This window comes from Nicotiana tabacum, chromosome 5, assembly GCF_000715075.1.
Source record: "Nicotiana tabacum cultivar K326 chromosome 5, ASM71507v2, whole genome shotgun sequence".
In the NCBI taxonomy this organism is placed as follows: Eukaryota; Viridiplantae; Streptophyta; class Magnoliopsida; order Solanales; family Solanaceae; genus Nicotiana; species Nicotiana tabacum.
This window is the reverse complement of record NC_134084.1, coordinates 10,493,651-10,565,739: the sequence shown is the minus strand read 5'-3', so window position 1 is coordinate 10,565,739 and position 72,089 is coordinate 10,493,651. Positions and strand designations below refer to the sequence as shown.

Genomic DNA, 72,089 nt, shown 5'->3' with positions numbered 1-72,089 from the left:
ATGTATGATGTGGTTATTACAAAAGGAAAGAAATAGCATGTGTTTTAAAGGAAATGCAAAAATTGTCGTGACTGAAAAACAAGTATTTGAATTCACTTGCCTTTTGGTGTAAACTGAAAAGTTTATTTCTATGATAGACTTTGCGTTCAAGAGTAGCCTGATCTTTACATAGTTTTTGTATTCACCAGCATGGTCTTTGTGCTCGGCCAACTGTTTTCATAATATTTTTTTTCTATCTTTGTAGAAAAGAAGAGAAAATTAGGCTAGTTAGGTAATTAAGAGGTCAGAAAGGGCCCATTGCTCAACAAATACAGTAATATAGTTGATGTTTAATGGGGCAACAATTTTTTCACCATTTCCTTTTTTTTTTGGTGTACGCACGCAATGAAGGTGTTTCAAGTGATCATCTGAAGTCTCTAAGCTCTGCCACTCCATAAGTCAAAGATTTTTGGATGGCATTGGAAGGTTAGGATTCATACTTGTATAATCCTCAGAAATTTATGCTCAAAATGAGCATGCATGTCTTGTCTTAATAGATTGTTATTGAATTGCCTCAAAAATAACACTTTAATAGTTCAATTCAATGGTCACTGGCAATGGTGGCTCTAGAAAATTAGTGGCCTAAAGCCAAATTTAACGGGAGACTTTTTTTTTTATATATATATATATATATATATTTTATTTATATTAGAGTACTTTTACAAGATATAAAGCCTTCAAATTCACAATAAACATCTGATAGTAATAGGGTTAATAAGAGTCAAGCCATGTGTTTGCAATATGTTATCTTGGATTCTGTTAAAAAAAGTATTATTTACTAATATGAATATTTGAGTAGTCTATTTCAAAGTTTTAAAATATTTTTACAGTTAAAAAATATCAGTATTTCTATCTTGCTAATAAAGATTTGTACTTTTCTCTATGAATTTTAATATTGTCTAAGCCAAAATAATTTTTAAGAGAATCTATTAAAATATTTGGTGCCCCAAAAGTTCGGGGGCCTAAAGCAAAAGCTTTAGTGACCTCTCCCTTGAGCCACCCCTGCTCACTAGGTATAGGAGGTTACAGTAACAAGACTGAGTTAAAAGACGAATTGTTTGGGTGAGAACAAATTTACTCAGACTTAGAAAAATATATGTGCATGTCTTACGGATTGTTTAATACATCCATATACTTCCTTCTTTCTAACATTATGTCAGTTAGGTAATTAAGAGGTAACAGAAACTGTTGTCTCTGAATTTGGGGGCAACACTTCCCTTTCATTACATTTCCAAATGGTTAACAAGACCAGAGGATGGTATTTGAATGGTTTCTTCTAACATAATCTAGTTATCAGGGTGATAATTACATTAAACCATCACTATGATTAGTTTAATCAGTCAATTTTGTGGCATTAAAAGAAAAGGGACCAAGGATTTGAAAGTGGCAAGGTAACTAATGTCGAATATAAGTTTGAGCAAATGTCGGAGCCGGAATCGTACTTAAAGTCAACTTGTTCTCTAAATCGACCAATGCAGCTGCCTAAGATTTGAATATTAGGGTAACAATCAAAATATGTACTTCTTCCATTTCAATTTACATGAACCTATTTTCATTTTAGTCTGTACCAAAAAAAATAACTTATTTCTATATTTGGAAACAATTTACCTTCATGCAAATTTGTAGTCACACAAAATATATATGTCTCATTCTATATCACAAATTCAAAAGTCTTCTCTTTTTGTTAAGCTTCGTGCCCAATCAAACAGGTTCACATAAATTGAAACGGCAGGAGTACCTTTTATTTAAGATATATATGCAGACATGCATGGTAAGGCTGAATACAATAGACATTCGTGGTCCGACCTTTTCCAGAACCTCGCGCATGAGTTTAGTGCATCAGGCTGCCGAAGTTACCAGGGGACGACGACCCCCTACCAAAGGTAGGTCTGCCTCTGGAAAATCTCACAAGTCGAACCGTTGTGCATACTGCTGCCTAGATGACTCTTAACTTGATGTAAACTTCATTTCACTTTGATTTGATAACAGTAAAAAAAATTACATTATCATTATACTTTTATCTGCCTTGTTTAATTACACTACTAGTTTAGTGTATGTGCGTTGCAGGTGTGTCTCGCGTCAAGTAAATATATGTGCAAGATAATGTGTTTGGCTACAAATGGTCATGACCCAAAATCCGCTAGTCATGATGGCACCTAACCCATCCCGCTAGGTAAGCCAACTAATAACTGTCAAATTTCAATAATAGTAATAAGACAATCAAACAAAGGAATTATCTGAATCTTAAACCTTTTCCAAAGACTGGCAGTACAAATCACGAGCTTCTAAAAATAGAGTTTAAAAAATTGATAGGAAGTAAATATATCTTCTGTTTGAAAAGTATAAATAGAGTTTTTATTAATTTTACGGCTACCATGAATAAGAGCCAGCTACAACAGGTACATCTTCAATCTAGCTCCCATCGAACACACCAACCTCAGCAGCCAACATCTGCACGCAATGTGCAGAAGTGTAGTATCAGTACAACCGACCCCATGTACTGAGTAAGTAACAAACTTAATCTTAGGTTGAAAGCAGTGACGAGCTAAAACATAGGTCGGGTCCAATACCAATAACCAATAGTAGTTCATAATAACGTAGAGAATATAAATAAGAAAGTAACTCAGAAATAAAATGCTCAGCTTTTTCAAAGTTTTCCAAAAATAGTTTCACTTTTCAAGAATATCAGTGAAAACTCAAATCCTTTACCGAAATCGTCGTAAAATGTGAGATAGTTTGAAAACTATAATTTTTTCCAAAAATTCTTTCCACAATAAATTAGATGTTTTATTTTCTTTCCAGATAGCAAGTGTGAAATACCTCTCTATGCCCATATATCAACATGTGTAAAAAGTCATGAATAACGTGATACCATACAACTTAAGAAAAAATGCATCTCTATACATGTATGTTATGTGTGCATGTCAATGACAAGTTTCTTAGAGATGAATCATGTGCGCACTCTCTCAGAATACTCAATCTCATTATCTCACACTTTTCACCCATCATGCCCAACCACACGGTACTGTATATGGACCATACGACCCAGGAAAATCTATCCCAGAACATATACAACACTGACTATAAGTCACCCAATACCAAAGAAAAAGGGCAATCTAACCCTGTGGAGAAATCCATCTCCAGGCATCAAGTACTTCGGACAAATCTATGTTCAGGAAAATCCATCCCTCAATAATATCATCCACGCTCAATAGGAGTATGTACACACTCCGGAGGGGATCCTACAGCCCAAACGCTATCAAAATCATCAATATAACCGTTGCAACGTGAAGCCCGATCCTATAACTATCACTTACAACCAGGCTCTCGGCCTCACTCAGTCACCAGTCTCACTCACGTGCTTACAATGTCATAAAAACAAACTCGACAACAATAATATGATGTATCAATAAATAAATGAGACTGAGATATGATATGAATGCATGAATATGACTGAGTACGAAATATCAATGAAATTAGTGAGATGACAGTAAGAAACGACCACTATGGGTCCTAACAATATCCGCATAAAGCCTAAACATGATATCTAGCATGATTGACAGCTCGTTACTTAATCGCATGGTGAAAATACAAATATCAATAAAATAGAGCCACTAAACAGTGCCACTAAACAACGGAGTCACAATTTACAGGGTGCATGCCCACACACCCGCCACCTAGCATGTGCGTCACCTCAACATCAATCACATATCATGTAATTCAGGGTTTTATACCCTCAACACTAAGTGTAGAAGAGTTACTTACCTCGAACAAGTCAATTCCAATACCGAGCAAGCCAAGCGATGCTCCAAGAATGCCATCACGTGCGTAGCAACCTCCGGGCGGCTCAAATCTATCCAAAAGCAACTCAAATACATCAAATAAAGCCCAAGGAGACAATTCCAAATGATAAAGATCGAATCCTAACTCAAATCCCGATTCCGGGCAAAAAATCACACTCGGGCCCGCACCTTGGAACCCGACAAAACTCACAAAATCCGACAACCCATTCAATTACGAGTCCGAGCATACTAGTTTTACCAAAATCCGACTCTAAATGGGCGTTCAAAACTCAAAAATTCATATTATGAAACTTTAGGCTAAAACCCTCAATTTTTTCTTTTAAATTCAACAACCAATTGCCAAAAATGAAGATAGATTCATGAAATATAATCACAACTGAGTAGAGAACACTTACCCCAATCCTTGTGATGAAATTTGCTCCAAAAATCGCCTCAATCCGAGTCCCACATCTCAAAATATGAATAAAGAACCAAAACCCTCGATTTTTATAATTCATCCCAGATATTCCGCATGTGCGGTTAAAATATTGCATCTGCGACCTCCACTTCTGCAGATGATGGACTCGCATTTGCGAGAGAGCCGCTTCTGCTATGGCCCTAACCGCATGTACCTCCACATCTGCGGACCACCACCCCTCAGTGAAATCTCGCATCTGCGATGCTTGAATCGCATCTGCGGCCATCGCACCTGTGCAATATCAGTCGCAGGTGCAGAACACCAGAACCAGTAGCTCCTCAACAATGAAAACATGAAGGAAAATGATCCGAAAACAATCCAAAATATGCCCGAGCCCCTCGGGACCACATCCAAACATACCAACAAGTTCCATAATATAACACAGACCTACTTGAGGCTTCAAAACACACATAACAACATTGAAACGATGAATCACACCTCAATTCGAAATCAATGAATTTGAAACTTCAAACTTCCACAACCGATGCCAAAACGTATCAAATCTGGTCCGATTGATCTCAAATTTTTCATACAAGTCACATTTGACATTACGGACCTGCTCTAACTTCCAGAATCGAAATCCGACCCCGATATCAAAAATTTCACTCCGTCAAACTTTACAAAATTCCAACTTTTGCCATTTCAAGCCAAACTCTATTACGGACCTCCAAATCACAATCCGGAGGTGCTCCAAAGTCCAAAATCACCCAACGGAGCTAACGGAGCCATCAAAAATCCAATTCGAGGTCAAATGTTAAAAAGTCAAACTTGGTCAAACCTTTCAAATTTAAAGCTTCTAGCTGAGAATCATTCTTCTAAATCAATTCTGAATAACCTAAAAACCAAAACCGACGATTCACATAAGTCATAATACATCATACAGAGCTACTCATGCCCTCAAACAATCGAGCGAAGTGCAAATGCTCAAAACGTCGTGTCGGGTCATTACATCCTCCCCCATTAAAACATACATTCGTCCTTGAACGTGCTAAGAGTTATTCCAAAAGCCATCAAATCGTCGTGTAACCTTACCATGCATATACCTGAGGGTGATCCTATGTCACCCTATCCCATATAGGTCTGATAATACAACATAACTGAAATTTCTTAATTCAATTCCCACATATAGAATTTCCATAAGTTCAAAGTCTAGCATCAACACTCTGTATAAGTCTAAACGAGTTGTAGCAAGCCGTAACCATAACTCAAATACTCAAAACTCAAATACCACATAACTCAAATGCTCGTAGCAATGATTTCTAATCACAGTAGCTGCTCAAATCAACCCAATACCAGTAATAACATCATATCAAACAAGGCCTCGTTCCAGTACCTTAATACACTGCCAATGATGAAAGAAACACGCAAAAACTCATAACCATTAACCAGATCAACTGGTCGTGGAGCTCCTTCTCCTTCGACAAAAACTATAGTAGGATCCTAAGCCGACTTTCGATATTATCCTTCCAAATATACCACAATCAAATCCGATAGTATACATTCTAGGTCCAATGACCTCATCTCATCCAACCCGTTCACTCTAGTGGCATGACACATCAATACAATCTAAAATCACAACCTGTGCAACCCGTGCACCAATTATCAACATTCCAAATGTACTCAATCATGAAAGTGACTCAAATGAGAGAACTGTCCAGCCAACTTAAAAGTACCATCACAACGCCATGCTAAGAGCCTAGCACACACTGTAGAACCATAACACGCGAATCTAACACAAAGGATCATATCTCATTATAACTCTACCGTAATGTGTGACCCCATCCAAACGCTGGTCCATATTATATACCTCGAGCTGCCTTGCTCAAAATCAATAACCACGTGAAATTTGACATCAAGTACCCAAAGTGCATTACCATAACTATGGAGAGCAAATAACATAATACCACAATCCAGAAGGAACATAGCCAACGTGCAATCAATCCTCCAGTACCCAAATACTCATTTAGCTCAAACTCCGCTATAAAGCCTAGATAGAACTGCACCATATGTGCATGTAACCAACGAATCACAACTCTTCGTAGCGTAGAAGAGTAACTCACATATCACTTCAGAACACAAATAAGCTCAACAACAACCGAATGGCACATCCCTCAACAATAGTAGTATAGATCCAACCAATACAACTTGGTGTAGAATACACATCCTAATTAGTTTTACCAATGGACCCCCGAATCAGCTCTAGTCACCCACAGATAGATAAATAACCCTCTGAAAGTCCACAATGACTGAATCACAATACATACCACCCTCTAACTAACCTTGGCTACATTTTCACAGTCCACAACCACGAAACCATCCACTCATGAGAACTCCCGGTCTCCAAATCCATAAAACCCATGAATCACCATATCTGACCCTAACTCCACTGCCCGAATATATGACACATCTCTCATACACGATCATTCCATGAGGAATACTTCTAAATTTCTTCTATTCCATAAAGCAAAATTGAATATCAATAGTCGATCAACCAGGAGAGTTCCGTAATACCAATAAAGTATTTATAAATCAAAACACATTGCCCCCTTCTGAAACTTACACCCCCATCATGCCATATCTAGTAGTAATATCATCTATCTTGTCATCTGAGAGCGTCCATGTTGCCATAATTATGAATAACGACAATGGCTTCACATGACCAACAATAATAACCAACACAAGAATTTATACACGCACCTTGAGGTTATGACATCTCAGTCGGACCCTTTTCTAGAGGAGGAAATAGGTAGGGATATCTAGACTTCATGTCTTCCTCGGCCTTCCAAGTCATTTCTTCCACATTTTTATTCCTCCAAAGTACTTTTACGGAGGCTACCTCCTTATTCTGTAGCTTGCGGATTTGTCGGTCTAAAATTGTAATCGGAATTTCCTCATATGACAAGTCCTTTATAATCTATACATCATTCGTGGGCACCACTCGGGTAGGATCTCCAATGCACTTTCGTAACATTGATACGTGAAAAATCGGATGGACAGACTCTAATTCCGAGGGCAATTCTAACTCATAAGCTACTTGGACCACTCTCCGAATGATCCTATAAGGCCCAATATACCATGGGCTAAGTTTTCCTTTCTTGCCAAACCTCATCACACCCTTCATAGGTGCCACCTTTAAGAATATCAAGTCATCAACCTCGAACTCTAAATTTTGTCGTCGCACGTCAGAATATGACTTCTAATGACTCTGAGCTGACAATAGTCGATCTCGGATAAGCTTTACTTTTTTTATGGCTGCTGAACCAGGTCTGGCCCATATAATTTAGATTCTCCAACATCGAACCACCCTATAGGCGACCAACACTTCCGCCCATAAAGAGCTTCGTATAGAGCCATCTGAATACTGGAATGGTAACTATTATTATATGCGAACTCAATAAGCGGCAGATGATCATCCCAGCTACCTTTGAAGTCTATTACACAAGCTCGTAACATATCTTCCAGTGTCTGAATAGTATGCTCATCATGTTCGTCTGTCTGGGGATGAAATGCCATACTAAGACTTATTTGAGTCCCCAATCCTTTTTGGAATGACCTCCAGAAGTTAGCTATAAATTGAGCTCCTATTTTCGAGATAATACATACAGGGACACCATGCAGTCATACTATCTCCTTGATATAAAGCCTCGCATAATCTTCTGAGGAACATGTAGTTCTAATAGTTAGAAAATGGAATGACTTTGTAAGCCTATCAACAATCACCCATATCGAATCGAACTTACACTAGGTACGAGGTAAGCCTATGATGAAGTCCATATTGATTACTTCCCATTTCCAAGTCAGAATCTCCATAGCCTGCAATAATCCACTGGGTTTTTGATGCTCAATATTAACTTGTTGACAGTTAGGACACTGAGCAAAAAATTCTGCTATATCATTTTTCATTCTGTCCCACCAATATACTTCCCTAATGTCATGATACATCTTTGTTGCTCCTGGATGTATAGAATAACGAGAATAGTGAGTTTTTCCCATAACCTGTCGACGCAGCTCTGCAATATTAGGCACATATAATCTTCCTCGATATCTAAGGACCCCATCTTCTGTAATTTCAAACGGTACTTTCTCCTTCTGAGGGGTGGTATCCCTATAATGAACTAACATAGGATCCTCGTACTGGGGTTCCTTTACTTCAGTTACTAAAGAGGATGTTGACGTATCCTGAAAAGTAATTCCAATATCACTTGAGTCCAGTAACTGAACTCCAAGACTAGCTAGCTAATGAACCTCATGGGCTATTTCCCTCTTTTCTGGCCATAAATACAACAGGCTACCCATAGGTCTACGGCTGAGGGCGTCAGCTACTACGTTCGCCTTCCTCAGATGGTATAAAATATCAATGTCATAGTCTTTAAGTAGCTCCAACCATCTCCTTTGATGAAGATTCAATTCCTTTTACTTGAAGATGTACTGGAGGCTCATATGGTCCATATAGATATCAACATGAATGCCATACAAGTAGTGTCTCCATATCTTTAGTGCATGAATCACCGCAGCTAACTTTGAATTGTGGGTCGGGTAGTTCTTCTCGTGATTTTTTTTAGTTTGTCTAGAAGCATAAGCCACAACCTTACCATGTTGTATCAGCACACAACCCAATCCAATGCTTGAAGCTTCACAATAGATAACATAACCATATGTCCCTTCTGGGAACATTAGAACCGGTGCTGAAGTTAATCTGTCCTTTAATGCTTGGAAACACCGTTTGCAAGGATTGGTCCATTGAAACTTAGTTCCCTTCTGAGTTAACTTACATGGGCATCCTAATCTTTTACAATTCAGGAAATTCCCCTCTTCAGAGGTCCAAACTTCATTCTTTATCCATCACAATTACGCCCTTATCCCACTATTAGGGCAGCATTTCATCTATTCTAAATGTTACTAGTCTTAGACTCCTTTGAGTTCATTCGAGCTATACTGAGTTTTCTATAACTTAGAGAAACTGTTAGCTCTCTTATGAACTTATTCCCAAGGACTTACCCATTCCTATTACCTTTTCACTCATCTTTTCTTATCCTTCCTCCTGTCTTCCTAAAACTTTGTCGCTCTACTATACTTTAGCTTGTGACCTACATATCTATTTATACTTATTCGCAACCTTTATTTAACTTACTTGCATCAAAAATTTCCTTATGCTATCCGGAATATTAAGTGAGAAACCACATACTATTTTGGTCGAAGGTGCTTAGAAGAGAAGAAAATTCTGTTACAAGTTTCCTGTAATAACCTGCCAAACGGAGAAGTTACGAACCTTTGTCGGTGTTGTGGGTCTAGGTCAAGTTTTCAATGCCTCACTCTTTTGTGTATTCACCCGGATGCCTTCACCCAAAATGATATGCCCAAGGAGAGCTACAGAGTTCAACCAGAATTCATATTTAGAGAATTTTGCATACAACTTCCCTTTTTGTAGAACTCTAAGCAAAGTACGCAAGTGATCTGCATGCTCAACCTCTGAACGAGAATATACCAATATATATCGCCAATAAATATGATTACGAACAGAACTTAAAAAGGGCCTGAAAATACCGTTCATCGAATCCATGAATACTGCTAGGGCATTGGTCAAACCGAATAACATAACATGAAACTAAAAGTGCCCGTATCTGGTCTTAAATGTTGTCTTCGGAATATCTTCCTCCTTAACCCTTACCTGATGGTACCCGGTCCTCAAGTCTATCTTTGAAAAACACTTGGCACCTTGTAACTGATCAAATAAATCCTCAATCTTCGGGAGTGGGAATTTATTCTTGATTGATACCTTATTCAACTGCCTATATTTAATACACATTCGTAAGGGACCATCCTCCTTTCTCACAAACAACACAGGTGCTCCCTATGGTGACGTACTAGATCTGATAAAAGCTTTTTCAAGCAAGCCCCTTAGTTGTTCTTTTAACTCGTTCAGCTCTGCGGGGGACATTCTATCGGGGGAATAGATATTGGATGAGTATCTGGTAGTAGGTCAATGGCAAACTCAATTTCTCGCTCTGGCAGAAGACCTGGAAGTTCATCGGGAAACTCACTAACTACTGGGATGGACTGAATGGTTGGTGACTCTACTTACGTATCCTGAACCCGAACTAAGTGATAAATACAACCCTTACTGATCATCTTCCTTGCCTTGAGATAAGAAATAAATCTGCGTTTCGGCGACGCCGTATTACCTTCCCATTCCAAAATAGGCTCCCCTGGAAATTAAAATCAGACTATCTTTGATCTACACTTGATGTTAGCATAACAAAAGGCCAACCAATCCATACCCATTATAATATCAAGTTCTACCCAACCGAACACCACGTACCTTATCCTTGTTTATTATCAAATCTATCACGGGCCATTTCGGGCCAGATCCATATATATATGTAACAATATTAAAAATATTAAGACTTAACTTGCATAACTAATTTAGAAAAATGTTTATATACATAGGGGTCGACTAGGCCGTAGATATATCATACCCAAAACTATATACAGGATATTGTCTGCAAAACCTCTAAGTAGGCATAACCATAATATATACAAGTTGGGATGGGGCTCCCTACATTCTCATAAAACAACCAAACACATTTAGAACCCTGACTTTGTAATATTCCAAGAAGAGGTGGAACTCATCAACCAAAAACTGACACTTGGAGGAAGTCTATAGTAGAGAGTCCTTGACTCGTCCTATATAAGAACCTCGATCGGACACACTTCGAAGCGGAATATTCATGCCCTTATCAGTTACCTTCCTCCTCTTAGCCCGACTACTCTCTTCTTCCTCTGTGTATCCCATAACATACACCGACGAACCTTGATTAACGGACTCCCAAGATTGTGGACTATTCGGAATCTCAGAAGAGCTGGTGTCCGCAACTACCTTGACATAGTTTTGAGCCTGAGGGAATCCGGTTGTGCCAATCCATGCACTACTCCCCTCATACCCTGATCAACGGGCTGTGAAACTAAGGACCTTGGTGAGGTCGGAACTCCTCTCATCCCATCTACTGTCTGAGTGGTCTAAACATCTCAAACGGATGACTCATATGGATCCTCGGATGGATCCTACTCAATAGAACCCATGATCTCCGATGGGTCTGAATCCATAGTATAACTTATCTCTCTTTCTAACACCTTTGTAGCCTTCTGACCCATGCTAGCGGCTGTAGTCTTCGGAGGCATCGCTGAAAACGTAACGCATCATTAGGAACATGAATACTTATATCGCACGATCTAATATAAGAAGAGAGGATAATATCCTATATGTCTGGTAGCCTCATGTCTATAAGTGTGGTGCACAACACACCCATAAACAAGACTCTACTAGACACGGTCTGTAGACAACCCTAGGATAGAACTACTTAGATAACACGTTTGTCACGACCCAAACTGATGGGCCGTAACGGGTGCCTGAGTCCTACATGTCAAACACCCCTAAGCATACATCTAAGATACAAGCCTGAATAACATCTGTTGAGTTATGAAAATAACATACAAGAAGGAAACCTGCCTTCAAGGCATATGTACGTATACATGCAGAATATAGTGGGCGAGCTGTCAAGGCTGTTATAGACAACGATACATCCAAAACTGAAAGCTGTCAAGGCCACACACAATCCAACTAGATATATTGTCACGCCCTGAATCTGGGGGGGAGAGACCGACACCCAGTGCCTCACCTATCCTTGCGTACTAACTTGCAACTAAGGGACTCTGAACATATGATGGTATACTTTGGCCATGGGCCACATTGCAAGATAACTGCGAATGCTGACTAAATATCAATATATAACTAGGCCGACAAGGCCATCATAGCTATTACAGCTGACAAACCAACCAAATATAAACACAAGGCATGGAAGCTCAACATGTTGCACTAACTGACAAGATATGTCTGTAAGCCTTACTGTGATTGAAACAGCTCCCCAAACTACTCATAACATATATACATATATATACTAGATGTACATAAGGCTCTAGACTTGGAAACTCCGAAAGGCATAGAGCTTACCGATCAAGCTGAACTCAGGGCAACACTTATTGAGGAGGCCTACCCGTCTGTCTGTCTAACTTGCTCGTATGAAATGCAGTGCCCCTAGAAAAGGGACGTCAGTACAAAATAATGTATTGAGTATGTAAGGCAATATATTGAAAGCTGAAACTGAACTGAAAATATAATAACTGCAAGTAGTTGGAAGTCAAATGATAATCTGAAGATATGTTTACCTGTTGATACTGACTCAACTCTCTTAATATAGTAAGTAAAATAGTTGTCTGGCCCTATAAGGCTCGGTATATATATAACTTCTTCGTCCTAAAATGTTGACAGTTGCACTTATCATTTTCATAACTTATATCTTTCGAATACCTTAGAACTTCCCTTGCCATCTAGGCAACTGTTCTGTGAATAAGTCTAAAGTCCAGGGTATCCCCCCCCCCCCCTCCTTTAGTCTTTTTGCTCATATCATGACCTATGGTCGAAATCTTCCTAACCTTGCAACTACTGTTACCTCCTGTCATGCAGCCTATATGACCCTGGCTTTGTAAGTGCTCTTTATGCGATTTATTTTTCCTTTTTCCTTTTAGCTTTTAGCCAATCTCTAGGCCTTACTTTGTAAATATTTACAATGCTTAATAGGATTCCTTTTAGCTTTTAGCCAATCTCTAGGCCTTTGATTAAAGGCTAATGACATACTATTTTATACCCGGACAATTAAACATAAATTTTCACAATTTGTTTTCTCTATTTTCTATTTTTACTAAGATAATTAAATTATATAAACTAATTGGTTTTAATTTTACGACTGATTATATATTTGTAATTAAGAATAAAAAAAATTGAAGGAGAGTAGATCGACACTATCTATTTTAGTTATAGCTTCCTACCAATTAATTTTTTTCTTTTATTTATTATTTAAAGATAATTAAATTATGTAAAAATAATTGATTATATTTTTATACAACGAATAATTCAAACCTACATCAAGTAATAGTTATGTTTTTACTTATTCTCTGTGAAAATTTTCATTTTTGACATTACTTTTATTTTATAAAATTATTATATCACATAATTAAAATAAGGAAAGGAACTAATGCGCAAGATTTAGTTGAAATATTAAATTAATTTTCGAACAAGATGTATGTGTTTCCATTAGTTTTTTTTATTTCTTAAAGTAGTTTGAGATTGGTATTCGTAACTTTCAAGGTATTGCGATTCAAAAGAATTTGAGACTAAATCCAACACTATATAATTTTTGTGGTGTTTTATTTTAAATCCAACTTAATCGTACTTTTTGCTTGGTTTTATCATTATATAAATCCAAAAGAATTCAAATATAACATGTTGGAGTTAGAATTTTTTATATATGAGATTTCAGCATAATGTGTTAGAGTTCCAATATAACATGTTGGAAGTTTATATGCAGGAGCTCCATATAATCCAACATATTATGCTGTAACTTTTCGAGTTTCAGCTAGGATATTTTTGTCTAGATTTTATCTCCGCATAAAATCGTAGCTATATTTCAATTACTTGGCAAATGTTATTATTTTTTAATTACCCGTCCGAAAATTTATTAAATCAGGGGCATTTGCATCTATACCCGATTTTTGTATCACATTTTAACTTGTGTTCGCTTTGTAAAATAAATTGCAAGTGTACCCGCTTTTTCGCATAACTTCAGCACACGGGGTTGAAGTAGCAAAGGCAATGACGTAAAACTTCAGCATTCTAGTAGCCGGGCCTGAAGTTCAGCTCTGGAGCTGAAGTTTTTGTTTTATAACTAGCAAACTTCAGCTCTAGAGCTGAAGTTTTTGTGTTGTAACTGGAAACTTCAGCTCTAGAGCTGAAGTTTTTGTGTTGTAACTGGGAAACTTAGTTTTTGTGTTGTAACTGGGAAACTTCAGCTCTAGAGTTGAAGTTTTTGTCTTTATAACTGGCGAACTTCAGATCTAGAGCTGAAGTTTTTGTTAATTTGCTGTATTTGTCAATTATAATTTTCTAGCTGTATTTTTGTTGTTTTGCCTTAGTTGTAGCTAGTGGTTGTTAGCTGAAGTGGACTAGAATGAGCAAGTTATGTTTTTAAGAAAGCCACAAGATGCTCGATATATGTCCTCTGAGACAAAAGAAGGAATAATGGTGCCCAAAAAACAAAAATAAGTAGAGAGGCGTATGAATATATACTGCACAAAAATCATACCAAGAAATATATATATATTTCCAAAGGGCACACAAATAATTGGCCTTACAAAAATGCTTTCCAACAGTGAGCAATCCAAAACAAACCCTACTGGCCTTACAAAAACGCTTTCCAACAGTGAGCAATCCAAAACAAACCCAACTGATAACTTAAACTTTTTTCTAAGACTAATTTGTTGTAAATTTGGAGTAGAAGTACAACTGCCGAACTGTTCAATTAAAAAAATTGACATTATAACTAAAGCAGCGTTGCTTCTGGAGATAAATACCAATTTATTTTGTAACTTGAAGAAGAAAACAAAGTAGGAGAAGGAAGAGGAGAAAGAGGGCTGAAGTTATTTAAAAAGTGGGTACAAATTAAAAGTTTTTAAAAAATGGGTATAGGTTAAATGTGGGCGATCAAATAGGGCGCCCCGTGCAATTTTTACATTAAATCATATTATTTGTATAAGGAAAATTTTCATAAAGCACTATTTTTAGTAGTAATTAGTCATCTATAGATACCATTTACTATATTACGGATTATAGATACATTTTATGTGGTTATACGATATATTTAAGCTATTGTATTCATGAATAATACAGTAGCAAAAATAGGCGTGAATCAGGGAAGTCCAGCTAATCAGTTATTGTATTCGACTGTATTCATGGAGTGAAACATGGGATTACAGCTGGATAAATTATTGTATTCGACTGTATTCACGGCGTGAAAAAGGGGATGACGCTGTTTTAAAAGGGAAAGTGAATCAATTAACATAATAAACTCCTAAGATAACCAACAAACTCAATTATAATACATAAATTTGTATTTTCAGTTATAAAAAAGATTCTCAACCGAAAAATACCCAAAAACATAGCAATCTACAGAGAAATTATATAATACATCTGAATACATAAATTATATTAATTAAAAAAAAACTTATGAATACATTCATGGCATATAGCGAGATAGTGAATACAATGAAATACGTAGAATACAGCGGGATACATTGAAATACAATGAGAAAAAAAGACAATGAATACAATGAAATACATGGAATGCAACCAGATACATTGAATTACAATGAAAAAAAAAGACAATGAATACAATAAAATACATAAAAATACATAAACATATATTAACAGAAAATCATCCTACAACATCCATATCTCAATTTTTTCAATTGGCAGGGACGGTATTCACGAGGCTAGTGGAGCCAGCTTATACAGCAGTGAGGAACGAGTTTAGGAGGAGAATGGGAAGGAAAACGACAGTGACAAGCCTTGGCGGATTCGACACTTGCTACACAATCCCCATTAAAATTCCAGCAATAACGCTAATGTTTGCGGGCATGGAAATACGCTGCCACAAGACAACTTCTTGGTCCGTAGAATAGAAGGAATCAATTAATGGAGGATCCGACACTTGCTACTCAATCTTAATAGAATGGATCCAAAAAAATAGGGGTAGTTAGAAATCTACAAAGCTAAACAGTAAAAATATACTCTCAGTAATTGCCTAATCCTATCATCTAGTCTTCTACTCATATATATAGTGATCTGCTCTTCAGGTGTCTTCCTCTGTTGCTTTCTTGCCTCTTAACGGAATTGGCTGGTTTGGAGACCAATCCAGGTATATTGGTTACCTCCGTAGCAGAGAAGGAATCAATTAATGGAGGATATCGAGGAATCAATTAATGGAGGCTATCGACTTCTTGCTAACAATTCTCCTACTACAATGGAGGATAGAATTCGCAAGCGAACTAGACAGAGAAGAGTATCGGAAATTTTAATGGGATGTGGGAAGAGAATGAGATGTATCAAAGTAGAGAGAGAAAGAAAATATTGTAACTGATTAGCGTATTTAGTAGCTTAAGGCTAGGAGTTAACCAAAATTAAATATACCTTACATCTTTCTCGTATTTCCTATATCTCTTATATTGCTGTTACTTTGTTTTTTATGGCATTTATGTTATGTTATGGTTTTTATGGTATTTTATGTTGTTTTATTATGAGTATATTGATAGTACTAATATAGTGTCTCTTGTTACCTCTTCGAGCCGAGGGTCTCCTGGAAACAGCCTCTCTGCCCCTTGGGGCAGAGGTAAGGTCTGCGTACATATTACCCTCCCCAGACCCCACTTGTGGGATTACACTGGGTTGTTGTTGTTGTTGTTGTTATAAACCTTAAAAGGTATCGATGGAATATATTTTTTTTAAATAATTTTTATTTAAAATAAATAAGGTGTTAACTTTTGCTATAGGAGGTAAAAATTGTTTTGTATAACATTTAGGGCCCAAAAGCCCAATAACAAATTCTAAGCCCAATTTCTGACTCCACTTACCCAAACCCGAAATTGCCCTCCGGAATACAAAATGCACAAAATCGGCGACGCTCGTAGTCATTGCTCATCAAACTCCATGGAAATGCAGAGTAAAATCATGGCGAGAGGAGATCCAGACCGACTCAGTCATTTACCCGACACAGTTCTACGTCACATCCTCTCTATGTTGCCGGAGGGAAAAGAAGTTGTGAGAACCAGCGTATTATCTCGGCGATGGCGGTTTCTTTGGAAGTCCGTTGCAGTGTCGCTCAATTTCGGCGTCCCCAATAATCCCTCTAATGAAATAACCAAAAAGGAACTTCTCACTTTTGTAGCTTCCACCAGTAGAGAGCTTCACTATTGGAGGTCTTACGGGAAAATCAAAGCATTTAGGGTTTTTCCTTTTAGATATAAATATTATATTGTTAAAGATGTGGATTTTTGGGTACATTTTGCAAATAAGGTTGCTAATGTTGAAGAGTTTACACTTAAATTTGTGTGTGTCAGTTTTCCAGATTTCGCATATAAGTTTCCTCAGTTTGCGTTTAGGAATTCGACGTTAAGGAATTTGGTATTAGACAACTGCCAGCTAAACCCTTCTGGTAGTGTGAACTGGAGTAGTCTCGTTTATCTTTCAATCGGGCACCTGAAATTGACGGATAATATGTTGGAGAAGATATTGTCGGGTTGCCCTAACTTGGAGAGCTTGGAACTGGATAGTGTTTTGGGCATTAGTCGTTTGGAAATCAGTTCTGTGAAGCTGAGAAAATTGATCATATTAAATGATGAAAATGATGAAAATGATCGTTGTAACAAATGGCATGAAGAAGATACCAATTCGCTCGAAATAATTGCCCCGTATATTCAAAATTTGGTACTTTCGGGGTTCTTCTACGATGAGATACGCTTGCACGAGAGCAATGTGGCTTCACTTGTCACTGCAGTCCTTCATTTTAATGTTGATTTTATTGAATTTGAAGATGAAAAAGAGAAATTGGAGAAGGAGTGTAGATATTTGAAGGAACTTCTTCTCAGTGTTGCCCATGTCAAGAATCTTGAATTAGGTCCCTTGTGCATCGAGGTTCATTCATACTCTTGACTCTTTGATTATCCAAAATTCATTTTGCGACTTTTTATTTGCTATTAATTTATCAGTTTAGCAACATTAACAGTTCCACTACGTAGGATAATGTGATAGCTAAGTTTGTAACTACTGAAGAATAACATTCTCATCGCCAATTTAGTTGGACAGTGGCTATTTAACATATTTTTTAATGATGCTGTGAGAATAAAGAATCTGCAATGGACGATTGATTTACGGTGATCATACTCTTAAGTCATGTGAATCGGTTTTTCTAAGTGATTAATGATCACGTTAGATTTCCAACGAACCTTGAACACTTTGATGTGGCTTGTGACAAAACACTGTCGTATAATCCAAGCTGTTTTTACAAATTATTCAACTATTTGCATGTCATTTATTAGGTGTGTCGCATTTCCTTGTTTGACATATTCTGGTTTATGTATTTGGTTCGTAAGTGCTTTCCCATACTGGAGTTGAGAGGTTGGCAATTTCCACCATCAAGCTGCAAATTCTTAAAGCTTAATGCAGCCTTAAAACACTTGGACTTCGCTGGAATTTACAGCCTTCTGCAGAGTTCATCGGATCTTGAGACATTGATCATTGACTGGAAAAATCACAAACCATTAGTAAGTTCCATTTAGACCTCTATTCTTGTTACTTCATTTTTGTCAAGCAACTATTAGTCGTAGAAGAAGGCGATATATATCAATATATTTCTTAAGTACTTATGAGAAAAAAGTCACTGAATTTTTGGTATAAAAAATTTGAACCACCTTGGTGGTATATTTCATAAATAATAATAAAAGGTTACAAAGAGGGGGGACTTGAATGCCTTAACTTAAAAAAAAATGTAAGAATTGAACCGGTTCAATCCTCAAGTAAAGACAAGATTGAGGATTCTCCTACTGTGACAAAACTGTAGGAGATAAGCCTCTAATGTGTAAGTAAAAATAGTGTTCCTGTATTGGAGGACTTTCCAATCTGCGACAATAATTGTATTTGAAAGTTTTAATGCTACTTTGCAGGGAGTTCAGGATCTGCTTTTTAGTCTAAAAAGTTGATCATTTCTCTTTGCTAAATCTGCTCTCAAGTTATTTTCCTCAAGGAAATAGCTCAGTTTGAGCTGCTTTGGCAGAAACTTCATCTTATTACTATCAGCTTCTGACTCATCCAGTTCTACAGTCAACTTTGTTGTAGTTGTAGATAAAGATGTTTAACAAGGGGTGGTAGTACTCACCTTCACACGAGGAGACGAAGCATCAGCTTCAATGAAGCTTTCAAACATTCTATTTGTTTTTTGCATGTAGCACTTTGTAACATTTACTCAGCACTTGACATGCTCCTTAAATCTGAAAATTCATCTCCTTTTTAATTTTATCCACAATTAACTTCTTGACTTTCAACTTCCATCTTCGGAGAATAACTGGTTAACATAGCGGATTTTTCCTGCAGGACCGGCTGTTGAGTTACACAAATGAGGGTGAACAGGTCAGGAGGTTTGAGACACATTATGTTAACTGCTCATTGCCACATCTGAAGACCATCAAGTTCAGTAACTTTCTTGGATCATTAAGTGGAATTAAATTTGTACTTCTATTGGTAAAATATCTGCTCAAAAATGCAACAGTGCTAGAAAAGTTGGTCATTGCTGCTGGATTCATAGGGAATGATGTGTCTCGGGATAAAATGGAACAGAAGTTCCTGAGCTTTCCAAGATCCTCTCCGCACGCTTCAATTGTCTTTTCTCATCCATAATTTTTTGTCTTCTCTGGTTTGTATTGATTGCAACATACTCAACAAATGTTAGTTTTATGTTTCAAACTGCTCTGCAGGTGATAGACAAGTTTAGGATTGTACTCGGCAGTGGAGTTTTTAATAGTTCTTCATGATATGATCATCATGCAAGAGATGTTGCTCGAAATGCTTTGTGATTTCTATTCATATTGTTGAATCCTGAATATGATACAATTGGTTACCCCAATGGATATGGTGGGACGGATGGGATCCTTCCACCTTTAACTGGAGTTCTCGAGATGGAACCTTTCTCCCTTTGATGGGCGCTATGCAATGTTAACCGGAATTAGTTGGATCAGTAGGTTCTAGATACTAGATAGTTAAACTAAAAAATAGAAGACACAATTGGCTAGCATAAAACAGTTTCTATTATTCTGTAAAATCTTACATGCAAGTATGTAAATTTTTCTGTAAATACACAATTGTAAGAAGTTAACTGTAAGTAAGAAGATAATTTTTGAAAGAGGCTACATATGGAACCATCAATTTTCTTTTGAAAGAGGCTACACAATTTTTCTGTATATTGAACACCCTTAACACCCTTGTTGACAGGGGCGGATGCAAAGCAAAGGGTACGGGTTCCCGTGAACCCAGTAATTTTTATATAAAATATGTATTTATACTAAAAAATTCACTAAAAGTATAGGAATATTTAGTTTGGAACCCGGTACGTTGGTCCGGTCTTAATGTAGATTTACTTGAAATTGTTATAGGAACCCATAAGCTTAAAATTCTGGATTCGCCTCTGCTTGTTGATTCAAGCTATCCACTATAGCTTTAGAGTAATGTAGTTACATAAAAACATTTTGGCACTTGTTACCATTAAAAAAAAAAAAAAAAAAAAGGTTTGGCGCTAATATCTCAAAGTGTATGGGCAACGAGTTGTTTCATTTATCTAGTTGATATGAGTGGTGGATCATATGTCGCCCATGTGTATTTTGCCCTGCTCGCCTGGTAACATAGTGTTCTCATGCATCAGCTATATACTGTTACAAATCGCTATCGACTTTCTCCTTAATGTTTCTACTTATTCATTTATTCTCTTTTAAGTGTGCCATGTCAAGAACAATTTTGACTTTGTCCGGTTACTAGCAAAGGCAGGTGCTGCCTGAAGGTCATTTCTTTTACCAAGCAATATATAATCTGGATCCTTTCTTGTGAAGTATTACCGGGGCGACCAATTTCGTGGCCTAAAACCAAGCTTTATGAGGGGCATTAACTTTTTTATTAATAAAAAATATTTTATTTTTATTTGAAATCTATTTTTCTAACTTTTTTTTAGATGCAAAGTTAATATTATTTTTTTTATAATCAATTTCTCCTATTACGTACGCATAGGGGCGGACCCAAGTGGTGAGAAGTGGGTTCAACTGAACCCGCTTCGTCAAAAAATAATACTGTGTATATGTATAAATTATGGCTAAAACAAGGTAAATTTTGTATAGAAATTATTTTTGAACCCGCTTATACGACTTATACCGCTTATGTTAGTTATGGACTTCTCTGACTCAACCCGCTTGCACAAAATTCTGGGTCCGCCACTGCGTACGAACGAGGTGACGAGAGTCCGTACGTAGCTACTATTGTGCTTAAGTCCGAGTAGTCTAGGACCCAAAAGCATGCTATATCTGAACTATTTGTAATCTATTTCACAACTTAAATTGCTTAAATCAAATTGAATTAGTAAATGAATTTCTAAAACGATTAAACTATATTTTCTTAAATCGTTAGAAGGTAATTGGATTTTCTTTGGGTAAATATTCACTGATAAATTCTTAATTGGCTGTTGGAATGTGTGTATCTATGTGTGCCCACGTCGCATGTATGATTCGCGAGCGGGGTGCTTGTTTATTTATGTTGACCGTGTCACATGTATGATTCGCGAGCAGGATAATAGATGCATCTATGGTTCGCGCCGTTCAACCCTCGGCAGTGCATATTTTACATTTATGTTGGATCGGGCCATCGACCTCGGCATGATATGTGCATGCTTCTATTGCTTGCCTGAGATTTATAGATGTTGATAATTGTCTTTCCTGGCCTGAGAGAAATTGATAAAGAAAATGAAAAATAAATCTTTGGAAATCTATTATTATTTGAGAAGTTGTTTACCGGTTTTCAGGCTTTATGAGTTTGTAATTGCTTTGTAAAATCCATGATTTCCTCACATTTTCACTATATTATCATTGGACTACTAGTAAGTGTCGAAGTCGACCTCTCGTCTCTACTTCTTCGAGATTAGACGGGATACTCATTGGGTACACGTTGTTTTCGTACTCATACTACACTTGCTGTGCATTTTTGTTGCACAGGTTTATGTGTGGCTAGTGGCTTAGTGGCATAGTGGCATGGTTGGTATGGATACTTAGGTGAGCTACATTATCGAGACGCCCCGCAGTCAGCAGAGTTTCCTTCAGAGTATTGCATTGTATTTTTATTTCTGTCCACTTGTATTTCGGACAGTCACTGTATTTTATTTCATTCACTAGTAAATGCTCATGCACTTGTGACACCGGGTTCGGGGATGTCTATGGGTTTATTCAGAAATTTAAAATTGTTAAATATTTCATTATTTATTTGGTGGAATTTATTATGTATTGTTTAAACGTATAAAAAAAGTGATTTCAGAAATATTTAAAACGAGAAGTTACTAGTTATTTGTTGTTGGCTTGCTTGACAATGGTGTCCGGCGCCATCACGACCCTTAGTAGATTTTGGGTCGTGACATGTTATTTCTTTTTTTTTTACTAAAAGTAATAACAGTAATTATGAATTAATAAATATATAAAATATATAAATAATGTATTAAATAATGTATTTGATGTTATATATTATTTTCTAGAAGCATAATGTATGATTAAGTGAATGACAGATAAAACAAACGATTTACAAAGATTATAATTGTGTGATTCCACAAAGTCGTTTATTGAACAAGTTTTATTTCAAAAAAATCTAATAATGTACTATAAATTAAAATATTATTTAATTTTTTAATATTTAAGACTTTCAATTACCTAAATTTTTTATTAACATTTTCTATTTGAATTATGTAGGATTCATGTCTATCTATCTATCTATTTATCTATATTAAAAGCACGAAGGCTTTCATCTAATTTTATTTTATAATTTAGGGCACATTAATATATTATTTATGTAATTTTTAAGAATTTTGACTAGTAAAAAATTAAAATATTAGTACATAACAAAATTAAAGGTTCGCGGTCATGTTCATCGGGACAGATAGTGAGAGAGTTAGATAGAGAGAGGGGGAGAGAGAGAGCATGTATTAACCACTCATGCATTTTTTGTCCCTCACGAATATATTGATGATTTGGTTCAAATTATAATTTCATTAATAATTATAGTTATTTGTACAATATGCATTTACAAGAGAGAATATAAGAGTTTGGGCTCTTGCTTTTCTCAATCATAAAAAATATTATATTCTCAATTTTATAGTTTTCTTATTTACAAGAAATCTTTGTACCTTCCATGCACGAACATGATTTCAACGCAAAAGGTTTTAAAACATGTTGCTATGACAAGAAGCGGTAGTCTTTCCTAATGATTATTTGATGCTAATAAAACTTTGTATTTCATTTATACGATTTCTTTTTCTAATATGCAACTAATAAATTTAAATGTTTTTATTTGTGTAACTAGTAGCTTTAAAATGAAGTTTATGCAATTTTAATTCTAACTAATATTACTACCCGCGTGATGCACGGACTTTATTAAAGAATATTAATCATATCAAACATTTATGATCTGATTTGTTTGTATACATTTTAACAAAATTGTAGTTATCGTCTTATCTCAATGTAAGTACCCTTATAATAAAAATATGTAACTAAATTAAATAAATCATATAATCATCGAATAACTCTTGGATGATACTAAAATATCATACTCCTTTCTTTTCAATTTATCTGGCAGCATTCGAGTTAGTAAAAAATAAGAAAGACTTTTAAAACTTGTGGTCTAAAATAAACCATAAATATTTATATGCCTACAAATCAATTCATTAAGGGGTAAAGTATACATTCTACTAACAAAATTATTTTTAAGTAAGGAAAGGTGACATTCTTTTTTATACTGACTAAAAAGGAAAAAAGTGCCGCATAATTAAAACGGGTGAAATAATTATATAGTTTGTGCTCCACACAATCTAAAAATATAACACGATTCTACACAGATTAGAATATATTATAATTTAATGAATCTAAAAAATGCTTGATTTTCTATTTTTATAACTTTATTTGTTATTTGATCATCATTGTCATCATAATCATCGTTAGAACCTTTAATTTTGTCCTCATAATGAAGATCATAAAGTTTTTCTTTTGTAAAGAGATGTATATTTAGAGCCTTGGGGTTTGCTCCCTTTCAAGGTCTCAAGTTCAAAACTCACTGGGTGCAAACAATTTCTGAGGGCCATCGGACTGGGTAAAACCTGAATTAACCGTGGTGCACTTGCGGGAAACTCCTTGCCGAGGGCCTGTGCACCCCCGGGATTAGTCGGAGCTCGAAGAGACTCGGACACCCGATGCAAATAAAAAAAAAATAGTCTCATATGAGAAAAATAATGTTATGTCTTTTAATAATTAAAAAATAATGTGAAAATTATCTTTGACTGAATTATAAGGTATTTTCAACTTATTTTTTGATAGATTCTTAATTCAGTAACTCGATTTATTGGTCTTACTTATTTAGTTATTTTATGAAATCTTGTAGCTCTCAATTAGCTATGTGGATTGTAAATAGTGATGTTATATTCTTACTTTTATGTGTGTGTGTATATATATATAGATTCAAAAATTTATCGTTGAATACAATTTTAATTTATTATATAGTCTAACATATATTATCTTAAAATTATAAAGTGGCTTTTTATTAGCTTGCTACTTGGCATAATCTCAAACTACTCAATTCAAAATATCTATTAAAAATTCTTAGTAAATATTGTGCTAATTTCTATTATATTTTATTCTAAATATTATTAGACTTTATCCTAAATCTTATTAGATTTTGTCCTAAAAGTCCCACATGGCTTAATATCGTTGTCAACTACTCTATTTATTGATATATCAACAATATTTTTAAGTATTATTTGTTTACTTAATTTTATCAAATAAATTTAAATTGTGAATATAATCATATTATATCTATTCTCCTCTTTATAAATTAGTTTATGTTCATCAAAATTTTAATTTTTTCGCATTTAGTATTTATGTATAATACAAATATTATTGTATTGTTTTTCTACATGGATGGGCTTGAATTAATTCAAAGAGTAAGCATAGAAGTTGTTTTTATTATTTATTGTATATTATAAATCTACTAATAATCATCATAGTTATTATTTTGTATTATTTTTTATGAGCAATTAAATTAAATTCTCCTTCCCCTTTGTATTCTTATCCTTTTATTATATATCTACACTAAATTTAGAGGGAAAGAATGTCATCTATTTATCAGTTTATCAATGTTATTAGGAAATGACTTAAGTTTGCACCATTGAATTGAAGTAGACTCTTCCTAATGAAGGTCCAATTGGATGAAAATTTTGAGATTGTATTTTCTTTTTATTTGTTCTGCAAGTAGAAGTAGTTTCTTAGCAATTAGCGCAATGGTAAAAATAGCAGTGTAGAGAATTTCTGCCAAAGGTCTTGAATGAATTAGCCCAAAGAAGAAAAAGAAGAAGATCCAAAAAAATTGCTACTATTAAACTCAATAGAATGAGAAGAATAATACCCAAATTGGATTAATAAAGGAAAAATAGGCAAAATAAAACTTACTTTACTACTGAATATATACTCCCTTCGTTGATCACATTAGAAGAATTCTCTCACAGATTCTCGTTGTGAAAATGCTGCAAAAATACAAAACAAACAAAACCTACTTAGAAGTAAATTAATTAAAATTGAAATGCAAAACCTGCACTTCTTGAATAAAAAAGAGCATCATTTAGAGTCGTGCAAATTACAAATTTTAATCCATGTAGTTTAATCATTCCTAATACATTATGAATTTTAATGAGAATATTCCCAAGATCTTCTTCTACCTTGACTCTTCTATCCCCATCGGAGTTATCAACTTCAGTTACTTGAATGTTTCCTGCCTTGCTAGACTTTAATGCCTCTTCATGTACATATCCACGGAAGTTGTTTTTCGAAGGTTCTATCCTCGAGCAGAATACTTCAAGAAAGTTGTTCGTGCACCCCCGGTCATACACATTGATCCTGTTATCTCCTCCTAGTCCTCTACGACGAAAGTTCTCATATGTGGTATATAAGAAAACAAACAAAATCACGAATGGGAAACAACAAAGAAAAAGAGCACATTGATATGAATTTAATTTTCTGATCTGCAGTTGACAGCCTCAAAAAATTTAATCTTATGAAAAGTTAATTCTTGTTGTAAACTGAAGCTAATCCGAATTAAATTATACATTGACATAAGAGGTGTAAAAGACTAACCCGATTTCGACATATGAGATACAAATGGAAGAGGATTGTCAATTCAATTCAACTATACGTTTTTTCTAATTCAATATATACAAGAGGAGAAATTCAGTTACTTTTTAAAAGGAAGGGGAGTGGAGGGAAGTGGGAGTAGTTGGTGGTTTTTATTGGTAGTTTCTATTGCTTGAATTTTGAAAAAAAAAAAAGTGTAATTCAGTTAGTTTTTAAAAGGAAGGGGAGTGGAAGAAGTGGGAGTAGTTAGTGGTTTTTATTGGTAGTTTCAATTGCTTGAATTTTGAAAAAAAAAAGTGTCTTTCACGTCTATTTTTAAATAAAATTGAATGGAATTTTGAAACTCCAAGAAAGTTGGAGGATTGTCCAAATTTTTTACATGTATCATTCTATTGTTCTGCCATTTGGCTTCACGAGGTGCTTTTGTCTTCTGCTTTTAATTATACTAGGTAGTGGTGGCCTGTGCCAGCACAGGCCCAATGTGAAGTAGATTTATAGTATTTCATTATATTGAATATTGGTCAAATGTAATCAAATAGATCTTTGAAAGTTGATAGCAAGTTCATCAAACCAACTTCCATTGAAATCTGAAGCTACCTACCACTCAAAACCTAAAGAAGTGGTAACTCCTTTTCATTTCCTATTCACTCATGCCTTTGTTTACTTGTCTAGCTCGGTCAAAAAAATGAGCATGTCCCTGTGGCATAATTGAATTGCTTATATTGAATTAAAAAGATATCCTTAGAATCCTACAGCAAGATATAGCAAGGTAAAGATTACTATTTACAGACAATTTACATATTAGCAAAATGCGATGCACCGATTTGAAGGTCAACCAAGGTATGTAGTTGTCAGCTTCGCTTGTTGTGGTCTTCGGCAAACATACTGAGACCTGTTACATGACACATACAGGGTAGGAACTTATTGTCCATAAGAATGTATGAAGCAAAAGAAATACAGAAATGTCATGTGATGAGAGAAGTATCAAGAAGCAGTGTAGCTAAGTTATGTATTTCAACTATAAAAAAAAGGGTAACCCGGTGCACTAAGCTCCCGCTATGCGCTGGGTCCGGGGAAGGATTCAACAGAAAATAGCTATTCAATACCAACTTTCAAGCAGCATCCTTTTCCATTTTATCATGCTAATTGTATAAATCAGGTCCAAAATAGTTGAAAGGTATAAATAGAATGCAAAATTTCAGCAGCACTTCATACTCTCTACCTGCATCTAGATGTCATAAGCTTCGCTTTTCAAATAGTTGCGTTGATGATTCAGAAAATGTAGCCAATTGAAATTTAGTGCAGAATTTAGCACTTTCTTGTTTTCAATACTTTGTTGTTCGTTTGGTTACCGTAAAAATATACTCTAAAGTTCTGCTAATTTGCAAAGGCAAAGTTAGAATTCAAAGAAAAGGTTAGCCAATCCAACAGCTAGGGACATGTCATTCAACAACAAAAAAACCAGTGTAATCCCACAAGTCACAAGTAGCGTCTGGAAGGACATGTCATTCAAAAAGAAAGAAATCAGTAAATATGGGTGAAAATGCCAGATAAATGCACAAGCATCAACCCAAAAATGGAAATGAAATCAATACTATTTACATGGTTCACATTGTATCTTGTGAAAGAAAGGCACACAGAAATGACCTTGGACAGTATTTTAATATTATTTCGACCTAGATCACAGTAAAATGGTGTGAACTTTACATGTCAACATAATTAATCAGTGGAATGTCTTAAGGGGAATTTCAAAGTCTTCTTCAATATTCTCTCAAAATAGACCTTGTTAATATAAGTTGTGGAAAGCTAGGAGATAAGAAGTGTGTATAATAGCATATATGAGAAAAGAGGCATGTAGAGGCAATTTAAAGTTACCTTAAATAGGTGACAATCCATTGCAGATTAACTTCACAGCAAATCCACTCCATCTAATCCAAGAAATATTGATAAAGAACCACGAAGATTTCAAATGAGAAAGAATCTTGAAAATCCAAACAAATGATTGAATCTCTCAGCTTCCTTGGCAGTCGTAATCTGCAAAAGAAATCATCTAAAGTATTAACGATGTTCAACAACAATGATTTCCCCACCAAAGCTCAAGGACAATGATCATATAGACAGAGAGATCTGTTGACGATCATATTATAACTTGTCAGCACCATAGCCAGAATGGTAAATAACAGGAATAAAACTTTTATACTGTATGACCAACTGCAACTGAAAAAATAGCGGACCAAGACATAAAACAATGATGAAATGGTATTACCATTGCAGATTAACTTCACGGCAAATCTACTTCATCTAATCCAATAAATAATGATAAAGAACCACGAAGATTTCAACGGAGACAAAGAATCTTGAAAATACTTAACCGTGCAAGAGAAAATATGAGCAACACTTGCATCAAATCCAAACAAATGATTGAATCTCTCAGCCTCCTTGGCAATCGTAATCTGCAAAAGAAATCATCTAAAACATCAACGATGTTCAACAACAATGATTTCCCACCAAAGCTCAAGGACAATGATCATACAGACAGAGAGATCTGTTGACGATCATATTATAACTTGCCAACACCATAGCCAGAATGGTAAATAATAGGAATAAAACTTTTATACATTCTGTATAACCAACTACAATTGAAAAAACAGCGGATATTATTAACACGGGCCCAATATCATGAAAGTTGGAATTATTATTTTTACTTAATTTTATTTTGATTTGGAATTGCATATAATAAAAGTTGCACATCAGGTAGGCAACTCTACGTGCTAGCTGCTGGCTATTATGTACATATTTGGATCAAAATATACATTATTCAGATCCATGGGCAATAAATAATCCAGACAACATCTGTAGTATTTACATCATATACGGCATAGCTATAAATTAACTAAATTGTTGGCATAGCTATTTACATATTAGGTAACAGTGCTGCATGAAGTTGTGGTGTTTAGTCTTCTTGGCCTTCTTCCGAGCATGTATTGACAAAAAAAAGGCATGTAAACAAAGAAGCAAGACAATCTTATTTGCTTTAGTGAAGTTGTCGAGGTTGTAGACAAGATGAGGCACTCAAATGCATAAAGATTAAGCGCTTTAATAATCTCAACAGATTCAACTTGGAAAAGAAATGCAAAGCGTGTTATCACAATCTTTTCTAAGTATGCATCTCAAGTATGTAATATCAATACTTTAAGCAATTATCATCGTATTAAGAGTAAGCACTCTGAGATTCAGCAAGCTAGAAAATTGATAGAAGAAAGTCTCTGTCATAAATTTTTAATAGCTCACATGATGTATAATGAGAACTATCCAAAAATACTTAATAACCACAAAGGCATCCAGTAATAAATTTAAAACTTAAATTACTTTCCCATAGTCAGCTAATTAAAAAAATAAACTGACTATGTAAGCAGCTTTTTTTTTTTTTTTTTTTTTTTTTTTTTTTTGGGGGGTGGGGGGGGGGGGGGGGGCTGCACAAGAGAAGAGCTACACAGAGTAAATAGCAGGGAGATTGATTTTACAAACTATTAATTGGTCTAATCAAGCCACAAACTCTCAATCTCAAAAGACCTCCAGAAACATAAGATAAACAAGCTTTTGCACTTTCCCAAGTTCTCATTCTTAGAGCTAACAAATACTCACAATCATAAATATTTGACATGTGTATGAAGAAAGAAATAAAACCAGAAAGAGCTTTTTCGTGCAAGTTCAACAGCTCTTCACATACGGATTGATTAGGCATAATGATTTTACAAAGATATAACAATAAAAAAAATTGGAGTGCACAAAATAACTACATATCATACCCTTTTGAATTTCTATTTGCAACAGTTATTTCAAAGGACATTGTTATTTATAATTTTAATACTTAGTATTTTTAGTAAGATTGCTTGTAATCAGTACCAGACAACACAATCTATACATATAAAGAAATAAAGATGAATAAATTTTTCGGGCAATAATTTTGCTGGGATGTAGATTTTGATTTGTAACCAGTTGTATCAACCACATTCAGAAATAGAAGCAAAAAGTGGCTTCAACAGCAGCCCACAACAGTAACAGAAGATCTTTCAGTGGCGTCAAAATCAACACAGTGCAGCCAGTCAAATTATCTTTTTAGATGTTAAATCTTGTTCGTAGCAAAGTATTCTATGACATATCACCTAGAGGCACGTGATTTCTATTAAACTATTCTGAGTTTCCTCCTCCCTTTTTAGTAACAAAATAAACCCAAAGTAGGATCAAACCGAGAGTTGTAGCATAAACAAAGATGGGTGTGTGAATGACAAATATAAGTTTCCTATTTTCACAGGAATCAATGGGATTATTTCAAATTGTTCAAGATGGGTTGGAGACGATCTATGTTAGATCCTGTGAAATAAGTGATTTATCCATTTGAGGCATTTATTGACTCGCATATTATAACAAATAGATGCGAGAAAAAGTAAATTTTCCGGCATGCAAATAGGGAACAATTATGACGGCAAATGATTTAGGTAATATAGCCGGGAAAATACTAAACCATTAAACATACTATAAAAGTAAAACAATGATATTCATTCACTTAAATTCACCTCCTTGCAGATTATCTTTCTTTCTATTTCTTTAAGTGTTGACAATCCTATGTTTCTAAGATTACTGGTCTTCTAATCCAATAACTATGAAAAATAATGTGATTTTTTTAAAAACATAAGCAATCTGTCAGAGTAGCTACAAAAGAACGTGCAGCTAAGTGATCTATCAAGATGTAAAATATTTTGACATATTTCTTTCTTTCTAATTTATCTCTTTCCAAAGAGGACATTATTAATTGGTTAACTCAGTAGACAAATATTTTATCAAAATCACTACTTTAAGCTTGCCCTTAATTTTAGAAACGGATAAGGGTCAAAATTATCCCTATCGTTTGCTAAATGGTTTATAAATACCTTCCGTCTATCTATCCGTTCAAAAAAATACACTCCGTCCATCTATCCGTTCAAAAAAAAAACACACGAAGTTAGTTCTATTATCAAGAATACCCCCGCGACTAACGGCAGAACTGATGGAGTGTATTTTTTTGAACGGATAGATGGACGGAGAGTATTTATAAACCATTTAGCAAACGATAAGGATAGTTTTGGTCCTTTTCCGTTCATTTAATGACATGACAATTTTTAATTGGGCTACATGGCAATCTTTTACTGCAATCTTTTCCCTATTTACCTGGTCCAACCCTATTTATTTGACCCGCCTAATTATTTTCTTTCTTTTTCTTTGCTTTTTTTTTCCTCTCTTTTTCCTTATCACCCAGCACACCCACTCTCATCTCACAAATTTTTTTTAGCGTTTCTTTGTTGAAACAAATCTTTCTTTGTGTTTGAAAAAATGGCTTTGGCTTTCACTTCATCTGCAATTCATGGCTTTTTGTCCTCCTCCTCTTCTTCTTATGAACATCCCAAAGGTAACCCTTTACTTTTTTTTTTTTTACCTTTAATAGATTCAATCTTTATCCTAGAATGTGATAATTTCAAGCTTTTTAGCACCCTGGTTTCAATTTTCTTGTGTGTTTGTATCAGTTATATGTAGTTATTTTTTCTCTGTTATTTCGTGGCTCTTTTGTCTTCTTATGAACAATCCAAGGATTTTCATTACTTGTCCCTTTCAAAGTTTCAATATTTCTCCTAGATTTGATTGATATATTTGGACAATTTTAGCATTTGGGCTCAATTTTTTTTGTTTCAGATTTTTGTTTTGTTTTGATCCTTGTCTTCTTACTTAACAACCCAAATGTATCTGTTGATTTTCCATTTAAGAGTTTCAATACTTATCATGAGTTTGATTGGAGAAATTTCAGAATCTGATTTGAATTTCGGGTTATTTGATTTTGGGTTATATCTATTCTTTAATTAATTTGTTATTGTGTGTATGCAATGTCCCAATTGGAGAAGAAGAAAGAGGGAGATCAGATGAGTGAGAATGAGTGTGATAGATACTACCCATTTTTGTAAAGGGGTCGGATAAGGTAAATGAGTTGAAATAATATCCATTTTTTGTTAATAGAATTAACTTCGTGTATTTTTTTGAACGGATAGATGGACAGAGGGTATTTATAAACTATTTAGCAAATGATATGGATATTTTTGACCTTTTTCCGTTTTAAAAATCCAGTTAATTGAAATTTAGCATACTTCAACACAGTGCTTCAATTCACAAAAGATTGTAGCAATTTTCCGTCATCACACACATCAACTAAATTACACCGCGAGGTCATATTAACAAAAATCACATGTTGGATATCGAAGGAGAAATAGTATGCACCACTGTACACATGAATTATAATATTGGGCGAAATACCTGAATGAAAAAATAAGCACACAATGCTTTTTAGCCTTCTCATATTGCATTATATTATGGATCTTTATAAGAAACTTCAAGAATACCCAGAAGAACAAAAATTAAAATTGAAAACTCAGAAGATTACATAAAACTTTTTATTATTCTTACCGGAGATTGTCGTTGGATATTAGTAATTGGTATGTTTTTTTAAAAGGAACAAACAGAAGAGAGCATGTAAGAGTTGTACCTCTTGCCATGTATGCAATAAGCATTAGTTCGAATTTGTTTGGCCCTGCATGTAAGTTAAAATCTTAAATTAGTTTTTGTATATGTTCATGCACATGTATGAGCAGAATGTATTTTTTTTGGATATGTGTTATTCACAAAAAAGCACATCTACAATACCATGTCCTTAGCACAGTAGCGCACGGGAATGGAGGATTAATTGATCAGTGGAGAAAAAGTAAAACTACATCATAGTTGAATCATTAGTGAAAATAGCCAGAGGTATATACTCACTGATTGTCCCTGATGATAGATTCTAATTTTCCTTTCATTTGAAGCAATCTTGACGGGCTACTATTAATCACAATGGCAAGGACATCTTGAATTAAAAAATAAGGGTGAATAAGTTAATAGATAATGGAAGTCAGTATATTATAATTAAAAAAATAAATTTTAGATGCAGAAAGAACAGACAGTTAAACCTTCAATTATAAAATTCGGATACCTTGAGTTGATACTTGAAACTGTCAAATGGTGCACGAGTTAGTCGCGTCGGCGTCCTCACAAGGATTGATCATTTCTATTGGCTGAAGGAACGTGCTCCTATCAATTGTTCAAGTGAATTTCTTAATTGGATTTCCACACATATAATCTTATTCGTTAACTTGTGCAACAAACACCAAGTAAGTACGGAAAGGATGAAACAGATCTTCAAAATGTGTTATTTCAGCGTTGAATATAATGCCTTGGACTTGGTTTTCCTGTGACAATATAAGACACTATTAGGATACCCAAATCTGTATAACGTGAATAATATTTTTCTAAAATTCATGATTGTCTTGTAATTTTTAAGCAAATATATAAACAGGCAGTAGATTAGCTCATTTATTGCTGGCAATTTATGAAACTACCTTTTCATCATGCATAATCAGAAGTTGATACCTTTTAAGTTATCCATAAATCTGCCTTTATCAACTACCTGAACTCTACAAGTCCATTTTTTTATTTCCGAAGTAATCGCATTGATATTAAACCTTTCTTTCATGTTAAAATAATCTGCAATTACAGTATGTTACAGTATAACAATATGTTTGAACTCTGATATAACACACAATAGCCATGAAATTGCATAATCAAAAGTATATGAAGAACACAAAAAATTACAAAATTCTAAAAATCAACAAGGTTATAGCGTAAAATGCACATTTACCACCCGATTTAACACACCGGTCATTGAATTGCAAAATTAAAATTCATGCAGAGAACCCAAAAGATAGAGCAAAAAAGTTAAAAGAAGGGAAAAATAAAGAGCATCCACATAATCTTAACACCAATAAATATACCCAATGTAGCGGCAAATCAACGTTATTCTTTATATTTCTGAATATCTCATAAGTGATGGGCTAATCCTTAACCGGTGACAACAAGTGCTCTTGTAAGTATAAGCCCGAATTTCAGATCAAATTCATGAGAAATAAATAACCTTCCGAGACCAAACTTCAATACAACAGAAGTTAATACAAAAATAAAGGATTTTTCTTGATTTCAATTCATCTCCGCAAAAAAAAAAAAGAAACCCCAATTTCATCCATCAAACCCGTAACTCGAAAATATGTCTTTAATTCACTCTATTTTCATGAATTTGAAACAAAAAAGAAGGAGAAACAGATAGAAATAGGGGTGGGCATAAAATATGAAAAATCGAATTCCGAACCGAACCGAATTAATTTGATATTTCGGTTTCGGTTTTTTTCGGTATTTCGATCTAATTCGGTATTAAAATTCTGAAATTTCGGTAAAAAATACCGATTTTTAAAAGACATTTTCTTAATAACCCAGCCCAACGCCCAAGCCCAAACCTTGATTTATTTAATTCCCAGCCCCAGCCCATCGCCCCAGCCCACTCTAAACTCTAATTTCTAAGGGTTAGCTTGCTTAGCTGGTTAGGGAGGGACTTAGGTCTTAGGGCATTAGTAGCCATTTATCAATTTAAACTTAGAGAGAGTACATTATACAGTCTTGAGCGGCGATTTGGGCATTTGGGGATTTCCGACTTCCTGGCGATTTCCGACTTCCGAGCTCCGACTCGTCACTCCTCACCCCTCACCCCTCAGTCCTCACTCACGCTGCTGTTGCGACTTGTGAACTTGCGATAATTTCAATTTTCAAAGGTATGTTTTTGCCTCTTTTCTTCTTGGATGAAATTCGTGATTGTGCAAAATATTTATATATGTTGTAACTTGTAAACCAGTTTTCTTTTCTTTCAAACTGATTAACAATTTACATATTTGGTTCTGGTAACTAATTGTGAATTTTAAAGCTTTTATCACGTAATTTTTTTCGTGTAGTCTGTGTTCAACTAGGAGTAATTTTCCGTTTCTTTTTCAATTCATGGAAACTGGAAAGGAGCTATGATTGACTTTATTCTCATAGAAAATAAAGAGAAGACATTAGTTGTCAAGTACTAAGTATACTTCCTTTAAACATGATGACAATAATAATAGCATATCACATGCTGCTATGAAAAAAAAAAATACAGAAGAATCCAAATTGTATGACTGATATTTGAGGGTAAGCAAATACATTATGATTTATTAAGTTCCCAAACTCTTCCTTAAAATAATCCAAACATGTTTAAGATATTAGTGAGTGAGGGGATCCAGAAAGAAGATTGGATCAGAAAGATAAATCGAACCGTACCGAAATATTTTGGTATGGTATTTGGTATACACAATTGATAAACCGAATACCGAACCGAAATTCTTAAATACCGAACCGAAATACCGAATGCCCACCCCTAGATAGAAAGCAACAAAATTGATGTTAAAGAGCAAGAAACGCACCTGCAAGTCGAAGAGATGAGGAGGACCGAAGATCATCTCGAGAAGCTCTGTAAATTGTTATGTAAAGAAATTGGATAAAAACCCACACCTTGAATAACCTAAAAACTACACGTAGTATTTGTGTAAGTAGAGAAAGGGCACGTATAAAGATGATGTAAAATGACCTAAATGTCCTCAAGCTTTGTTGAAATGATTCCAAGCACACATGTCGAAAAACTCTCTCTTCTACAGAAGAGAAAAGATAGATTTCCTCTACCCTAGCCTATTATTTCATTTCACCCGCTCAGCGCCTCAGCCGCTTCTGTGCTCTCCGGATTCTGAAGTCTGAAGTTCCTCAAGAGTCAAGCCTCAACGTTTTTAGCATAACTCTTCACTCAAAATTTTCTTCACTCAAAATTCCTCCTTTTTCGGTTTCTCCCACAGATCTGGTAATTCTCTTTCTCCAAATAGGTTCTTTCAGTTTTTAGAATTTTGTTCTTCACGTTTTTCTTGTTTGCATTTCACAGATCTTGTTTGTATGTGTTTCGTTAGTTTTGTACTTGAGAATAATTGAAATGAAAGCTTTTATACACATCCTTTGTTTGGTTATATTGTATCTATAAGAGTTCAATCAGCTCTTTTAGTTCATCATAAATGCCCTTTTTTCTTGAATTTCAGTTAAGTTTTTTATTTTTATTTTGATATATAGATTGAAGAGCGATAAGTGCTGACTTCGTCTTGCTTTGCTTCATTCAACTCGTTTAACTGTTAAAGACTGTAAATTGCATTCTTCATTCACTTCACATGGCTGAAAATGATAAAATTGATAAAGTGGTTGATGAAAGTAGAGGTTCCGAGTCTACTGCTGCAACTACTCACTCGAAAGTTACAAAACAAAGGATAAAACGATCTCGGGCATGGGATTTGTTTGGAGAAAAAGTTGATGCTAAAGGAAATAATAAATACGTATGTAGATTTTGTGGACAAGAATATTTTGTGACAAAAAGCAAAAGTATGACACAAATGAATAGTCATGTCGATAAATGTCCAAAGAATCCTTATAATGTTGAAAAAGGTCAAAAACTATTACAATATCAAGCATTACTGGGGGTAATAAAGGTGATCTTATTCCATGGAAATTTGATCAAGAAGAGTGTAGGATGACTTTGTGTTGTATGGTAATTGTTGATGAACTTCCATTTAGTTTTGTTGAGAAGGAAGGCTTTAGAAACTTTATGAAAGTGGCACAACCTTGTTTTCATATTCCTTCCCGTACTACTGTTACACGGGATTGTTTTACTTTTTTTAATGTGGTAAAAAACAAATTAATGAAGTTTCTTAAAGGAACAAGTCAAAGAGTAAGTCTTACCACTGATACATGGACTTCTATTCAAAAAATTAACTATATGTGCATCACAGCACATTGGATTGATAGTGAATGGATTATGCATAAAAGAATTTTTAACTTTTCTCCAATTACTAGTCATAAAGGTGAAGATATGGCAAGGTGTATTATTGATTATTTGCGTGAGTGGGGTTTGCAAAAGATTTTCACTGTCACAATTGACAATGCTAGTTCAAATGATGTGATTGTGGAGAAGTTGTCGGACAAATTAGATGATTGGGCAACCAATTCCATGAATGGTCAACACCTTCACATAAGAAGGGGGTTGACTGGGGAACCAATTGATTATATGCATTTCCACTCAATCCTGCATTTGTCCAACTAACTATATCGGGGGTTTTATAATCCTGCTCTACCCCTCCAACCAAAAAACGCAGTGGTGCTTTCAAGTTCCAAAAGTAACTTCATGAAGTTTCAATTCCAAGTTTTTCCAAACAAAAGGCCAAGCATTTAGTGTAAAAAAATTAAGGACCTAAAGCAACTATACCTTGTAGAGCCCAATAACCCCTGTATAAAATGCACAAATATAGATTGTGACAAGAGGTGTAAACGATTTTGGTCTCCTAAATGGTTCGACCATATCCCATAGAATTGTCTTCTCCCACTTTGTGTACACATAATCTGCATATTTCCTCCACATATAGGTTGCCATTTCCACGATATCCTTTAATTATCAGCTGAACTGCATGGAGGAAATATCTCGTTAATTCACAGATGTAGCTGTTCACATGCAGAAAAGATGATTTATTAAGGATACTTTTGTTTAATGCAGGACATATCAACATTAGATAGCTCGTATTATTGCAAGTTTATCGGCATAAAAGCAGTCTTACAAATCATTCTATAAAAACATAATGTTAATATGGATCAAGACTATACTAAAAGAACCAATATTACGAGGAGGAAAATCTGCAAGAGAAAAGAGTAGCATTTTTGGTAACATTAGGGAGATCTGTTATTATAAATATCATTACATAAAAAAATTGCTACATTTTCTCTGTAAAACAATAAAATCAAGAGGAGAAGAGCGAACAAAATTTACCACCTAATCCCTAGGTTGAATGAGTTTGTTCTACGCTCTTAGTTAAATGAATGTCACAGTCTAATAATTGTAAGTTTTGTAGTTTGGATGGAGTTCATGCTTTTTTAGATAAATATATCCACATCAATCAAATATTTGAATCACTTATAAAAATGTTTATTAATTGGCATTTTTTTTTCTTTCTAATTTACCGTTTTTTGCAAACGAAAGGAAATCTTAAAAAGACATATTTGAAAGTTTGAATGATTCGGCATTGTGACAATTTGAATAATACAATGTTAATAAATATATTAACTCGTCTGCACTATTGTTGTTTTCTGCAGCCATAGGTCATAAAATTATACACATAGTTTGTGTCACTATTGATCTTTTTAACCCCGATAATAAAATTTTATGGTAAAAGCCCTTGCCAAAAATTTAAAATACAGTGGGCAGGATTTTGCTCGATCGTCACATTGGGCATACTCTTACAACACGCAACAAATCTGGTGATCGTCAGAATTTTGCCACAAAATTCTAGCTATCACCAGAGTTTTGAGGCTAAAATTCTTGCGATGGAGTAATGGACTGCTGTTTGATTTAAAATTCTGCCCATCGTACTTTAAAATTTTGGCGATCAATGAAAATCCTGCTTTAAAAATCTAGTGCGGGGCTATTTTCCCAAAATATTTCTTAATTGGGTTAAAATATAAATAGTGGTTTAAACAAGAGAAAATTATACTATATAGCCACTCTAAAAGTAATAACCACTAAAATATTTTTTTTATATGGGCCTCAACTTCTTGCCAACACCAGTAACTTGCTCTAATTTTCTGCAGCAAACTCCTCACTTCTTCAGAGTTCCTCGCGACGGAATCAAAATTTATCTTCATCTGTTCCGCTCTCTCTCTCTCTAGGTATTTTTCTCTCTCAATATTTAATTTGACTAAAACCTTATTATCTTTTGCATTTGGCTATGATTTTGAATGGTATAATACAAATTATAGTGAATTTTGCTGTGTTTGCTTCAATTCTTTAACAAACTCTCAGCTCCGGTATCAGTTGTTTTTTAGTTATTATAATTTGCTATAGTTGTGATGGTGTGTTAATTTGCTGTAATAATCAAAATTCTGAATAAATGGCTAATTACGAAAAGCTCTCATGAGTAGTTATGCCACTGGAGGCAGTGGGTACACGCCTTAATTACTTGTTTAATGATTTATTTTTTTTGTTCCTGTTTTGAGAGCTGATTGTGTGTTGATTTGAAATTGAACTGATCTCTAATTATATTTTTATGTGTTAATGTGGGTTTTCTTGCTAGTACTGGAATTCTATTTCTATATATATTTCCTCTATAGAAGACCAAAAAATTGATTAACTTTTAGCTAATTATAAAAATTAGGGTTTAAATTACTGAAATCTATTTTTTTTCTAAGTGAAGTTAGTTTGTAATGCAATTGAAAATAGGAAAGTTAAAAGAACTTATATATAAAGTATGGTGGAGGATTTGACACGGGTGCGGTGGAATTTAGGAGGATCCGAACAACATAGCCTATAACGACCATTAATGTTGAAAAAATCAGAAATTAGATTTTACCTTGTAGGTTGCTGATGATAACATGGAGATAGTTAAACTTCAAGAATACTCTGTCCTACTTAACAGATCTCCCTAATGTTACCAAAAATGCTACTCTTTTCTCTTGCAGATTTTCCTCCTCGTAATATTGGTTCTTTTAGTATAGTCTTGATCCATATTAACATTATGTTTTTATAGAATGATTTGTAAGACTGCTTTTATGCCGATAAACTTGCAGTAATACGAGCTATCTAATGTTGATATGTCCTGCATTAAACAAAAGTATCCTTAATAAATCATCTTTTCTGCATGTGAACAGCTACATCTGTGAATTAACGAGATATTTCCTCCATGCAGTTCAGCTGATAATTAAAGGATATCGTGGAAATGGCAACCTATATGTGGAGGAAATATGCAGATTATGTGTACACAAAGTGGGAGAAGACAATTCTATGGGATATGGTCGAACCATTTAGGAGACCAAAATCGTTTACACCTCTTGTCACAATCTATGTTTGTGCATTTTATACAGGGGTTATTGGGGCAGCCATCACTGAGCAACTCTACAAGGTATAGTTGCTTTAGGTCCTTAATTTTGTTACACTAAATGCTTGGCCTTTTGTTTGGAAAAACTTGGAATTGAAACTTCATGAAGTTACTTTTGGAACTTGAAAGCACCACTGTGTTTTTTGGTTGGAGGGGTAGAGCAGGATTATAAAACCCCCGATATAGTTAGTTGGACAAATGCAGGATTGAGTGGAAATGCATATAATTGTGTCATGTTAGACTGCTCGTGCTAACTTCCTTCACCTTGCTACTTTGTTTAGAAGAGGGTCGTTGAGTCAATGATGAGTTATTATAAATCAAACTCCTAACTTTTGCTACTTACTCATTTATACATGGAAAGTGCGACTTTAAAGAATGGAAGTTCAACACATTATTTACTTGTCAGAAAAAGAGCGCCACTCATTATTCAGAAGTTTCATTAATTTGATTTTTATAATAAATGGTTCTAAACTATGATTGATCATTTTTTAGTTCATGAACAAGCTTCAGTTATCAGTTTAGTATTTTCAATGTGCAAATCCTATGGTCGGGACTCGTACATAGTTTGATTTGACCTCCCTATCTGAAAAGATATTGCAGTCAAGGTAGGAGAATCATCTGAATTTGTCTTGTCTTATCTAGTCACATTGATCCATTTCTTTTGCTGCTTCTCCTTTGATCTAATTCTTATTTTTCAGTATGCATCTGCTTTTCAGAATAAGTTATCTTTCCCTCTGGCTATAGCCTTTTTTTAAAATGTTTTGTATAAGTCATTGCCATTTCAGAAGATAAGTAGCCTACTCATGTTTTGTATCATATGAGCTATATAGAAGTACTCATTTGTTCAAAGTAGATGACTTTCCCTTGTATATTAAGAATCAAATTTACTTTTTCAGCCTTTAGTTTACTGTTTGTTCTAAATTCTTGTCTTAATGTAAGAGCTTTTCCCCACTATAATAACAGGAAAAATACCAGGAAGAACACCCTGGGCAAGAAGTGCCTCTAATGAAGCCGATGTTTTATGGCGGCCCTTGGAGAGTAATGAGAGGTGATGTTCCTCCTATGGGAAAGTTCAATCTCTGAGCAGCAGTCAGTTGACAGTTATAAGGTATCTAATATAAGCTCTATGAAAAGGAAAAGTAGCGAGATATGTTGTAGGTGCACACAAGTTCAAAATTCTATCTGTGAACCAAGTTTAGTATATACGTAGAGAAGGGTAAAAGGGCATACCCATTATCCACTGAAAAGGGAAAGATACCACTTTCTTTGCATTTATTGTGTGTTTATATTTGACCGATCCTCACTTGTAAAGATTTTAATCTAGCTGTTTACTATGTTGTCGGGCGTTTTTCTGATCCTTACCGGTTGTTTAGGGCAAGTCTGGTAGTATCTCGTTGTTTTTCCTAGAGTGCTAGTATTGCGGCTACTTCTTACTAACTTCCGCTTCAGTTTTTCGCTGCTTGTGCCTTGTTGCTATTGCTAGTGCTGTTGCTTTCCTTCATCTATTTTTTCTAGTTCTTACATTGTTGTTATTATTTTTCTGGCTATTGTTATTGATATTTGATTGTTTGTATTCATCCTCTCGAGCCGAGGGTCTTTTGGAAACAACCTCTCTACCTCCCCAAGATAAGGGTAAAGTCTGTGTACACACTACCCTCCTGGACCCCACTTGTAGGGATTGATTTCACTGGGTTTGTTATTGTTATTACTATGTTGTGTGAGATAGATGGGTTATGAAAAGTAATGAGAAGTGACTTGAGCAGCATTTGCGCTACAGCTACACTATTGCAAACTACTCTAAGAGAAGTAGTTATATTAGAAACCATAATACTACTAACAATTAACAACTTAAGAGTTACTGCTGTCTATATAGGTTTCTAATGTTTACTAATCTATTTTGGTCCTTCCCCATCTCTAATTTCCCCTTGTCTTTCTTCTTATTTAAATTGGTGATATTCTTTTGAAGAGAAATTTCATTACATTCCTAGTTTTTTATTTGTGTATGTATACAATATCAAAGCAAATGATTTAACACGGCTGAATTTCCCAGAATGTATAAAGTTTGATTTCCATCAATGTCCGAAAATTTTGTCCAAAGGACATATAGTACTTTAGTGGAGTGTTCTCTATTTACAATTGCTGTTGCAGATTATTGAAATGACCTGTCAACCAAGGTTTATAGCTTAGTGGGTAAAAATTTCACGGGGCGCCCTATTTGGTCGCCCCCATTTAACCTATACCCATTTTTTTAAAAACTTGTAACTTGTACCTACTTTTTAAATAACTTCAGCCCCCTTTCTCCTTCTCCTTCTCCTCCTTCGTTTTCTTCTTCTTCTTTCTTCTGCTGCTGTTGGTGCTGCTATGGAACTAAAGAAGGAGCCATATGTGTCAATGTCACACGTCTTTGGTGTCTGATTACGTGTGTGACCCAGTCGATTCAACTGTCTTAGACCTTAGAACAATAAGTTGATCAGCTAAAGAAAAGAAATGTAGAATCTAAATCATAAAAATAGTACAAAAGATAAAACAATATTTCCCCGGTGTAAATATCCTACGACACTTCCCTTAGGAACTTAGACCAAGTAAAAATAGAACTTTAACATATTATCTTTAGGCTAGTACTGAACAGGTTTTACTCCTCCTCCTTGTTCTTTATATAGTGTTGAAGTTTTTACAAATGAACTAAATAACTTCAGCTCTAGAGCTCTAGAGCTAAAGTTTGCCAGTTACAGAACAAAACTTTAGCTCTAGAGCTGAAGTTCGCCAGTTACAAAAACAAAAACTTCAGCTCTAGAGCTGAAGTTCACCAGTTACAAAATAAAAACTTCAGAAATAAAAACTTTAGCTCTAGAGCTTGAAATTCGCCAGTTACAAAAACAAAAACTTTAGCAATGCAAATAGAGAACAAAACTTCAGCTACTATGCTTAAGTTCAACAATTACAAACAAAAACATCGGCACACTTGGTTCAGCACATTTGCTACTTCAGGCCCGTCTACTAGAATGCTGAAGTTTTGCGTGATTGCCTTTGCCACTTCAGCCCCGTATGCTGAAGTTATGCGAAAAAACGGGTACGCTTGCAATTTTTTTTGCAAAGCAGACACAAATTAAAACGTGACACGAAAAACGGGTATAGATGCAAATGCCCCGCTTAGTGGTCTGTGAAGTGGGCTGAGAGTTGGGTTCAAACTTCAGCGAAGGCAAAAAAAATAGGTGATTTCTTTTGAGGAATTTTTAGAAACAACTATTATTTAATGGATATTAACTTCATATAGCTACCATATACATAATTACTTCCTATAGCTACTATTTAGTTGTTATGCGACTGTATTCACTGTATTTGCGCTAATGTATTCATGAATACAGTAGTGGAATTTCGCTTAAAAATAGTGGATTCCAGCCACTGAACAATGGAAAGAGGATCAATTAGTGTCTATCACTCCTATTAACTCAACAAAATCAATTCTACATAAATTATGTTGCTACTATGTTGCATTCCATGTATTCGCGCGACTGTATTTATAAATATGAGGTTATCCGCCTAAAAAAATGGATTACAGCTGTTTAATTGTATTCGCGCAAATGTATTTATAAATACAGTGGGGTAATCCGCCTAAAAAATAGTGATTACGGGTGTTTAATAACGGAAAGCGCAATATTGAATTGTATTCAATTTCACTATATTGAATTCTATTGTATTCAAACAACAAAAAATCAAGAAATAGGGTGTATACCGTTTTATTCAATTCGACTGTATACATTATATTCAATTCAAAAATATTCATTATTCACTATTATATATTGTATTCAATTTTACTGTATTCAAACAACAAAAAAACACAAAATACAGAAATATTCAACTGTATTAAAAAATATAAACCTTCGAAATACATAGGTATAGGCGAAAAAATAATGTATCTATACAAAAATATAATGTATTTGAGTGTACTTGTACATATTATGATGTATTTGTATCATTGTATGTGACTAAATAGCAAAGAAGAAAAGAAATTTGCTGGAGATGGCGTTTTTCGGCCAAGCAAAATATTGTATACATTGTATTAAAAATAAAATAATGACGAACAAAAACTCAGCCCTCAAATCTTTTCCTGCGTAGCCATGGCCAGATTTGTTAGCCTAAGAGGATGAGTCAGTAGTGGATGATGACGCCGACAATTCTGACGACGACCACGATAATGACGTCGACGATTCTGCTGATTTGAAGGAGCAGAGAGAGGATTGAAATTCTTGCTGATAGAGAGAAAGAGAGAAGGAAGAGATAGAGAAAGAACATAATTTGCGTATTTCATGCCTCAATGGTAGGCCTATATTGCTATAAAATAGAAAAGGTAGTTATAAGTAATAATATTTTGAAATGTTTTGGTTTATAATAAATAGTTTGTAATAGTTTGCTATAGGAGGTAAATTTCCATTTCTTTTCATATGTCGAGGTCTTACTAGACTGAGTTATCTAATACTTGTGTTAATGAGAGGCAGCAAGTACCTCGTTAAATTAATTTAGGTGCGCGTAAGCTAACCGGGATACCACACTTATCAAAAAAGACGGGGGCAAGTGCATAGATAGTCATTCTCAGGGATGCTATTTAGAGATTAGTCAGTATTTATTTTGTGTTGAAATGTTAAACTAAAAATTTTAACTTCAGAACAATTTAAAATATTTTTGTTAGAAAAATTGGAATTCAGGATGTACTGGCTAATTTCTAAATAGTAGCCCTTTAGAATGGCTATCTGGGGTCGTTTCTACAAAATGATTATTGAAATGACCTAACCACATTGGGACAACTCTTACTAAGTTTCATAAAGGAAATTTTACCTCCTATAGCAAACTATTACACTCTATTTATTGTAAACTAAAACAATTTCAAAATATAATTACCTATAGCTATATTTTTTATTTTATAGCAAAATAAGTATTTATTTTATACCCTACCATTGAGGCGTAAAATATACCAGTTATGTTCTCTCTCTATATATATATCTATTAGCAAGATTCTCAATCCTCTCTATTCTCCCTCAAATCTCTCTCCCTTTTCCATCAAGGCACCCGTAGTAACAACTATTTTTGGTGGCGACGATAGACTTTCTGAAGCTAAGAGAATAGATCTGATGATGGTCGTGTCTAACATGTAACCATGACGAGTGATTCTGTATAGGAGGAGGACTCCTACTTACGATGTGAAACTATAAATAGCCTAAGTAGTTGATGAGCTTTACAACAATAGCTTGTAACTCGTGGAGACTTGCTCCCCTGTGCATTGTTTCCATAAGAACTAAAAAAGAGAAAAAGTGAGGAACATTCTCAAGTAACATGTGAGCTCACAGAAGGAACTAACTGGGAAGTTCATCTCGTTGGCATTATTGGAGGTAAGCTTTTGGCTTTCCTTCGAATTCAGAAGGAAGGGAGCTGCTAGTTGTCAACCTTTAAGTACCCTCTAGCTTCTCTTGGTAGTGAGTTAAAGCTGAAAAACTCCTTAGTTGCGTCCAATAGGTGATTGTATCCATCTAAACGATCAGCAACACCAGTGGCTGCTCTGTAAAAGTGTGTCATCTTGACATCCTCACTTTGAATCAACTTTTTAATCTCTTCAATAATAGGTCCGTATTGCCAAGAAAGTCTGGTAACTCCCTTGACAACATTCACAATAAGTAAAGAGTCGGCTTCCACCCAAATTTTCCACCTTATGCAAGGAGATAAAGGATCAGATTAAGCTTTGAAACACTTTTGTTCTTTAAAAATTCATCACCTTTTATTTTATCCAAAATCAACTCCTGGCTCTCTGCTTCCTCTAAGGAGAATAACTGATTTATATAGCGGATTCTTTCCTGCAGGACCTACTGTCAGAGTACACAAATGAGGATGAACAGAGCAGGAGGTTTGAGACGCATAATTTCAACTGTTCATCGCTAAATCTGAAGACCATCAAGTTCATTAACTTTGATGGACCACTAAGTGGAAATAAATCTGTACTGCCATTTGTAAAATATTTGCTCAAGAATGCAATAGTGCTAGAGAAGTTCTTCATTGCTGGCACCTGGCAGATTCAGAAGGAGTGATGTGTCTCGGGATTATGTTAAAATGAAACAGGATTTCCTAAGCTTTCCAAGATCCTCTCCGCACGCTTCAATTGTTTTTTCTTATCGATAATCTTATGCCCCTCTCTTTTGTATTAATTACAGCATACATAACAGCTTTTTACTTTATGTTTGAAACTGGTTTGTAGCTGATAGACAAGGTTAAGATTCTATTTATCAGTATCCAAGTAGTTCTTATCATGTCTAAGCACAATGTGTTTATTCACTTTATTCTCTGATCATGTAAGAAAGCTTCCTCTAAGGTTGAAAGTCATTTTGCAAAAATATTATCTCAGTATTCATTACGACTTGATAAGATTGTTTCTGTTGGCATATGTTATATGACTAATATTTCAAGGTAAGATGAAGTGAATGCCAAGAATTCCATCCACATGAAGATCCTGCATTGGCAAAAACTTATAGAATAAACTCTGCTAACTCTTAAGTACTACTTTGGGTCAGATATGATGATGAGAAATCCATTAAGGAGGTGGTTTAATTGACCATTTGTGCGTGTGTCTATGTCACATTCAGCTAATGCTCTTGGCTAAATTATTTTCTTGTTAAAATGGAACTCTTGCATATGTGCAATGTCTAGGTGACACTCACTTTCAGGTTATGATGATGGTCATTACGAGGAAGAAGGACAAAACAATATTCGGGCATGAGAAAAAGTAGCAAAAGAAAGTTGATTCAGGCTGCACTTTTGTCTCTGTTAGTTGGGCTAGTTGCTTAATGGATATCTGATATACTTTTTTTATGCAGGCATCAGGCGTGGTTTATCTGCTCCCTGTTAACCTTACTTGTCCTCATGGTCAGCCTCGTGTGCAGAACTTCAGTGATTTTCTCATATGTCATAAAGTACCAATATAGTCCTGGCAATGTTGTCTATAATTGATACCTTTTCTCATGGATTTCCTTTGGGATGGCTTTTTGTCGTCAAACATATAAAGCTAGAGCAGTTTTTTTTTTTTTTATCTATTCATGATGTTGGTAAAGAGTAACATTTCAATTTTGTGCGGTAATATGAAGTCGCAGAGAAGAATCTTTGATGGATTTATTTCATTGTTAATTTTCAGTTATTTGCTTGTTTCACCTTTGACCAATTTCAGAGATGTGACATCTCCTATAGTCTACTGTATATGATCTGGAGATTAAATGCTGCGTCACTTTCTTTTTTTTGATGATGGTCGTGTCCAGACCAGCTTGCACGCATCTTGACTATCACCAAGTATTTGCTACCTCCCATCAGCATAGGTACCGGATAACTCAGCTGCCAAGGCCAATGTTGTGTTAATTAATTTAAAAAATTACTGCACGTTTACTTAGGTCAGAGATTTCCTCGTTGGTACATTAATAAGAACCTTCGTAACTTGGGACTATCTGAAATCTCTGGTCTCCATCTTCAAAGGAACTATTGGTGTTGTGCAGTCTGCCGAAACTAATCATTGCATCTATTCGTTGAACCCGTGCTTGAAGCATTTCTCTGAACTGGATGTCATTGCCACTGGAGTTTTGGATGCATTTTTCCCTGCAGCAACACGTGAATATGCTCCCCTAGTTGAAGAGGAGTGGAAGATCCTGCTATACAGGAAACATACAAGAGAAGAAATGAGCTTCATTTCCTTCCAGATGCAGCAGATTACTTCTTGAGCAAGGTACTTTTCGGAGTCTTGTTGAATCAAGCTGTCCAGTATAGTCGCACTTGTTACCATTATCAAAAAAATAAATAAAGTTTGGCTCTAATATCTCAAAGTGTATGGGCAACGAGTTGTTTCATTTATCTAGTTGATATGAGTGGTGGATCATATGTCGTCCATGTGTATTTTGCCCTGCCCGCCTGGTAACATAGTGTTCTCATGCATCAGCTATATACTGTTACAAATCGTTATCGACTTTCTCCTTAATGTTTCTACTTATTCATTTATTCTCTTTTAAGTGTGCCATGTCAAGCTCAATTTTGGCTTTGTCCAGTTACTAGCAAAGGCAGTTGCTGCCTGAAGGTCATTTCTTTTACCAAGTAATATATAATCTGGATCCTTTTCTTGTGAAGTATTACATGTGAATATGAAACCAATTTTACTTCGTTTTCTTGATTACATCTTCTATAACAGATTCTGTATTTGATTAATCGCTTACATTCATGAAGATAGACAATGGATACTGAATTGACTTGTTTTCTGGCCTCATAGTTTGTTGAGGTATCAAGCAATGAGTGTGAACCTTCAGATCGAGATATACTGTATGTTGAAGGGGATGGTTTGGCTTTTATGGAGTTCTCCTCGGATGATTGTTGCCTAATGGGTGAAACATATGGAGACAATCTGGATGCCCCCGCACCACCTCTGACTAGGTAACCATTATCTTCTGACTAGGATAGTTACATACTTACATTCATTGGCGTTAAGTGTTATATTAAAGTATCTTTTTAGTTTTAGCTGTTGAGAATTCTGTAGAGGTACTCTAGTTTGACTGCATGTTTTTGATGGGCAGCGTGAATCCGTGAATTTATTATTTGTCGTGCATGCCATTACCACCTCATGATGATTAAAATATTCTGCAAAATCTGTACATCGCTGACTACTACTATACCAGTATTTCCCTGATGCAACTTTAAATGTCACAATTAACAGGCATGTTTTCTCTAAGAGTACTAAGGGGGTCAACATTGGCAGTTGAGATGGCCTGGGAAATAGCTGCAGAACATGAGGTGCTCCTTTTTGTTTCCAGTGCGTGACTCACAATAGTAACCAGTCACCCGCTATGAAGCTTTAAGACCTCTATGCTTCTCTCACAGGTAGAAAGCTATTTGTGTGGCAAGCCGGGCAAGATGAGGCATTCAAGTATTACAAAAGGATCAATCATACTTATATCATCCTTTTGTATTATATGCCGAAAATTTGAAGTTTATGGGTTTTGAACTTGCTGTCGAACACATAACTTGTTGTTTACAATTGAATATTTACGCATATTTAATGGATCTAAAAAAATATAGGGTCTAAGCAAAAGCTATTGGGTTCGTTCGAAATTTCGAACCCATAACTTATACTCTCCTTCCGCCCCTGCCTTGTACTGTTATATTCCTTTGCTGTAATTTTCCTATTTAAAGACTAAAAAATGTGTTCTCAAGATGACATGCATGTCAACAAGAGAATTAAAGCATTAGAGGGGAAACCAAAAAATTCAAATCGATTATTCACTGCAACAATAGATGAGCAAACATGTATGCATAACCTACAAAATTAAGAGCTTTATATAGTATACAGAAATCTACAGTAAATTGAAGAGTTTGTGTGATTATGCATGTGAATTTAATGAGTTGTCTATTGATGTGCCTTGAATAACGAAAAGATTATTAGATAATTATACTATCGTGGAAAGAGTAGGATACAATCACAATAACAAATTCAATATAATCTTATAAGGGGTATGTTGAGGGTAGTGTGTACGTAGGCCTTACCCCTACCTCGGTTCAAGAAAAAATAAAAAAAAGTAGTGGCAACATGCAGCAATGTCAGCAAGATAACAAGAAAATCGACGCGAAAATACAATAGATAGTAATAAAAATCTTCAAATAACAAAGTACAAGACTAAATACTAATACTACTATTATGGACAAGAGAAACGCATGACTACCCACTAATCATAGTTAAAAGTTAAAGGGCAAAATTACACCTTTTTCCCGAATATTGGACACGTGGAATTCACTTATTTCATGATGAGCTCTTTCAACTGCAAGGACAATTACGATGCAATTTGTTAATAACATGGCATGAACAGATCAACCTGTAATGAAGGATAATATTGAGCAAATCCAAATAGTATATATATGAAAATTTTGAACCATTTTCCCTATACAAATTGAGACGTATACGATGAAATAGTGATACTAATATTGACTAAACTAAATGGTAAAGCTAGTCATGCGGTGTTTTTGCAACAATTAGAACAATGAAGATCAAAAGCATAAAGCAAGTAAATTAGCAATAAGTGCAAATTTTATCCAGCAACCTTTGTTAAGAAGAAACTTAAATCAGCACTGAGTTATAACTGAAGGAGTTCTTTCATATATTCCATATTAATTAAGAAATTATACAAAAGCAAAGAAATGATAGGATTATAAGGAACATTCACAAAATAAAATCTCCAAAAAATTGTAGCATAAAAATACTTAATTTTCGTACAAACTTATTCCAACCAAACTCCACTAAACCTTTTTTTTTTCTTTCGTAAAATAATCTTATAATTTTTTTTTATTTTTTTTTTGGCAAAAAGTAATATTTAAAATTTAGCAATGACCACCTAAATACGTTTCCCGGCTAGGGGTGTCAAATGTGGATGTGAGGTAAAACAAGTTTGATTGGGTTAAGATAGAGCAGTTATGTAGGCGGAGCTAGGATTTGAAACTTATGGATTCGATATTTTAAATCTTTTAAGTTATTAGATTCTAAATTAATAATTTATATATATTCAATAATTTCTTAAGATAAATACATGATTTTACCGAAGCCTTAGCTTCTACTCTCCTTCGCCCGGCATATAGGCTAAACAATGAACTATAATCAAACCCGCACGATTTATGATCATTTTCTATTTATTTATTTTCCTATAAACAAAAGCTTATTTGAATTGTTGTTACATATCGTTTCATAATGTATCATATTGTATTATATTATATTTGTACTGTATTATTTGATGAATACAACGTTTTGATAGATGGTATCATTATTTGCCGTCATTTCATGATGTCTTGCACCAATAATATGAAAATAAACTTGCAATATTACTAAAAAAAATAGGATAAATAGTAGAGTTATTACATAAGAAAGTTGAATAAAGGAAAAAAATATATAATTATTTAATAGAGAAGGACAAAATGAGAGAAAAAGTAAGGCAACAATACGATATAATATAATACTACCAAATTGACCCCTCGCATAGCGGGAGCCTTGACGTAACTGATAAAGTTGTTGCCATGTGTCCAGGAGGTCATAGGTTCGAACCGTGGAAACAAACTCTTGCAGAAATGCAGGGTAAGGCTACGAACAATTTTCCTTCTGCAAGGGTAGGGCTACGTACAATTTTCCCGAATAGCGAGAGCTTAGTGAACCCCGCGAATAGCGAGTATAGTGAGAGCTTAGTAGACCCTGCGTGAATAGCAAGAGCTTAGTGAACCCGCGAATAACGAGTATAGCGAGAGCTTAGTGGACGCCGCGCAGAGCTTAGTGCAGGATGCTGCCTTTTTACCAAACTGAAGTAACAAAATATTTTTCTTTTAATTTTATATGACTTCATCTTACCAATTAGAAAAAGTTACTGTTTCAATATTTTGCTAAATTTTCATATGGCTCAATTTAGCCTTTACAAGAACTGAACTAGGTTTACTCCATGGAAATGGAGAGGAAAGTCAAGGCGAGAGGAGTCAGACTCAGCGATTTGCCCGACGGAATTCTACTCCATATCCTCTCTATGTTGTGGTGGGACTGTAAAGCAGTTGTGCGCACCAGCGTATTATCTCAGCGATGGCGGTTTCTTTGGAAGTCCGTGCCAGTATCTCTCGATTTTGAGTCCCCCAATAGCTACAGCGAAAAGGATTTCATAGCTTCCACCAATAGAGAGCTTTATTATTGGAGGTCGTGCCAGAAAATCAGAAGATTCAGGGGCTCACTCTTTAGGTACGACAATAGTTATGTTAAAGATGTTGATTTATGGGTACATTTTGCAACTAAAATTGCTAATGTTGAAGAATTTACACTTCTATTTGATTCGGACAATCACCCAAAATATGAGCTTCCTAATTTTGCATATAAGAATACGTTGTTGATGAGTTTGATTTTAATCAACTGTGAACTGAAACCTTCTGGTAGTGTTAACTGGAGTAGGTAGTCTCATGTTTCTTTCAATCGCGTCCCTAAACTTGACGGATAATATGTTGGAGAAGATATTATCAGGTTGTCCTAACTTGGAGCAGTTGGAACTGGATTGTGTTTTGGGCATTAGTCGTTTGGAAATCAGCTCTGTGAAGCTGACATATTTGAGCCTAAAGATTACCAAAATGAGAATCCTGACCTTCGTCTCGAAATATTAGCCCCCCATATTAAATATTTTGAACTTTTGGGGTTCTGCGATGAGATACGCTTGAGAAATGTGGCTTCACTTGTCAGTGCAGTATTATGTTCAAATTTTGACTATATAGTAGATGAAGAACGCAACTCGGAGGCGGAGAATGGCTATTTGAAGGAACTTCTTCATAGTGTTGCCAATGTCGAGGATCTTGAATTGGGTCCCTGGGGCATCGAGGTTCATTCATACTCTTCACTGTCTGAAATTCAGACTTTTTATTGAATTCATCTGCTTAGTATCATTAATGCCACTCCTTAGTATAATTTGATAACTAAGTTGGTAATTGAAGAATTACATTATCATGGCCAATTTGGTTGGACAGTGGCAGGTGACTGAAACTAGGCCTCTTAGCAATACTTTGGAAGAAGAACTGTGAAAATAAAGAGTTTGTAATGGATAGTAGGGGTGTTCATGGTTCCCTTTGGTACAATTTTATCTTAAAAGGATGACATACCAATTAAGTCGATTTTCTAAATGTTTAACCAAATCAAACCAAACATAGTACAAATATATCGGTTTTGGTTTCGTCGGTTTTTGTCGGTTCGGCGATTTCTTCTAGTTTATGTATAATGTTTTTGAACACTAAAGTCAGAAAGAGTTTTGGGTGCCAAAACATTAAATTTTTCGGCGCCCGAGTGGAGAAAATAAAAGAATAAGATTAATGACTAGTGAAATAAAAAACAGATAAAGAAAGGAACGGAAGAGAGGAAAAGGATTATAAACAAGTTGGAACAAATAAAAACATAAAACGCCATGTTATAAATAGAAGAATCAAACTACTTTACTAGCAACAATTAAGACGCAATACCTATAGTTCTCCTTGGGTTCACTACTTAAAGTCCGAGAACGCAGTCCCAATTCTCATGTTAGTTTTGCGTACCAACGGATGTTGGGTTTTCATTGTAATTGAATCAAGAAACTAGAGATGAAAATCAATACTTGGATGCTGCTGTTACTTCCTTTGTCTTGTATTTCCTTACTAATTTCTTCCTCTTTTCACCCCGAATTATAATAGTACAAGTGTTAAACCTCTTTAAACATTCAGCGTTAGAAAATTTCAAAGCTTGAAAAGTAGTATTTTGTGTGTGTGTGTGTTGTTTTTGTTTTTATTTTTTTAAAGCTAAACCAAACCAAATATTGTCAGGCTCTTATAATTTAATGCCAAAACATAGATCGGTTTATTAAGTCGTTTTGGTTCAATTTTTCGATTTTCTTTGAAACCCCCTAATTGACAAAATAACCCATAAATCTGGATTGATTTACTCTCATCATGCTTTTAACTCATGTGAATGGGTTCTTCAAAGTGTGTAAAAGGTTCATCTTTGGATTTCCAAACCAACCTTGAACACTTTGATGTGGCAAAAACTAGTCGTATGTCCAAGTTATTCTTCTGAAATATTCAGTAATCAGCATGTCATTTATTAACAGTGTTGCATTTCCTTGTTTTGACATATTTGGTTTATAAGTGCCTTTCCATACTGGAGTTGAAAGGCTGGCAATCATCACCATCAAGCCGGAAATATTTAAAACTTGACACAGCCTTAGAACAATCGGACGTCCTTGGAATTTGCAGCTTTCTACAGAGTTCGCCGGATCTTGAGACATTGGTCATTGACTGGTATAATAAAAAACGAAGAGTAAGTTTCCTGTAGACCTATATTTTTGTTACTTCATGTTATTAATATCAAACAACTATTAGTGTAAGAAGAAGACAATATATATCAGCATATTTCTGATCTAGTACTTTAGGAAAAAAAATCATAGAACTTATTGCACCCTTTCATGTAAGACTGTTAGAGGAACCTTGTTGTTCTCTCAGTTTGTTTTCTTCAAGAAAATAGTTCAACTTGAGTTGCTGTCATGACCCGAATTTCCCCTCCGGGAGTCGTGATGGCGCCTGCTAATGAGAGCTAGGCAAGCCAAACCTTAACTACTTCATTTTCATATTACTTCTTTTAGCAAACATAAGGCGATAACATGATAACAACGGAACTTAAATAATTAAGCGGGAGTTAACACTTAAATATCTAAAATCTACGTCTATTACAACTTTTAAAACCTCAAATACCCAAAATTTGGTGTCATAGTGTCATAGACTATCTACGATTACTACATACAAGGTCTGAAGAAATAACAGTACACTGTTTCTGAATAAAAGGGAAAATGAAACAGGAAACAGAGATAAAGGGAGACGGCAGGGCCTGCGGACGCGTGCAGGTCTACCTTAGGTCTCCGGGTGGACTGAAGGAAACACTCCAACTACTGTCCGAAAGCTGCTCCGGGATCTACACACAGTGCAGAGTGTAGTATCAGCACAACCGACCCCATGTGTTGGTAAGTGCCTAGCCTAACCTCGGCGAAGTAGTGACGAGGCTAGGACCAGACTACCAAATAAACCTGTGCAGTTTAAATATATACAGCGAAAAAGAAATACAGAAATAACCAGTCAATGTGGGAGAGGGAAACATGTTGTGGGGGAGATAACAGTTCCGAATAGAAAGACATCAAGTAAGGAAAGAAGCAACATAACTCGGATATCAACAAAGAATTAGAAATCAACAATTTGCACGGCATCACCCTTCGTGCTTTTACTCTCGTCCTCACCAAAGCAATTGTATAATAAAAGTGTGCAAGACATTACCCTTCGTGCTTTTACTCTCGTCCTCACCAAAACAATCATATAATAAAGATGTGTACGGCATCACCCTTCGTGCTTTTACTCTCTTTTCCTCACCATATAATCAATAAAATCGGCACGGAATGGTACATCGTGTGGCATGGCATCACCCTTCGTACGTTACACTCTTTTCTCACAATAACAAACAATGCACGGCATCACCCTTCGTGCTTTAACACTCTTCCTCACCCAAACAACAATCCCAAACAAAGGGGCAATGGAATAAACAAGATCATATAGGAATCCCGGCAAGGGAACAACAATTAGACAGTTAAATCCCGGCAAGGGAACAACAATTAAACAATTAAATCCAGGCAAGGGAACAACATCAATAATATCAACATCCCGGCAAGGGAGATAACCAATAAAGCAACAATATCTTTAATAGTTCTTTCTCTTTCTTTCATTTTTATTTCATAACTCACTTTACCACTTGAGCCAATGCTCCAAAGGGTTCCATCGTCTCATATACTTTCACAATTCGTAATATAACTTGAGCCAATGCTCCTCGATGTTCAAAGGTCACAATTCCTTCCACAAACTTTTCACAACAAATAGAAATCATCACCAAGGCATGAAAGATATAACGAAATCAAGATATTCACCATATAGAGACTCACGGTCATGCTAGACACCAACGTATAGATACTCGTCACCATGCCTATACGTCGTACTCAACAATTACCACATAGCAAATAGGACTCAACTCCTAATCCATCAAGCTAAGGTTAGACCAAACACTTACCTCAAACTTCCACTTCCAACTCAAGCCTCACCGCTTTTCCTTTTGAATTCGGCTCCAATTCAATTGTATCTATACATAATCGACTTCATAACATCAATAAATGCTAAACAATTCAATTCCAATGCCTAATTATAGCTTTCTAATCATTCTTCCCAAAAATTGACCCCGGGCCCGCTTGGTCAAAATACGAAATTCGGACCAAAACCCGATCACCCATTCACCCACGAGCCCGAATATATAATTTGTTTTCAAATCCGACCCCAAAACGAGATTTAAATCATAAATAATCAAAAGCCCTAACTCTACCCAAATCCCTAATTTTCTACCCTTAATCACATGATTTAGGCCTAGAAATCTAGTGGGTGTTGATAAAAATGGAAGAAAACAAGTTAAAGATTACTTACCCAAGAGGTTATGGTGAACAAATGCTTCAAAAATCGCCTAAGAGCTTTAGAGAAGAAGATGTTTATGAAATTTTGTAAAAATCCCGTAAGTGTTCTGTGTTTGAGACTTTAAAACAACTGGGCAAAAATGTTCTTCGCGTTCGCGATGGGTTAGGCTAGATAAGCCTTCACGTTCGCGGAGTAGAAACTCCTCGAGCCTCGCGTTCGCGTTCAAGGTGTCGCGTTCGCGTAAGGTAATTGCCCCACCCCCTGCCCAGGCTCACTTGGCCTTCGCGTTCGCATGGTCACGATCGCGTTCGCGAAGGGATAGCCCCCCACTGCCTCGCGTTCGCAACCTGAGCTACGCGTTCGCGTAGAAGGAATCTGGCACCTGAGATATTTGCCCTACGCGTTCGCGAGAGGGACCACGCGAACGCGAAGGGTAAAATCCCTAGGCACTCAACAACAAAAACCTGTAACTTTTCTTAAGTCAAAAACCTTCCGAAACACATCCGAAACACACCCGAGCCCTTGGGGCTCCTAACCAAACATACGCACTAACTTAATATCATCATACAAACTTATCTGTGCGATCAAATCGCCAAAATAACCTCAATAACAACGAATTAAACCTCAAAATCAAAGAATTTTCTCAAATTTCTTAAAACATCAACTTTAGCAAATTTAGGTCCGAATCACGTTAAATGACATTCGTTTTTCACGACATTTTACAGAAATGTCTTAAATCATATATAAGACCTGTATCGGACGCCGGAATCAAAATACGGGTCCGATACCATCATGTTCTAATCAAATTTAATTTCAAATTTCTTGAACAATTTCAGAAAATAATTTTCTTTAAAAATTCATTTCTCGGGCTTGGGACCTCGAAATTCGATTCCGGGCATACGCCCAAGTCCCATAATTTCCTACGGACCCTCTGGGACCGTCAAATTACGGGTCCGGGTCCGTTTACCCAAAACGTTGACCGAAGTCAAATTTACTCATTTTATAGCTAAATTTTATCATTTTTCACAGATTTTCATATTTAGGCTTTCCGATTACGTGCCCGGACTGCGCACACAAATCGAGGTGATGATAAATGAGGTTTTCAAGGCCCCGGATACACAGAATTTAATTTAAAGGTCATCACATTCTCCACCTCTAAAACAATTGTTCGTCCTAGAACGGACAGAAGAAGGAAGTACCTGAGTCGGGGAAAAGATGGGGATAACGGCTCCGCATATCGGACTCGGACTCCCGGGTCGATGCCTTAGGAGGCTGACCTCTCCCTTGGACACGAATAGAAGGAAAACTTTTCGATCTCAACTGACGAACCTGCCGGTCTAGAATAGCTACTGGCTCCTCCTCATAAGACAAGTCCTTGTCCAATTGGACAGTGCTGAAATCTAACACGTGGGATGCATCGCCGTGATTTTTCTGGAGCATGGACACATTAAACACTGGATGCATGGCTGATAAGCTCGGCGACAATGCAAGTCTATAAGCCACCTCTCCCACTCGATCAAGAATCTCAAACGGGCCAATAAACCTAGGGCTAAGCTTGCCCTTCTTCCAAATCTCATCACGCCCTACATAGGTGACACTCGGAGCAATACCCGCTCACCGACCATGAATGCCAAATCACGAACCTTGCGGTCTGCATAACTCTTTTGCCTGGACTGAGCTGTATGAAGCCTATCTTGAATAATTCTGACCTTGTCCAAGGCCTCCTGAACCAGATCCGTGCCCAACAACCGAGCCTTTCCCGGCTCAAACTATCCAACCGGAGACCGACACCGCATACTATATAAAGCCTCATAAGGAGCCATCTGAATACTCGACTAGTAGCTGTTGTTGTAGGCAAACTCTGCTAAAGGCAAAAACCGATCCCACGAGCCTCCAAAGTCAATAACACAAGCTCGGAGCATATCCTCAAGAATCTGAATGGTCCGTTCGGACTGCCCATCCGTCTGAGGATGAAATGCTGTGCTCAACTCAACTTGAGTGCCCAACTCTCGCTGAACTGCTCTCCAGATCCGCGAGGTAAACTGCGTACCTCGGTCCGAAATGATAGACATAGGCACACCATGAAGACGAACAATCTCCCGGATATAGATCTCAGCTAACCTCTCAGAAGAATAGGAGACTGCCACAGGAACGAAATGTGCTGACTTGGTCAGCCTATCAACAATGACCCACACTGCGTCGAACTTCCTCCGAGTCTGTGGGAGTCCAACAACGAAATCCATAGTGATCCGTTCCTACTTCCACTCGGGAAGCTCAATCCTCTGAAATAAACCACCAGGCCTCTGATGCTCGTACTTAACCTACTGACAATTCAAACACCGAGCCACATATGCAACGATATCCTTCTTTCATTCTTCGCCACCAATAATACTGCCGCAAATCCTGATAAATCTTCGCGGCGCCCGGATGAATAGAGTACCGAGAACTATGGGCCTCCTCTAAAATTAACTCTCGGAGTTCATCCACACTAGGAACACAAACTCGACCCTGCAATCTCAAAACTCTATCATCACCTAAGGTAACCTGCTTGGCATCTCCGTGCTGCACCGTGTCTCTAAGGACACACAAATGGGGATCATCATACTGCCGATCACGGATACGCTCCAATAATGAAGAACGAGCGACTGTGCAAACTAGCACACGGCTGAGCTCAGAAACATCGAACCTCACGAATTGATTGGCCACAGCCTGAACATCCAAAGCAAGCGGTCTCTCACTGACCGGAATATAACCGAGACTGTCCGTACTGGCTGACTTCCTACTCAAAGCATCGACCACCACATTGGTCATTCCCGGATGATATAAGATAGTGATATCATAATCTTTCAACAACTCCAACCACCTTCTCTGCCTTAAATTCAACTCCTTTTGCTTGAACAAATACTGAAGACACTTGTGATCCGTGAACACCTCACATGCCACGCCATACAAATAATGCCTCCAAATCTTCAATAATGGCTGCCAATTCCAAATTATGAACCGGATAGTTCTTCTCATGAATCTTCTAACTGCCGCGAAGCATAGGCAATGACCTTGCCATCCTGCATCAGCACTGCACCTGGCCCAATACGAGATGCATCACAATAAACTGTATAAGGCCTTGAACCTGTGGGCAAAACCAACACTGGTGCCGTAGTCAGAGCTGTCTTGAGCTTTTGGAAGCTCGCCTCACACTCGTCCGACCATTTGAACTGGGCACCCTTCTGGGTCAACCTGGTCATCGGGGCTGCAATAGATGAAAACCCCTCCACGAACCGACGATAGTAGCCTGCCAATCCCAAGAAACTCCGAATCTCTGTAGCTGATGCTGGTCTAGGCCAGTTCTTGACTGCCTCAATCTTCTTCGGATCAACTTGAATACCCTCTGCTGATACAACATGACCCGAGAATGCAACTGAACTCAACCAGAACTCATTCTTCGAAAATTTAGCATACAACTGACTATCCCTCAAAGTCTAAAGAACCACTCTGAGATGCTACACGTGCTCCTCCTGGCTGCGGGAATATATCAAAATATCATCAATGAAGACTATCACGAACGAATCCAAATAAGGCCTGAACACTCGGTTCATCAAATCCATAAAAGTTGCTGGGGCATTTGTCAACCCGAATGACATAACCAAGAACTCATAATGCCCGTATCGAGTGCGGAATGCTGTCTTAGGGACATCAGATGTCCTAATCCTCAACTGATGGTAGCTAGATCTCAAGTCAATCTTTGAAAATACCTTGGCACCCTGAAGCTGATCAAACAAATCATCAATCCTCGGCAATGGATACTTATTCTTGATTGTAACCTTGTTCAACTGCCGGTAATCAATACATTCTCATCGACCCATCCTTCTTCTTAACCAACAACACCGACGCACCCCAAGGCGAAACACTGGGTCTAATGAAACCTTTCTCAAGCAAGTCTTGCAACTGCTCCTTCAACTCTTTCAAAGCAGGCAGGGCCATACGATACAACGGGATAGAAATGGGCCGAGTGCCCGGAGCCAAATCAATGCAAAAGTCAATATCCCTGTCGGGCGGCATACCCGGCAGGTCTGAAGGGAATACCTCAGGATTTTCACGAACAACGGGCACAGAATTAATAGAAGGGACCTCGGCACAAGAATCACTAACATATGCCAAATAGGCCAAACACCCCTTCTCGACCATACATTGAGCCTTCACATATGAGATAACACTGCGGGTAGAATGACCAGGAGTCCCTCTCCACTCTAAACGAGGCAAACCCGGTAAAGCTAAGGTCACAGTCTTGGCATGACAGTCCAAGATAGTGTGGTAAGGTGATAACCAGTCCATCCCCAATATGACATCGAAGTCGACCATGTCCAGAAGCAACAAATCCACACGAGTCTCAAGACCCCCAATCACAACTACATAAGAGCGATGGACTCGATCTACCACAATAGAATCACCCACCGGTGTAGACACATAAACAGAAACACTCAATGAATCACTAGGCATGACCAGATACGGTGCAAAATAAGATGACACGTACGAGTATGTAGACCCTGGATCAAATAACACTGAAGCATCTATATCACAAACCAGGACCGTACCTGTAATGACTGCCTTTGAAGCCTCAGCCTCGTGCCCGGTTGGAAGGGCGTAACATCGGGGCTGGGCCCCACCACCCTGAACTACCTGCTGTTGGCTGGCCTCTACCCCTGGCGGCCTGAGCTCCACCTCTAGTACCTCTACCTCCACCTCTAGCACCTCTACCCCCACCTCTAGCTGGCTGGGCGGGCTGTGGAACACCTGGTGCCTGTACCATAGCACGAGAACCCTGATGTTGAGAGCTACTTGGTGCTCGAGGGCAAAACCTGGCAATGTAACCCGTATCACCACAAGTGTAATAAGCCTCGGCTGCTGAGACTGCTGGCCCTAACGACCTGAATGACCACCCCGAAAACTCTGAAACGGCGGTGCACTGATAGGAGCAGGTGGTGCACTATAAGACTGTTGATTAGAATACTGCATCTGAGGACCACGACCACCTGAAGCACCGTGAGAAACCTGGAGTGCTGATTGAAAAAGCCTAGGAGGATGGCCTCTACCATATGAATCTCTACCTCCAGACGAGGTACCACTGAATCTGCCTTGAGTGACGGGGCCTCTTGTTTGACCCCTGACCACATCTCTGTGACAGAATCATCTCCACTCTCCTGGCCACATTGGCCGCCTCCTGAAAAGTGATCTCATTCCCAACCTTCCTAGCCATCTGAAGGCGAATCGACTGAATAAGACCGTCAATAAACGTCCTCACCCTCTCTCTCGGTGGGAAGTATGACGAGAGCATGGCGAGCCAAATCGATGAACCTGGTCTCATACTGGGTAACCGTCATGGAACCCTGCTGGAGGCGTTCAAACTGCCTCCGATAGGCCTCTCTCTGAGTAATGGGGAGAAACTTATCCGGAAATAGCTATGCAAATTGCTCCCAAGTCAAGGCTGGCGATCCGGCTGGTCTAGCCAAACAATAATCTCTCCACCAAGTCTTGGCGGATCCAGACAAGTGAAATGTAGCAAAATCAACCCTATTGGTCGCAACAATACCCATGTTCCTGAGAACCTCGTGGCAGCTGTCTAGATAATCTTGGGGATCTTCCGTAGATGCACCGCTGGAAGTAGTAGTGAAGAGCTTGGTGAACCTATTCAGCCTCCACAAAGCATCGGCAGACATAGCTGCTCTATCACCGGCCTGAGCTACCACACCCGGCTGTACTGCTCTAACTGGCTGAACCGCCGGAGTCTGAATCTGAGGAACTACCTGCTCCGGAGTGCGAATAGCAGGAGTCTGGGCCCCTCCTCCAGCCTGAGAGACGGCTGGTGCTACAGGAAGCAGGCTTGCTCGGGTGACACTCTCCATGAGGCCCATTAGTCGGACCAAAGCATCCTGAAGAAATGGGGTAGCAATAAACCCCTCTGGGACCTGAGCTGGGCTCACCGGAACTGCTGGGGCCGGAACCTTCTTATCAAAGGCAATCTGAGGCTCCGCCACTGGTGCTGCTGCTCGGGACTGAGCTCTGCCCCCACCTCGGCCTCTAACACGGCCTCGCCCTCTGCCCCTCGTGGGAGCTGCTGCTGGAGGCTCGGGCTGCTGAGCGGTGGATGAGGAAGCGCGTGTTCTCGCCATCTGCGAAAGAATAGAGTAGAAGTTCAATTAGCTTTGAGAAACAAAACCACACGATGAGAAAGAACAAATGTGAAGTTTTTCCTAATTTTGTAGCTTCTGGGGGATAAATACAGACGTCTCTATACCGATCCCTCAGACTCTACTAAGCTTGTTTGTGAACTGTGAGACCCATGTAACCTAGAGCTCTGATACCAACTTGTCACGACCCGAATTTCCCATTCTCGGGAATCGTGATGGCGCCTACTAATTAGAGCTAGACAAGCCAAACCTTAACTACTTCATTTTCATATTACTTCTTTTAGCAAACATAAGGCGATAACATGATAACAACGGAACTTAAATAATTAAGCGGGAGCTAACACTTAAATATCTGAAATCTACGTCTATTACAACTTTTAAAACCTCAAATACCCAAAATCTGGTGTCACAGTGTCACAGACTATCTACGATTACTACATACAAGGTCTGAAGAAATAACAGTACAATGTTTCTGAATAAAAGGGAAAATGAAACAGGAAACATAGATAGAGGGAGACGCCAGGGCCTGCGGATGCTTGCAGGTCTACCTTGGGTCTCTGGGTGGACTGAAGGAAGCACTCCAACTACTGTCCGAAAGTTGCTCCGGGATCTGCACACAGTGCAGAGTGTAGTATTAGCACAACCGACCGACCCCATGTGCTGGTAAGTGCCTAGCCTAACCTCGGCGAAGTAGTGACGAGGCTAGGACCAGACTACCAAATAAACCTGTGCAGTTTAAATATATACAGCGAAAAAGAAATACAGAAATAACCAGTCAATGTGGGAGAGGGAAACATGTTGTGGGGGAGATAACAGTTCCGAATAGAAAGACATCAAGTAAGGAAAGAAGCAACATAACTCGGATATCAACAAAGAATTAGAAATCAACAATTTGCACGGCATCACCCTTCGTGCTTTTACTCTCGTCCTCACCAAAGCAATTGTATAATAAAAGTGTGCACGGCATCACCCTTTCGTGCTTTTACTCTCGTCCTCACCAAAACAATCATATAATAAAGATGTACACTGCATCACCCTTCGTGTTTTTACTCTCTTTCCTCACTATATAATCAATAAAATCGGCACGGAATGGTACATCGTGCGGCACGACATCACCCTTCGCGCTTTACACTCTTTTCTCACAATAACAAACAATGCACGGCATCGCCCTTCGTGCTTTAACACTCTTCCTTACCCAAACAACAATCCCAAACAAAGGGGCAATGGAATAAACAAGATCATATAGGAATCCTGGCAAGGGAACAACAATTAGACAGTTAAATCCCGGCAAGGGAACAACAATTAAAAAATTAAATCCCGGCAAGGGAACAACATCAATAATATCAACATCCCGGCAAAGGAGATAACCAATAAAGACCCAATATCCCGGCAAGGGAACAATTTAATAATTCTTTCTCTTCTTTCACTTTTATTTCATAACTCACTTTACCACTTGAGCCAATGCTCCAAAGGGTTCCATCGTCTCATATACTTTCACAATTCGTAATATAACTTGAGCCAATGCTCCTCAATGTTCAAAGGTCACAATTCCTTCCGCAAACTTTTCACAACAAATAGAAATCATCACCAAGGCATGAAAGATATAACGAAATCAAGATATTGACCATATAGAGACTCATGGTCATGCTAGACACCAACGTATAGATACTCGTCACCATGCCTATACGTCGTACTCAACAATTAGCACATAGCAAATAGGACTCAACTCCTAATCCATCAAGCTAAGGTTAGACCAAACACTTACCTCAAACTTCCACGGCCAACTCAAACCTCAAACACCACTTTTCCTTTTGAATTCGGCTCCAATTCAATTGTATCTATACATAATCGACTTCATAACATCAATAAATGCTAAACAATTAAATTCCAATGCCTAATTATAGCTTTCTAATCATTCTTCCCAAAAATCGACCCCGGCCCCGCTTGGTCAAAACACGAGGTTCGGACCAAAACCCGATCACCCATTCACCCACGAGCCCGAATATATAATTTGTTTTCAAATCCGACCCCAAAACGAGGTCTAAATCATAAATAATCAAAAAACCCTAACTCTACCCAAATCCCTAATTTTCTACCTTTAATCACATGTTTTAGGCCTAGAAATCTAGTGGGTGTTGACAAAAATGGAAGAAAACAAGTTAAAGATTACTTACCCAAGAGGTTATGGTGAAGAAATTCCTCAAAAATCGCCTAAGAGCTTTGGAGAAGAAGAGGTTTATGAAATTTTGTAAAAATCCCGTGAGTGTTATGTGTTTGAGACTTTAAAATAACTGGGCAAAAATGTTCTTCGCGTTCGCGATGGGTTAGGCTGGATAAGCCTTCGCGTTCGCGGAGTAGAAACTCCTCGAGCCTCGCGTTCGCGTTCAAGGTGTCGCGTTCGCGTAGGGTAACACTTGGCCTTCGCGTTCGCATGGCCAGGACCGCGTTCGCGAAGGGATAGCCCCCCACTGCCTCGCGTTCGCGACCTGAGCTACGCGTTCGCGTAGAAGGAATCTGGCACCTGGGATATTTGCCTTACGCGTTCGCGAGAAGGACCACGCGAACGCGAAGGGTAAAATCCCTGGGCACTCAACAGCAAAAACCTGCAACTTTTCTTTAAGTCAAAAACCTTCCGAAACACACCCGAGCCCTCGGGGCTCCTAACCAAACATACGCACTGACTCAATATCATCATACAAACTTATCCGTGCGATCAAATCGCCAAAATAACCTCAATAACAACGAATTAAACCTCAAAATCAAAGAATTTTCTCAAACTTCTTAAAACATCAACATTAGCAAATTTAGGTCCGAATCACGTCAAATGACATCCGTTTTTCACCAAATTTTACAGAAATGTCTTAAATCATATATAAGACCTGTATCGGACGCCAGAACCAAAATACGGGCCCGATCCCATTTCTCGGGCTTGGGACCTTGGAATTCGATTCCGGGCATACGCCCAAGTCCCACAATTTCCTACGGACCCCGGGACCGTCAAATCACGGGTCCGGGTCCGTTTACCCAAAACGTTGACCGAAGTCAAGTTTACTCATTTTATAGCCAAATTTAATCATTTTTCACAAATTTTCATATTTAAGCTTTCCGGCTACGCGCCCGGACTGCGCACGCAAATCGAGGTGATGATAAATGAGATTTTCAAGGCCTCGGAAACACAGAATTTAATTTAAAGCAAGTGATGTCACAGTTGCTTTGACAGAAATTGATATTGTCGCTCTCAAAATTGTTTGAATCATTGAATGAGTAAGCCAGTTCTGTATTTAACTTTTTTGGTAGTTGTAGGATATAGGTGTTTAGCAAGAGATAGTACTCATCTTCATGTGAGGAGATAGAAGGATCAGCTCTTTTTTTTTAATTTAAAAAAATGATCAGCTACACTGAATCTTTTTAACATTTTTTTTCATGTAAGTAACATTTGCTAAACGCTTGACATGTTCTGTGAATCTAAAAATTTGTCACCCTTTTTTATCCACACAACTCCTCAACTTTTTACTTCCATATAAGGAAAATAGCAGGTAATATAGCGGATTCTTTCCTGTAGGACCTGCTGTCAAGGTACACAAATGAGGATGAACGCATTAAGAGGTTCAAGACACATAATTATAACTGCTCTTTGCTACATTTGAAGACCATCAAGATCATTGACTATGATGGACCACTAAGTGGAAATAAGTCTGTACTACCATTAATAGAATATTTGCTCAAGAATGCAACAGCCCTAGAAAAGTTCATCATTGCTGCCAAATTCGACGGGAGTGATGTGTCTCAGGATTATGTTAAAATGGCACAGGAGTTCCAAAGCTTTCCAAGATCCTCTCCGCATGCTGAGTTGTCTTTTCGTATTGACAATCTTTGATTCCTATTATCTGTATTGATTCCAACATACCTGACACCTGTTACTTTATGTTTGGAACTGGTTTTTAGTTGATAGACAAGTCTAGGATTGTACTTGTTAGTATCCAAGGACTTGTTTGTAGTTCTTCATGTCTAAGTAACAATGTGTTTATTCCCTGATCACCATTTAAGAAGCTTGCCCTAAATGTTTTGTGATTTCTATTCATATTGCTAAATCCTGATGATATACTTATCTATGAAAATTTTTAAGGTTGAAAATCATTCTGCCAAATTTTAATTGGTGGAAAAGAAACTTTGAAATATTTTAACTCTCCCACCACCTTTTCACACAACTAGAATAGTTGTTCTCTCCCACTTTATTTCTATTCTAAATAAAAAATTGGAGGGAGATGGCGAGGAGGTTGCTTTCTCCAAGAAGGTGCTAGCCTGGATTGCTCATAGCATTAGAGTTGCTCAATAGTCATACAATGTATTATACGAAATTCATAGAGTAGAACCCCTTGATATGAATTCTGGTGCAATTCCCACGGCATTTATAACAGAACCTCTTTCATAGTCAAGAAGATCTGTAGGCCTTGATGTTGCACCTGTTATAGAGTCAATCCCATTGCACATATCTCATCTTAATGTTGCGATCAGCCCATCAAGTCAAAATCCAAGAATTTCAGGTAGTTCAGATCCCAAGTGTCTGTACTGTAGAAACCTGCTTCTTTTTCAGGTTCTTCGTCAGTGTCCCCTGGATCTGAGCACAGACTCTGAGAATGCAGCAAAGCATTCTACCAACGAGGGAAAGATCCCTTAGGGTCACTTTTCGATACTATTAATAGATCTGAAAGAAAACTGGTAGACATTGAGAATAATGTTTTTCCAGAGTATGGTGGAGTTCCAAAGGAAAGGAAGGAGAAAAAGAAATCAAGATTCTGTTTAGGTGTGGTGAAATAAAGAGAATGCTTGTGTGTGATGCAAAATGTTGCAGCAATTGTGGGCTCAGAGAAATGGGTTCAATGCCTGAGGGGCGCAAATGTGTAAGTTTCATAGGTGAGCCAATTGATGAGTCAAAGAGGTTCACACTTGGCAAACATTGCTTAGCCCCTTGGCAGTCAACAGCTTTGGCTTCTTAATTTAACAGGAGGGAGAAAAACCTGACAGAATTGCGAGTTCAAACCTGAATTTTACTGGGAAATTTAGTCCTCAAGCAAGCAATGGAACCACGCAGGTCTATATCGATGGCCGAGAAATAACTAAACTGAAGCTCAAGCTGCTGAAGGTATGTTGTTTGTACTACAAGTAAGTTTCCATTCATACTTTTGGGCAATAACTTGTCCAAGAACCATTATTGTCCGCTGTTTAAATGCCAAGCTAATGATTACCTTCTTTTTACTAGCCACGGTTTATGTCTTTGCACTTGAAGTTTCCTATTTGTAGGTGGTGAAAGATATCTTTTCTTTTTTTGTCAATTTTGTCGCTTATTTTCATGATGTTTCTTTTATGGATTTCTTTCACCAAATGTTGACTGCAAAATTGAATTTTTCTGACCCTATTGGCTGTTACCGCTGCAGTCATTTTTTTCTGGTTTATCCTTCAAAATTGTTGGGTAATTTTACCTTTTGTCGTGAATTTCCCTTTGGGATGTCTTTTTGCTATAAACTATATAAAGATAGAGCACTGCAGAGAGGAATCTTCAAGAAACTTATTTCATTGTTAATTTTCAGTTATTTACTTGTTTCACCTTTGACCAATTTCAAAGACGTGACATTTCTTAGTCTTATCATGTGGAGTTTAAATGCTGCATGCCACTTACTATAAAAATTACTGCTAGTCTACTAAGGTCAGAGATATCCTTGTTGGTACATTAATATGGACCTTCATTATTTGTAATTATGCTGACTATATTGTTTCCCTTTTCATTTATGATCCACAATGTCGTGGTTAAAGGAACTAAAGGATGCAATTTAATACTAACGGAGTTCAACTTTATAGGTGGTGACCTGGAATCTATTCCTTTGGTGTTAAGTGATATTTAAGTATCTTTTTAGTTTTAGCTGTTGAGAATTCTCTAGATGTACTCTAGTTTGACGCATATTTCTGATGGGTAGCGTAATCTTTTTATTTTGCACGCATGCCAACTCATGATGTTTAAAATATATCTGCAAAATCTTGAGAAGTCATTAACGTCGATCATTCCAGTATTTGACTGGTGTAGTTAGCCTAGAGGACACAATTAACAGGTATATGTTCTCCAAGGAAATAGAAGTAATGGTGGGCTGAGAAATAGATGCAAAATATGAGGTACTCCTTTTTGTTTGCACAGGTTTATGTGCTTAAATTATGCTAGTTATGGTGGGCTATGCCAGCTAGTGTGAAGAACATTTATGGATTTGGACAGTTAAAGGTCGTAGGAAGGAAGCAAAGCAGCAATGAACACGGTTCCAGCATGTGTGTTGTGGGGTAATACTGAAGGAAAGAAGGTGTTTTGAAGGAAAAGCATAAGCTATTGGCCAGCCTGGTGCATAAGGCATCCTGTGTTCACGTAGGGTCCAAGGAAGAGTCGCACCCCAAGAATGTAGACCCGCCTACCCTAATGCAAGTATTGGTGGTTGCTTCCACGGCTCCAACCAGTGACCTATAGGTCACATAGATACCACTTTACCGTTGCTCCAAAGCTCCCCTTCTAAAAAGCAATAAGCTACTTTCGGCTGGAAATTAAGTTTTGTGTAAACCGAAAGATGTTAATGAAAGCTATTCTTGTTATATTAATAAAATCTTTTCCTACTTATTGAGAAAAAAAGAGATTATGCTAGTTAGTAATTAAGAGGCCCAGAAAGGGGCCGTCAATCCCGAAAAGATTATGCAATAAAGATAAATACAGTTGATGCTCCATGCGGAATCTATTTAAAGAAATATGATAATAGAGTGATTGCAGGTGGAAAACTTTCTGAATTTATGCTTTTGTAATTTGTTAGGGGAAAAAGTCACTTGAATGATTCCTGTATTCTCAGATCCTTCAGTTAACATTGATATTCCAGTGTCTCATCTTTGTAGGGAGACACAAGCATTTTGTATTAATTATTCAAACAGGGTAAAAACTTGCTAAAAATCGAACTTATGTTACCTTACTACCTATATACTCGTGTGAATATCCATGTGAGTCTAGGTGACAGACTAAAATCTCATGTTAATAGGTTATGACCGATAGTTATTGTGTTGATGGAGCCAGGGCCTAGCTCAAGTGGCAAAGGGCGGTGGATTTGTGTCTTAGGTCACAGATTCAAGCCCCCACACCATGCAAAGCAAAATCTGGTATTTAAGTGGAGAAAGGTAGAGGGGCGGGCCCATTATCCACCGAGTTTCGAATGCCGCAGTTGGTCTAAAGGATCGGCCCAGACGAATTTCTCGTTCATCAAAAAAAAAAAGTTATTGTGTTGCTGGAGCCAGCCTCTTTAAAATCATATGAGTTCTCATTTTCTTCACATGTTATCACAGAGAAACAAGCTTTTATGTGCTCCCTGACAGGTACCAGCTAATTACAGTAAATGCTAGTGGAATGATTGACGGTTGCAAGTGGGTAGAGACGTTTGAAGATGTTCGCGTTGTAGTATTTTGTGTATCCCTGAATGACTATGATCAGATGTGGCTCGCCCCGGAGGACACTGGTTGAGGTAGACTACTTCGGAATAGATTATGCATATCAAAGAACCCTTTCAAACAATGGTCAGACTGAGACAAAAGAAACCCCATTTGTTTTAATCTTGAACCAATATTGATCTGTTCGAGGAGGTCGCTCATGTACCTTTGGACTCTTTCCAGTGGTTTAGTGATTTTAGTCCAATGCAGACTCACCATAGTAACCAGTCACTAGCAAACCGAGCATATTATTATATCACGATGAAGTTTTAAGACCTCTATGCTTCTCTCATGGAAAGCTATTTGTGTGGTAGCAGGCTAGAGCCAGTTGATGACGCATTCAAGTATACAAGGGAGGTTGTGAAGTAGGACGAGCAAAAGGAAGAGACCTACTATAGTGGAGCAGAAGATTCATTTTACAGTGCAGAGTAAAAAGGAGAGTGAGATCAAATAAATTCTATTAAAGCTTTTTCACCATTTCCTTATCTTGTTTTTATCATGATGGTGTTTCACCTGGTCTTCTAGAGTAGTCAAAGATTTTTGGGGTGGCATTGGGAGCCGAGGGTCTATCTTATATGCTGGTTTGAGCTGGGAGTCTATCAGAAACAATCTCTATACCTGCATAAGTAGGTAAGGTTGTGTACACACTACCCTTCCCCTAGACCCGGCCACTTATGAAATTACACTAGATTTATTATTATTGGCAGATTGTAAAGGATCCATACTTTTATAATCCTTTTGTATCATCTGCCTGTAGTAAGTGGCTTTTAGTAACATGAGCAGGATATCTTGTATGGTGTTATTCCTTTGCTGTAATTTGCTTTTTTTTTTTTTTTTTTATAGCCTCGGAAATGTATTCTCCAAATGGGCATGCATGTCTAAAAGAGAATGAAAGCATAACCCACTTGAAAGTGAAGAAACCGAAAAAATTCAACTCAATTATCCATTGGGGGGACGACGACGACGACGACCCCGTATAATCCCACAAATGGGGTCTGGGGAGGGTAATATGTACGCAGACCTTACCCCTACCCCGAAGAGTAGAGAGGCTGTTTCCAGGAGACCCTCGGCTCAAAAAAGCAACAGGAGACGATATATTAGTACCATAAAAATGCATAATAAAATAACAGCTTTATAAGAGATATGAAATACAGAATACGAAATACGAAATAGATGACTGGTATAGTAAAAACTAGCAGGTAAAGCCCTGCATCAATAGACGACCAATGACATTCTTAGTCTAACTCCTAATTGGCTAGTCTCACTTTTTTGTGCTGTAGAAATATTCACAACTTTCTCCTAACCTACAACCTTAATGCTCGACCTCTATAATTCCCTGTCAAGGGCCATGTCCTCAGTAATCCTAAGTCGCGTCATGTCATGTCTGATCACCTCTCCCCAATACTTCTTAGGTCACCCTCTACCTCTCCGCGTGCCCACTACAGCCAGTCGCTCGCACCTCCTCACCGGTGCATCAGTGCTCCTCCTCTGAATGTGCCCGAACCATCTGAGTCTTACTTCCCGCATCTTGTCCTCCATGGGGGCCACGCCCACCTTCTCTCGAATATCTTCATTCCTAATCTTATCCATCCTTGTATGCCCGCACATCCACCTCAACATCCTCATCTCTGCTACTTTCATCTTCTGGATGTGTGAGTTCTTTACCGGCCAACATTCAGTTCCATATAACATGGCAGGCCTAACCACTGCTTTATAAAACTTACCTTTTAGTAACGGTGGCATTTTCTTGTCACACAAGACTCCCGACGCTAACCTCCACTTCATCCACCCCACCCCTATACGGTGTGTGACATCCTCGTCAATCTTTCCGATCCCTTGAATAACCGATCCAAGGTACTTGAAACTACCCCTCTTGGGAATGACTTGAGAGTCAAGACTCACTTCAACTCCCGCTTCCGTCGGCTCAACCCCAAATTTGCACTCGAGGTATTTCGTCTTCGTCCTGCTCAACTTGAAACCTTTAGACTCAAGAGCATGTCTCCAAATCTCTAGCTTCTCGTTGACGCCGCCTTGTGTCTCGTCAATTAGAATAATGTCATCAGCAAATAACATGCACCATGGCACCTCCCCTTGAATATGATGAGTCAGTGCATCCATCACCAGGGCAAATAGGAATGGGCTGAGCGCAGACCCTTGGTGCAACCCCGTAATAATTGGAAAGTGTTTAGAGTCACCTCCTACTTGTCCTAACCCGAGTCTTAGTTCCAGCATACATGTCTTTAATCACCCTAATATAGTCAACCGGGATCCCTTTATCCTCTAAGGATCTCCATAAGACCTCCTTAGGAAC

At 37.0% G+C, this 72,089-nt stretch overlaps 2 protein-coding genes and 1 long non-coding RNA gene across 5 annotated transcripts; all 3 read left to right on the top strand.

The window, feature by feature from the left end:
• The first annotated feature begins 16,847 nt into the window (after positions 1–16,847).
• On the top strand, positions 16,848–19,802 carry LOC107816952 (F-box protein At5g03100-like). Its single transcript, XM_016642701.2, has 3 exons — positions 16,848–17,878; positions 18,337–18,507; positions 19,334–19,802. Exons 1-3 carry the CDS (start codon positions 16,850–16,852, stop codon positions 19,634–19,636), a joined length of 1,503 nt encoding a protein of 500 aa, XP_016498187.2. The 5' UTR covers positions 16,848–16,849; the 3' UTR covers positions 19,637–19,802.
• A 14,823-nt stretch (positions 19,803–34,625) lies between these two features.
• Positions 34,626–49,220, top strand: LOC107802844 (uncharacterized). Of its 2 annotated transcripts, XR_012709376.1 has the most exons (5): positions 34,626–34,868; positions 45,917–47,416; positions 47,591–47,817; positions 48,352–48,512; positions 48,793–49,218. It is a non-coding gene; the product is annotated as an uncharacterized LOC107802844 (long non-coding RNA). The 2 variants fall into 2 exon arrangements; XR_012709375.1 differs by having other exon boundaries at positions 45,917–47,817; positions 48,793–49,220.
• Positions 49,221–51,474: 2,254 nt separating this feature from the next.
• On the top strand, positions 51,475–68,916 carry LOC142181099 (F-box/LRR-repeat protein At3g26922-like). Of its 2 annotated transcripts, XR_012709372.1 has the most exons (5): positions 51,475–51,834; positions 52,324–52,459; positions 53,749–53,919; positions 65,841–67,421; positions 68,466–68,916. XR_012709372.1 is itself a non-coding variant. In XM_075253334.1 (4 exons), exons 1-4 carry the CDS (start codon positions 51,548–51,550, stop codon positions 66,153–66,155), a joined length of 909 nt encoding a protein of 302 aa, XP_075109435.1. In that variant the 5' UTR covers positions 51,475–51,547; the 3' UTR covers positions 66,156–68,916. The 2 variants fall into 2 exon arrangements, 1 of the variants encoding a protein (XP_075109435.1); XM_075253334.1 differs by having other exon boundaries at positions 65,841–68,916.
• The last annotated feature ends 3,173 nt before the right edge of the window (positions 68,917–72,089 follow it).

Bases quoted from the DNA above. Each gene is read 5' to 3' on its own strand.
- LOC107816952 (XM_016642701.2), top strand. From the start codon at position 16,850: ATGCACAAAATCGGCGACGCTCGTAGTCATTGCTCATCAAACTCCATG. The intron at 17,879-18,336 runs GTTCATTCATAC...TTGGTTCGTAAG, and splicing joins TAGGTCCCTTGTGCATCGAG to TGCTTTCCCATACTGGAGTT. The intron at 18,508-19,333 runs GTAAGTTCCATT...TTTTTCCTGCAG, and splicing joins GGAAAAATCACAAACCATTA to GACCGGCTGTTGAGTTACAC.
- LOC142181099 (XM_075253334.1), top strand. From the start codon at position 51,548: ATGGAAATGGAGAGGAAAGTCAAGGCGAGAGGAGTCAGACTCAGCGAT. The intron at 51,835-52,323 runs GTACGACAATAG...TTCACTTGTCAG, and splicing joins TTCAGGGGCTCACTCTTTAG to TGCAGTATTATGTTCAAATT. The intron at 53,920-65,840 runs GTAAGTTTCCTG...TCTTTCCTGTAG, and splicing joins GGTATAATAAAAAACGAAGA to GACCTGCTGTCAAGGTACAC.